General features: G+C 40.6%; 4 protein-coding genes across 12 annotated transcripts in view; 1 reads left to right on the plus strand and 3 right to left on the minus strand.

The window, feature by feature from the left end:
- The first annotated feature begins 2,089 nt into the window (after positions 1–2,089).
- Positions 2,090–9,981, plus strand: LOC121928211 (transmembrane protein 205-like). Its single transcript, XM_042462617.1, has 4 exons — positions 2,090–2,125; positions 7,021–7,184; positions 8,062–8,225; positions 9,389–9,981. Exons 2-4 carry the CDS (start codon positions 7,085–7,087, stop codon positions 9,686–9,688), a joined length of 564 nt encoding a protein of 187 aa, XP_042318551.1. The 5' UTR covers positions 2,090–2,125; positions 7,021–7,084; the 3' UTR covers positions 9,689–9,981.
- Positions 9,982–12,139: 2,158 nt separating this feature from the next.
- On the minus strand, positions 12,140–23,319 carry TTC4 (tetratricopeptide repeat domain 4). 3 transcript variants are annotated; one of them, XM_042462607.1, is made up of 11 exons: positions 23,166–23,319; positions 19,812–19,929; positions 18,698–18,859; positions 16,670–16,747; positions 15,738–15,862; positions 15,543–15,629; positions 15,228–15,442; positions 14,734–14,815; positions 14,398–14,619; positions 13,452–13,534; positions 12,140–12,556 (listed from the first exon to the last, which is right to left on the minus strand). In XM_042462607.1, exons 1-11 carry the CDS (start codon positions 23,274–23,276, stop codon positions 12,454–12,456), a joined length of 1,386 nt encoding a protein of 461 aa, XP_042318541.1. In that variant the 5' UTR covers positions 23,277–23,319; the 3' UTR covers positions 12,140–12,453. The 3 variants fall into 3 exon arrangements, with proteins under 3 accessions (XP_042318541.1, XP_042318542.1, XP_042318544.1); XM_042462608.1 differs by lacking the exon at positions 14,398–14,619; XM_042462610.1 differs by lacking the exons at positions 18,698–18,859; positions 19,812–19,929; positions 23,166–23,319 and adding an exon at positions 16,925–18,322.
- A 2,292-nt stretch (positions 23,320–25,611) lies between these two features.
- MROH7 (maestro heat like repeat family member 7) lies at positions 25,612–60,564 on the minus strand. 7 transcript variants are annotated; one of them, XM_042462599.1, is made up of 22 exons: positions 60,252–60,564; positions 55,629–55,729; positions 54,642–54,737; positions 52,702–52,790; positions 51,238–51,358; positions 49,778–49,873; positions 49,338–49,442; positions 47,958–48,093; positions 45,809–45,921; positions 44,736–44,888; positions 43,839–43,993; positions 42,368–42,500; positions 39,029–39,192; positions 37,631–37,768; positions 37,401–37,518; positions 36,513–36,653; positions 34,526–34,687; positions 33,372–33,527; positions 31,429–31,551; positions 30,550–30,652; positions 28,286–28,348; positions 25,612–26,021 (listed from the first exon to the last, which is right to left on the minus strand). In XM_042462599.1, exons 1-22 carry the CDS (start codon positions 60,406–60,408, stop codon positions 25,777–25,779), a joined length of 2,868 nt encoding a protein of 955 aa, XP_042318533.1. In that variant the 5' UTR covers positions 60,409–60,564; the 3' UTR covers positions 25,612–25,776. The 7 variants fall into 7 exon arrangements, 6 of the variants coding, with proteins under 6 accessions (XP_042318533.1, XP_042318532.1, XP_042318535.1 ...); XM_042462598.1 differs by having other exon boundaries at positions 37,401–37,548; XM_042462601.1 differs by lacking the exon at positions 44,736–44,888 and having other exon boundaries at positions 37,401–37,548.
- A 1,891-nt stretch (positions 60,565–62,455) lies between these two features.
- The window catches only part of PARS2 (prolyl-tRNA synthetase 2, mitochondrial), an 8,576-nt gene continuing 4,419 nt past the window's right edge, over positions 62,456–66,612 (minus strand). The window contains exon 2 of the mRNA XM_042462606.1: positions 62,456–66,156. Coding sequence (XP_042318540.1) covers positions 64,696–66,156 — 1,461 coding nt within the window. The 3' untranslated portion in view covers positions 62,456–64,695. The remainder of the gene's footprint in view (positions 66,157–66,612) is intronic.

Raw genomic sequence — 66,612 nt, forward strand, 5'->3', positions numbered from 1 at the left:
GTGGCTTCTTGTACAAGTTGAATGTGTTAGGGACCTCTGTATTTACTTAAAATGGTAGTCTTCCTTTCACTTTGTTGCTGTTGCTGTTTTGTATTGAATTTCATTTACTCAGTTTTGTTGTATTATTTTGTCCTTGCTTTCATAATTGTTGTTAATTGCCCTCAAGATGACAACTTCAACAAACGGTGACTGTACAAATGAGAAACCTCCAAGTCACTTTGTTATCACCACTGCTTGCAAATACTGTACTGCCCTTTACCTTACCAAGCATTATTGTCTTTCCTAATGAGTCATGTCTTCTCATGTGATGTCCGACGTATGACAGCTTAGGCATCTTGGTTTCTAGGGTCAGTTCAGGTTTGATTTTTCTCTCAGACTTATTTGTCTTTTTGGCTGTTTATGGTATCCATAGAACTCTCCTCCACCACTATATTTCAAATGAGTTTATTCTGTTCTTATCAGCTTTTTTTACTACCCAGCAATTCACCACTATACATAGAGAAAGGAAATACAGTATCTTTTATACTGGAGGATCTTGTTTAGTTTCTTCATAGCCGCCTTTCCAAGTCCTAGACTTCTTCTGATTTCTTGACTACAGCTTCCATTCTGATTAATGACTTGAGCCAAAGTATCTGAATGCTTTAGTTATTTAAATGTCTTCGTTGTCTATTTTAAAGTTATATTCATCATTTGTGGTCATTATTTTTGTTTTGTTAATGTTCAAAAGTAACCCTGCCCTTGCGCTTTCTTCCTTGGCTTTCTTCAACAGGCTTTCCTGTCTTTGTTATTTTCTGCTAGTAGTATGGTGTCATCTGCATATCCTAAATGAAAAACAATGAATCACTTTTTAAAAAATGGGTGTCCCACAACATTTAGGTATCCTGATGTGTAATCTGCACTCAGGACAGGAGGACATTTTCAGGATAAAATATGAAGAAACAGAATAGTTTCCAGTTGTCAAGGGGAATCAGGGAATAGGGCATTTTATCACATCACTTTATCTGTTTAACATATACTCTGAACCTATCATACCTAAAACTGGATTAGACTCAGAGGTAGGAAGCAGGAAAACTGGGGGAAGGAATATTAACAATTTAGGATATGGAGATGCCTTTATGGTAATGAGATTGTTTCCTGCTTCAGTTCATGATGGTTATTGTTATTTCCATGTAATTCCTTCTGTGCTAGTGTTTTAGAAAAAAATGTATGTACTTGAAAGAAGAGAGCCAGTGTGGGTAGTGGTTTGAGTCTGAGTTTATCACACTGGGGCTAATTTCGGCATTAAAGAGAGATTAAAGCACATTTAAAGCATCTTGCAAATAAAGTGAAAATGGCAAGTAATTGCGCAAATGATTATCACACGCAATTGTGCAAATAAAGCGATATCAGAAATGCATTGTTGCTGAAATCCCAAAAGTAAAAAGATACATGTTAATGCTTTGAGACCACTTTAATGGCAGGTTTTGTGCAAAGTCGTGTGAAATTGTTTCGCATAATTATGTGATTTTTCAAGGATATTCACGGGATAAACTGCCGATCTCCTTTGACTCTGGAGATCAAGGTTTGATTCCTGGCTCAGCCAGGGAAACCCACTGGGTGACCTTGGGCAAGTCACACTCTCTCAGCCTCAGAGGAAAGCAATGGCAAACCTCCTCTGGACAAATCTGGCCAAGAGAACCCTGTAATAGGGTTGCCGTAAATCAGAAACAATTTGAAGGCACACAGCAACAAACTTGCAAGAAGGCAAACTTCCTAAGGACCTGCCTGCCAGCGATGCACCCTCCCACCATAAAAAGGGAACTTTTGAACACAGAACTCTTCCTCCCAGCAAGGAGCACATCCATCCTCTGGATTATGATCTGAAAAGATTCCAACTTGGCAGGAGGCAGCAGCCCAAACCATGGGGTCAGGACAAGTTACCTGGGCCAAAGGTGACAGTCTGGAGTGGACTGTCCCCAGCCTCATCTTTCTGCCTTCTTCTTGAGCCTGGTCTCTTCACACCACCCTCCAAAAAAAGTCCTGGTTAACTTTCCATTCCTGCCACAAGGGGGATTTTTCTGGAAGTCCCAGGATAGGCTTCAGTCTGCTGGCAACCAGGAATCAGGCAGGGACCCCAGATCTCTAGGTAAGTTGGGGGGGGAGGGGAATCAGGCAGGCAGAATGCTATTAATTTTGCCTGTTTGCAAATATTTGCTGGGTGAAGGCAGATTACTTTCCCTGTCCATTGTCCTTGCACAGTGTATAGATAGTGTGTTCAGTTTGCAAAGGGATCTTGCAGCACCTTTGAGACTAACTGAAAGAAAGAAGGTGGCAGCATCAGCTTTCCTAAACCTGAGCCTCCTTCCACAGATGCATGGGATCAGATGCAGATGCTCAGGTCTAGGAAAGCTCATGTTACCAACTCATTATTATTATTATTATTATTATTATTATTATTATTATTATTATTATTATTAACCTTTATTTATAACCTTTCTTTCAAAGGTGCTACAAGATCCCTTGCCAGGCTGGTTTGTCAGACTAACAGGGCTCTCTATGTTTCTGAATTCTAGCCCTGTAGTGTGTTCAGTGTAGCTGACTTCCACATGAATATGTACAGGAGAGATTGCAGGCAACCTCAGCTGCTTTCCTAATACTTCTTAGTGCTTGATCTTTTAGTACCCTTCTAACTGAAAATGCCTGCTCAACTGGATAGATGTCTGGGTGGCAGGCAGGGTGACCAGAGGTCCTCCTTTTCCAAGACACGTCCTACATTCCATCCCCTTCTGTCCAGGAGGAATTCCAAAATGTTCTGCACTTTGACCATGGCAAAGAAGCATGGCTTTCTATTTATAGGAGTGTTTGGCTTTTCGTTTGTAATGTCCTACATAAGCTTTTGTATGTTTTTAATTTTAATTTTGTATTGTTTTTGACTATGTTATTTTAATTATTTTTAAAATTGTTTTTGAGTTGTTTTTAACTTGTGAGCCACCTTAGATCCCTTTTTTGGGAGAAAAGTAGCAAAAAAATTGAAATAAATAAATAAATAAAATAGTTTCAAAGCCCTGGGAGCCAGGACTGTCTTGGTTTGCATATTTAATTTAAATGGTGATAGACCCTTTCACTGAAGAGATGGAGGGGATATTCTTTGGTGGATTCCTTCTTTTTCATCTTGTTGGTCAGCATTACTGTTTTCAATAGTAGGAATGATGAGCTTTCTATTATTATTATTATTATTATTATTATTTACTTATATCTTGCCTTTCTCCCAATATAAGGACTTAAAGAACTAACAGCAAATTTAAAACAGTACAGTTTAAAAACACACATACACACACACACAAGCATTAAAAAGTATATAGTATTTATACTATATTTAAATATAGATATATACTATATAATGTTTATACTATATTTAAATATTTATGTTAAAAGTGTAATTATAAAGTTTTCAAAGTTAAAACAAAGACACATTAAAAATATTAAATGTATTTTAAAAAACCTGTTTTCAAATCTTGATCTGACTTGCACAATGTTTAAAAAGCCTAGAATTCAAAGATATAGCCATGTTAGTCTGTGGAATCAGTATGTAGATAGATCTTGTAGCACCTTGGAGACTAACTGAAAGAAAGAAGTTGGCAGCATGAACTTTCATACACTTCGGTCTACTTCCTCAGATGCTTGATCAAAAGCATCTGAGGAAGTAGATTGGAGTTTAAAAGGCCTGACAGCACAAAAATGTTTTACCTGCCTCAAAAAGGAGAGCAGGGATCATCCTGGCCTCTCCAATTTTGGAATTAGAGCCAATGGCTTTGTTTGTGGATAGCTAACTGTTAGATTTCTGAGATCCTGTCCCTTGGCATATTGGCAAAAGAAGGGTAGATCTGTGTGAAACATACAGAAAGAATTTTTTTAAAGTGCGATTTCCTGTGGGAGAGAATTATTGAGGTTAGTAATTTTCTCAATGCCAGTCAGTGAACCTTTGGACACACCCCTGGAGTGTGAACCCTCCACTTTAAGTATGGATGACTCTCAAAGAAGGCATGCCTGTCTTAAGAAGATTTAGTGGCGCAACCCTATGCCTGTCTAGAAATCAACCCCATTAAATTCAGTGAGGTTTACTCCCAGGTAAGTGGGTAAAAGTTTGCAGGATAAGGGGCATAATGTTCTACTATCTGTTTGATTCCATGTTTATACATGGAATAAGTTTGCAACATGCTTGGTTTTATTTATGTATCTACAATGTCTTCATTTTTCTACAATTCTACAAAAAAGTTGAGGTAAGGAGGGAGGTTCTGGGGGCATTGTGAGAAGGAATAGGTAGACATGTTTTTGAGCTTTTCCCCTGTATTTGGATAACTTTTCTGTGCAGTGTTTGGGTGAAAATTACCCCCAATTGACCCTGGTATTTTTTCAATGGAGGGTTAGGGGACTATGGGGCCTGGGGAGCTTCAGAGACTACAAAAGAGGAGTTAAGGGGCCACATATAGTTGTATAGATTGCCTTTTCCCCAACCCTGATAGTACAAGCTGACTTTCTACCAATGAGCTGAAGAGGGCATATACTGTACAGTAATCACAGCACCCTGCTGGTGCTCTTGGACATCTCAGCGGCTTTCGATACCATAGACCATGGTATCCTTCTGGGGCGCCTGGCTGAGGTGGGAATCGGGGGCACTGCGCTCCAGTGGTTCCGTTCCTACCTCTCTGGGAGGTCCCAGATGGTGCAGCTGGGGGACGTGTGCTCCAGCGAGCGGGCCCTTAAAACCGGGGTCCCTCAAGGAGCCATTCTGTCCCCCATGCTATTCAACATTTACATGAAACCGCTGGGAGAGATCATCCGGAGACATGGGGCGCGGGGTTATCAGTACGCTGATGACACCCAAATCATTTTCTCTATGTCTCCGACTGATGCAGTGACTGGGGATGGTCTCTCTCCTCTCGTGGCCTGTTTGGAGTCAGTAATGGGCTGGATGAGGGAAAACCGACTCAAACTTAATCCAGAGAAAACGGAGGTACTAGCGATAGGCCCCCCTGGTTCAGGAATGGCGGTGGTTCCACCTGTCCTGAATGGGGTCACGCTCCCTGTGAAGGACTCCGTGCGCAGTCTGGGGGTGCTTCTTGATTCGTCGCTTCACCTTACAGCTCAGGTGAATGCGACGGTCAAGAGCACCTGTTATCAGCTTCGGCTGATTCGCCAGCTGCGCCCATACCTGGCCCAGAGGGACCTTGAAACTGTTGTACACGCTCTGGTAACTTCGAGATTGGATTTCTGCAACGTACTCTACATGGGGCAACCCTTATACCAAACTCGGAAGCTGCAAGTGGTGCAGAACATGGCAGCGCGGCTGGTCACTGGTGCTCCCAGGACCAGCCATATAACACCCGTGCTTAAAGATCTCCATTGGCTGCCCATTCGCTTCCGAGCTCAATATAAGGCGTTGGTGATTACCTATAAAGCCCTAAATGGCTTGGGTCCAGGATTCCTGAAGGACCGCCTCTCCCCGTACATTCCGCCTCGCACCCTCAGAACATCTGGGCAGCAACTCCTGAAGGTGCCTGGGGCTAGGTTGGCTGCTACGGCCAGAAGATCCTTCTCCATAGCTGCCCCAGCCCTTTGGAATACGCTGCCCACAGAGCTCCGCTCATCTACCACCCTGGCCCAATTTAGGAAGGGTCTCAAAACCTTCCTATTCAATCAGGCATTCCCCGACTAAACATCCTGTGGGCCTCCCTCCTCTCTCGTGGCCGTGAGGTTGGGCTAATGGGGTCTTTTATTGTTTTATGAATTGCTGTTGTTTTAATGTGTTTTTAACTGTATACTGCTCGCACTTCGGTGCATTTGTAAGCCGCCCTGATCTTTTGGAAGGGCGGGGTATAAATAAAGATTTTATTTATTATTTATTTATTGGAAGAGACAACAAGGGCCATCCAGTCCAAACCCCTGCCATGCAGGAACTCACTATCAAAGCACCTTTGGCAGATTGCCATCCAGCCTCTGTTTAAAGACCTCCAAAGAAAGAGATTCCACCACACTCCAAGGCAGCGTATTCCACTGTTGAAGAGTTCTTACTGATAGTAAGTTCTTCCTAATGTTGAGGTGGGATTTATTTTCCAGTCTGTGGGCATGTGCCTTCAAGTCGCCCATCATCTTATGGCAACCCCATAAATTTCATAGGGTTTCTTTAGGCAAGGAATATTCATACATAGCTCTTATTTTTCCTGCTTTCTCTGCACAATGTCAACTCTGTGGGTTAGGTCAGCCTAAGAGAGTGAGTAATTGGCCTAAGGACACATCTTGAATTTCATGGCTTAGTGGCGACTGTTTGGATCTTGCATCTTGCAAATCTCAGTTCAATCACTACACTATCCTACACTGGCTGCATATTTGATCTTACATTATTAAGGCAAATAATCACAGTTTATTTTATCTGTGGTTGCACGCTACTCAAGGAAAGTCCAATTGCTTGCTTTTAGGGGATCCCCACCAAATCTTATACTGTAGAGCAAGGTTCCCTGACCTTATATGTACCATATCCAAAAGATTGGAAGAAAAGGGTCGGGAAATTCTACTTTCATCCACTTACATCTTTGTCAGATTTTTGTGGCATGTAATGTGGTCCTTGGTTTCAGATTAATGTAGACCCTAATCCTCTAACATAAGCATTGGCTAGAGGTGAGAATCTGCTTTAAGAAGCAACTGCCTTCCATTGTAATTTGAACATGGAGGGAGATGTTGCTAAGCATGCATCTCGCATCCCACTGTTATCAGTGATTAAGCCCTCATTGATGTTTATGGTTCCATATACAGTACTATATAAAGTTCCTAAAAGCAGAATCTAGCTGTATGGTGGAATATGGTAAGAAGTCTTAACCATCTTTTTGTCAATCTATTCAGCAAGGGATCTGAAGATCTTTAGCATGGTGCTGGTGGTGATGAGCAACCACACTTTTAATTCTGAGAGCTTTCTGTCTGTGTACTGAGGACTGAAACTGAAATATCTATGTGTTCTCTGTTGCATCTTGGTGTTTCTAAACACAGGTGAAAGAAGACAGGTTCCTATGCTGACGTTTGGCCAGTGGCAACACAGGTGACTTGAAGTACCATGACTGCAGATACTGATCCCACAACCCTTGTGAAAATGCTCCATCTGGTTTTCCTTTCAACTTTCTGGGGAATGCAGATCTGGGTTACTTTTATATCTAGTAAGTTGGACCTTTTCTACAACTCACAGTGGCATTGGAGCGAACAGGAAATAAAGCTGTCCATTTTGTCAGAGAGATACCCTACTAGCTTCTGAACAGCCTTCTTTTTTGACAGAGATGGTTTCCTGTACCATTCCCCCTATTGCCATGACACTTGTGTCCATATTGACCTTGCTGCGGCACCACTAATGCTGTCTACACTGCACAGATACCCTGGCCAATAGAATCACAGCCAATAAAAACAACTTTATAACAAATGAAAAAGTTATATCAATTCCACAAAACTATGCAAAAGAATCTTGTAGCACCTTTGAGACTAACTGAAAGAAGTTGGTAGCATGAGCTTTCGTAGACTTGAGCCTGCTTTCTCAGATGCATGTCCCTTTCCATTCCACCTAAAGAAAACAAAACAAATCTGCAGTATGCTCCAGGACCAAACAGTCAAGTTTGGCTGAAGTGAGGCCTTTGTTGGCACTAATAAGGCCAAGTAGAGGACATTTAACAGTGAGGGTGTTGCAGCAGAGAAGGCCATTTGGGCTGGATGGGCAAATAGGGATAATGGCACTCCAGAAAGCAGAGATTAACATTCTGGTTTAGTGGATTTATGCTAGGGTATCAGTAGGGGCCCAAGAAAGCACATTCATGTGTTGATGGAGGCCACAGAAGTATGGAAATCCTCCCTGTACTTCCTTAATATATACCGTAGCTAAAAGAAGTACTGCTCTGTAGTTAAAAGAAATGATCCAAACTTGCATGTGTTGTTTTATTTTACATTCTGAATAAAACATTTTAAACATTTGTTCTTAACATTTTAAAGCATGTATACTGTATAGGATAGAAATAAGTTAAGTGACCCAGTTGCTCTGTGCATTTGTAGGTTTTGTAATGGGCAACAATCTCTCACAACATACAATTGGATTCATTCAGAGTTGCCTCTTTCCATATTACTTCCACATTGGCTCTGCTTGTGCTTTCATCAACCTGACTATCTTTGCCGTGTGCCATCCCAGTGAACTTCTTAATGAGGAAGAAACCATACAGGTAGTAAGTTCCTTTTTAAAAAAAAGACTTGGCCTTAGATTTCATAAGCATGTCTTAGTCTGCTGCACTGCTTTGTTGCACAGTTTCTGGGATAGCATTATACAAAATGATCTTGTAGTACCTTTGAGGCTGAGTTGTAGCATTAGCTTTCCTAGACTTAGGGGCAAAACAGACCAGCAGTAAGCTGGGTTGGGAGCAGCATCTGAGCACGGCATTTCAACTCTGCATGCTCTGAGCCTCCCCATGCCACTGGGAAGTTGCACGACTGACTGCATGTGCAGCTGCTTCATGGCATTTTGGTGGCATGGCATTTACATGGGCTGCACCACTGAAATGTCGTGGTCTTGGCAAGGACACCCTTTTTCTGCCCCCAAAAGGAGCAGCAGAAAAACATCAGATTGGGGCTGCAGCATGTGGTTGCCGCGGCCCCAATCGGGCGCTCAAAGGGGCAGCGTGACACCACCCCTTTAGGGCCATCTGTTTCAGCCCTTAGTCTATGAGGAAATTTACTAGGTATACGAGAGCAAATGCTACAATTTCTTTCACTCACTCTCAAAGGTGGTACAAGATCCCTTTGCATGTCAATATTCCAGACCAGTACAGTTATGTCTCTGAATTTTGTAATAGCATCTGTGCCTCATGAAGAAGTGGTTAAATGTAAAACTATCCATGATTACTACTGCATCGTAGACAAAAAAATATAAGTGGTTTCTCATAATTGCTGTCACTGGTATTAGAGACAGGACACAAGCACTGGCTATAGTGTCCGGACAACAACAACAAAAAAAAACACAACTATTAGCGGAGGTTGGAAAAGTTTGTTTTCTGAATGAGAACTTCCAGCTGGGGGATTCTGGGATTTGTAAACATTTCCACAAAAGCTGGGCTATACTGACTTGTTTTGCTTTAGGATGGGGCAATGAGTACTGATTTATAACTTGTGTTAATCTTGATTTGAAAGTACAATGGCAGGAAACACTCACTGGTTTGTTATTGTAGCTTACCTACACTGCTTGGGGCTAATGGCAGTTGTCCAATTGGATCAGATGCTGGGGCCAGTTGTGAAGCCAAGTAGGATTTCTGGATTAAGAGAGTTCAGCTGTATGTTGTTCCCAAACCATGTCTTCCAACAGTAGAATTTCCAGCCTGTCTGTCTTTTCCAGATTACCGTCTTCTTCATTTGTGCCACAGTTGCTGCTCTAAATGCTTACTGGTTTGGTCAGCTGACTTCAGACATTATGGCTGAAATGCACCTTATTGAGCAAAGCTATGGCTTAGGAGGGGACATTGGTCTGTTCTTAAACAAGTCCCTCATACGGCTGCGTCAACTGGATTCTAATTATAAGGAGCTGGCAAGCAGGCTAAGCATCTACCATGGCTTCTCATCCCTTTGCAACCTGTGCTGCATTGCATGTAATGGCCTGAGCCTCTATTATATGGCTGCTCACCTTTCAGCATTATAACCCACAAGGCTCAGTAACCCAAGCAAATAACTCAAGCTTTGAAAAGACTCATGCTTGTGAAATTACAGACTCTGGTGGTCCACATAACCCATACTTTGGACTGCTACAGGAGACTCAGCCTGTTAACCGTGTTTCCCCATGTGGTATGCTACAAAATCTCCAAACAACTCTGTTTTGGCAAGAGATGCACTATTCTTCCAATAAGTTGCCCTTCACAGAACTCCAAACTCCTGGTTGGTAAGTCCTCTCATTGTAATATAAATATTGTCCAGGCTAAAAGATAATGGACTTAAAGCGACTTCATTCCACCAAAATATTTTATTTTGAAGCATTAAAAAAAACAAACCAACACCTTCCTAAATTCATTTGGGAATGAATTAAGATTTGACAGTTGCCACAGTAGATGTTTAATGTGTTCCCCTGTTCTCTTTAGTCTTCCAGGGAACAAAAGTTAAACTTCAAGATGGCAGCAACTCAACTACTTATAGGTATTTGTTTAAGGACACCCAGGTCTAGCTACTTGGTCCAGGGAAAATGTATTTTAATCTTTTAAAATATCCCCAGAACACTCTTCCTCAGTCTTCTGGTTTCTGTTGTACCATTCTTCTATTAATATGTTCTGAAATAAAGTCTTTGATCAGAGTCCTGTTGACTTATGCTGGTTTAAATACTATTATTGATGGAGTTGCACTTTGTAAGAGATTGCACAAGCGTGATCTCTTAATCGTGGTTGCACAAGTGGTATAACAATCACCCAACAGGTGAAATCCAGTATAACTCTGGTGTAGTTATACTGTTGTAAATTTTTGCTGTCTACTACTGAAAAGGATCTCAAACAGAATATATAGACATAGAGGAGAAGAGTTAGGTAAAACTAAATCCAGCATGAGTCATGTTGTGCTTTACTGACTCTACATTAGATCCTACCTGAAAACAATTGTAAGTTCTGCTAGTATTTGATTTGAAAAAACAAAATACTAAGCTGTAAAAAAGCTGTTTTATGCTGACAGCACAGTTCTGTGCATATCTACTCAGAATTAAGTGTCACTGATTTTCAGTGTGGCTAACTTTAAGATAAATGTAAGCTTAATGTAACATTCTCCATAACAGCCTTGGTGTGATTGCTGGATGGTGCTAATTTTAATAAGAATACTTAAATAATCATGCTGAGAACAGATTTCTGCCTCCTGTGAACACAGAGCAGCCATCCTTGGTATAGAATATAGCAAATCCCAAGTAGGATAGGCCACCACAACAAAGATATGTGTAGCATTCAGCTAGAAATCTAACTACTGCAGTTGGAGAAAACCAACACTAAGGCTGGCATCCTGTTCAATATTATGAGACTGTCAATTGGATTTACAGTTTTGAGGATCCATGTTAATGTTGAGACAAGCAGCTGTGGCAAGTCCCCAAAGGGTCTCTTCAGCTGCTTGTCTCAATGTATCCCACAATTGGAAACTGTTTCTGTGGTCATTTCCCAGTGCTACAATCTGCACTGCCTGGGAAACCATTCAGTTGGCGTACTGCCTGGCTTAAGTGGCAGGTTTTTTGGGGGGGAGGGGGGTAGATGTCATGGGCAGAAGTAGCTACTACGATGAGCTGTGTTGTATACCTATGTCTGATTATCTTAGCCTAAGTTTTTTTTTTAAATTTACTGATCATCTAAATCTTTAATATAAAACATTCCAAAAAGAAAGTGTACAGAAATATGGAGAGATGACACAGAACACCTATTGTGAAAACTCCCTATTTGATGCATTGTATTACTCTAGGAGCATGTCATTCAGCAAAATGTTTCATTACTAACTGCAGGTCAGCAGGAGGGAGGGAGAAAGTACTGTAGCCAAAAAACTAAGCAGTTGGGTGGATACAAGAAATGCACTTCTCGTAGGAATTACATTTTAATTTAGAGCCTACAAGTGTGTTGTACTGTACTCCCAATTTTGAACCGGTACTTCCCCCACAATAGGTTAGTTTGATCTTAGCACAGCAAAAATCCAGTAAAACAGGAAAGCTCTCAACAATGAGCTGTGCACACCCTTTGTTAAAGAATACAACGTGGTGAATAAACTACAGCTGTGCTTTAATCTCTGCTGCTGTGAGCAAGCACACAATCTGTCCATCTTCATGAATCTGCTGGACAGTAACAGCAGGAGGGCAAGCCATTGATGGGCCCCACACATTCCAAACCTTCATAAACCCAAACTGTTTTCTCTCCAGTTGTCGCACTGGATCTCAGTATGGCACATATTCCCCATAACCCACATGTCATAGTAAGTGAACACTCATTCCTGCATTTGGAGCTATAAGTAGAAGCTTTGGTCTAATTAATACGATTTAAACCAGCTTGTCTACTTTCACCATTAACTTCCTTTTCAGTCTAATAATCTGCTTCTCTCAAGCAAAGCTTTGTTTTGATGATTTAAGGAGTGAGGTAGACAATCTATGACCAATTTTACTCTATTCCTTTACTTGTAAAAATTTAAGTATCTGAATAAGGAGACAGTCACAATACAAGATGGAATTTAACTGAAATTCCACTGCTTGGGGTTTCGCCCCCAGATATTCCAAGTCTTTCATTCTTCCATGGAATAATTTTGCATAGGCCAGGACCAGTAGGACAAAGTTCCAGCAGGCTGCCACCATGACTGCACTTGGGAAAGATGTATGTAGAAAATCTTCCAATCTTTCCAGTTTACATGTCTGAAGAGGGCTCATGTTGCTCTTGTTGTGCTTCTTCTTTTTAAAGAGTTCATGCTCATTCACTTGAGTCGGTGAACCTTCTTTCCAAGGAAGTAATTTTCAGAGAAAGGAACATGTTTTACCAAAACCAAAAAAGCAGGAGTCCCAGCTTTCACAAAGTATCTGCAAAAATATTATTTTAATGAGTCACACAATAGTCTCAGTTCCCCCACAGATTTTTAGCATTCCAGAACATTTCTTTGTCTGTGGACATGTGCTTTGTTTATACCAAAAAATGCTGCCCTATTTCCACCACCACCCTCTATTGGAAGGCACTACTGTAATCCCATGAAACAAATTTTCACCTGCTCTGCAACATAAAAATTAGATGTACAGTCCTCCCTCCATTCTTGTGGTCTTTGGATTCATGCCCCTCACTTATGCGCGAGGGATGAACAGAGGTGGAATGAATGGGACATGCCCCTGTGAGCCCCTGCCTATATTCAAGCCAGTGGAGCTTGAATATCAGCAAAACTCCATTTTTGCAAGGGGGTCTGGAACAGATCCCTTGTGAAAAAGGGGGGGGGGGGGTGACTGGACTAGAATATAAAGAAGATGCTCCAACTGCTGAAATAAACAAATCAGCTTGTATAATAGCAAGGGATGTCCCCCCCCCCCTTGTAAATATTCCCATTCAAAATGCTTTCTAGAAATTTAGTAATTCAGTAAGACGTGAAATGCTACCTAGACTATGAATATGACCGCCTTGCATTCTTTCAAGTGCCTTGTCTACAGCCAGTTTCACCATGAAAGAGGGCAGTGAAATGGATGAACTACGATGGTACTGCTATACAGCCTCTAGCCAACAAGTAGCGGGCAGTTATGTTTTATTTACTTTTCATTTTGAGCATAGAGATCCACTCTGAATCTGAAGGACAATAACCATGTGCACTTTTTCTTGCACAGGGAAACTATGCTTTATTTTTAAAAGATCAAATGTCAACATTACATAGTTGCCAGCATGAGATGATTACACAGTAAAAATGAATAATTTGAAGGCCCTAGTTCAGAACCTCACCTTTGGTGTTGCAGTGCTTGTAACAATGTGGTTTCTGTGTCAATCTGGTATATATCTCCTCTCTCTTCATCTTCATAATAAAGCTGTGTAATTTAATGTGAGAAACAAACATGAGCAAGCTACATTATCTTTAGTAAGATATTTATCAGCACTGAAGTAAAGATCCTTTCATTATCTAGCCTCAGAAACAAAAAACATGAATTGTTATAGATTCACTACATGATACTGCAGCTATGAAGAACACTGTCTCCTAATAACCAGATGTGAAACCCTCTCTCTGAAGCATGCCTCTTATCAAAAGCCCACTGGTTGCCATATTTTCATTTTTGTTAACAGAAATAGTTTCCAACAGTGTATTATACTTCTTTTTTCACTGAATGACAATAATCACTTAATAAAAATAATAAAGACACCAAACTTATTCCTGAGGGAGCCTGTTTATTTCCTCTAGCTGTTCCACTGCAATACATGAGGCAAAGGATTTCTTTCAGGGATGCTTTTTAAAAAATTATTTTTTGTAATACAATGATGATAAAAGTAAGGGTTTTTTTTATTTTAGAAAGATCCTATTCATCACCTTGGATAATAATTAACCATTTCTCATATTATAAAACTGCCCTAGGAGCTTGATACTGACAGGCTGAAATGTCATATTATTACTGTAAAAATTTTCTTTTCTTTTTTAAAGTGCTCACAGTCTGGCTTATGCAGTATAAATATGGTATGAATGCAAAGTGGGTGAAGACAAATCTCCAGTGGTATAGTTATGTGGATTGCAGACACCTGGGTCTGGAGAGGGAGGAAGGAGGTATGACCATGTAATGTGGTGGGCTGCTGTGGTATTCAACATCTCTGGAGAACCAGCTGAAGGTTTTCAGCACCACCTGGGTGAATCAGTGGACATCTTGACTCATGAGAGGTTCCAAATTTGTCCCCAGCTGCCTACCTGGCATGTGAAGCCACTCTGTTGCACTACCCAGACTCTGTTGTAGTGTGACAGGCGACAGTTCATATCAGCAAGATTTACACAAGATTGGTGCCACCACTGCATCCAGACCATGGAATTTATTGAACTATCTCCCTTCCCCAAAGGGCTGTTCTTGGTCTTGATATGAGAGAAACCAGTCAGACATGACAATGCACACACATGCACACATGAACATGTGCTCTGTAAATATGAACACATACAAATTAATTCTAACCTCTTTGGTAAATTAAATTTACTAAGTACTCTAGAATAATCTCTTTTTTTAGGACAAAACTATCAGGTACAGTTTCTTACCTCCAGTTCACTGGGAATATACTTTCTTTCTAAATCCCAGGGAGGCAACTCTTCAAACATGACCACTAAATGGTCAACAAACCTGAAATGCAAGATGCTTCATGTTATTCAGCTCAACACTATTTATTTCAAAACAGCTGAAGGTCAGCAACTACTGAATTCCAGATTGTCTAACATCTTTGTAATGCAAGACAGTGTATTAATAAAAAGCTGCTGATCAGTGCATTAATATTAATTCTTCAGTGTTTTATAATAACCTTCCATAGTATTGTTCCTGAAATAATTGGAAAGGGTTGCAAGAACAACTCCAAGAAATAGCAGTCTATGCTAGGCCAGCAGGCACAATCCCTCTCCCTATGCACAAGCAAAGTAATATCTCAAAATTCCTACTGAAATACTGAAAACATCACAAACGAATCATGTGAATTGGACATACAGCCTCCCTCCTTCCAAATGATGTTATTTTGTGTAAATAATGAGCTTTAAAAATTAACCTGGATTCTTCATGAAAAGTGGAGATGAAGTCACTTTGCCCATGCTCTGGATACAGGAACAACACTGGCCAAGTAAGACTGCCATCCTCTTGTAGACACACCTTGGCACCAAGAGCACTTTCTGAACTAAGTCCATCTAAAGACATCTCAGCAAGGCCTGTGGATATTTCAGTGTCATCTTCAGAGGATGCCAGAGACAATTTGATATTCCGATCCTAGGTTGAACAAGGAAGATCTACTTAAGGCAAGGACCTAAAATGTATCTTCATGCCTTGGCATTTCACAGGACAATCTTTACTGAAAAGGTAAGTCTACCTTGATAGCTTGGAGTAAGGCTTCTTTCTGAGACTGTTCCCTTTTCCCCTGAAGTTTTGCTTTTCTGAAATCTCGCTCCTCAGTACGCTGAAGAGATAGATAAAACTGTCACAATTTTGAGAAGGAGGGTAGTATTTTGTCCATCTCATTCTACTTTAGTTAGAATCAAGTTTCCATTTTTTAAATCCACCTAACCTTTAGTCTGTCAGCTTTGGCTCTTGTTTCTAGAAGCTTCTTTTCCTTTGGATCAGTTCTCAACCCCTCTTCACACCACATTATGGCTTCAGAGAAATGCCTGAGTTGCAAATGGCACAGTGCTCCTAGAAAAGTGTTCAGAGTTGCTTCTAAACATATTTGCAACAAACACCAGAACATTTAACTAGGTTTAATAACACTCAAGTGAACAAAAACAGGCAGGCACACGGGATTCTAAATATTTTAACCTAATGGTTAAAGCAGTGATCTAGGAGTCAGACACCTGAATTCCAGTCTTGCATTTGCTGCTAATGTGCTATAAATAGCATCATTTCAAGGTACCATTGCTTCTGCTCTGCCTTCTTTCCTTCGAGATAAGGTACACATAACTCTAGGGATGTGGTGGCTTAGTAGTTAAGATGCCAATTCTGACAACTGGAAGATCGGAAGGCTGGCAGTTCAAGGCCTGAATGCTGCATGATGGGGTGAGCTCCTGTCACTAGTCCCAGTTTCTGCCAGCCTAGCAGTTCGAAAGCATGCAAATACAAGTAGATAAATAGGTACCACTTTGGTGGGAAGGTAACAGTGTTTGGTGCAGTCATGGTGGCCACATGACCACCAGTCATCTTTGGACAACGCTGGTTCCTTCGGCTTACTAATGGAGATGAGACATTCATGTCAAGGGACTACCTTTATCTTTATCTACAATCCTATCAAATTGTATTAAATTACTATTTCATGGCACTTTGAAAATTTACCTTTCCAATAGCTTCTGTCAACAAGGTGTTTCCCAGGTGTTTTTATACAGGGTACAAAAATATCTCATGCTCTTAGTATTTCTGAATGCTGAAGCTCCTAGATCCTTCCTTTCACCTAGAAGCTGCTCTGATAATGCTGATGTTGAACATGAAAATAATGGTAGTCTCTCTTACCTCTTGTTATTGCTTTGAGGTGGTTGGGCTTCAGTTTTCTTGCTGCGATAGCATCATTGAGAGCTGACCGATAGTTGCCTAAACAAAACACACACTGTAAAATTTGTATCATTACATTGAAATTGTCAATGCAGCAAGTTGCAAGGAAGGGCTTGTTTCTAAAGACAAGCTGGGCCCCACCACTGCAAGACAGCTAATGTTTTCAAATAAATGTATATAGGCAATGAAGAAAGAAAATATTGGTCAAGCTCTTACATTGTCTGGGCAGAGCATAATGCTCCATGTGCACAGTTCTGCAGTGCTGCTGTTTTGCCCTATGAAGAAGGCAACTACCAAATAGTGGATCATTTCTCTGTGGCCATTTTGTGGCCATGAGGACTCATGCAGTGTTTGGCTGTATTTCTGTAACTGAAAAGAAACAGCAGTTGTTTCCACAACAGATCTCCAGAAGGTGATGAAAGTTTTTCTCTCCTGGATGCCACTGGATGCTGCCTGAGCATCTCAAGTCCTCCAGCAGCTACTAAATGGCCGAGATGGCATTTAAAACAGATGTGTATGTGTGCATAGTACAAGAAGGTACAACCAACTTAGACATGCACATGTGTAACCTCAGGTTTTGAACATGTATATCACAAATGATACCAGGCAGAATATGGGACTTCCAAAATGATCAGAACTGATGTTTTTGTTGAGAATGGATGGGTGAATGGGTGGCTGTTGTTTTTTTTAAAGTATTTTATTGCAGAAATTCAGTACAACCTATTGTGACTTGTCTTTCTTTCCAGGTTGATGTAACATCGCCATCAAAAATCTGTATTTAAAGTTTATTGTTCCCTCCTGAAAAGCATCAGCAACACAACTCAAACCTACTTATCTATGCAGTATCCCAGCTGCTCAAGAGAAGTTTCTACCTGCACAAAGGACTAAATCTTAGTCCTTGCCAGACATTTTAGCCAAATAATCTCTAATGCATTTTAAAATAATATATGCCAACAGATACATTAGCTATGTAAAGATTATTAATACAGTGTTTTTGTAATGTAAATGACAAATATAGGACCAGGGTATAAAATGAGATTTCCCTTTTGATTGGATCCATGGAAAGAATTAGACAACCTCAGGAAGGTATAAGTGGCCTAGAGGCCATACAGTCCTCCTTCTTGCACTAAATAATACTAATTTTATTATAATATCTGACTATGCTTTTGTGTTACCATGTGCTTCTGGCTCTTAGATCAGCATTTGCAGAAAAGAGTTGTCTTCTGAAATACAGATGTAGGCCACCTCTATTGCACACATGTTTTGGACACAATGGCTGAGGTTCCACATTGCCCAGTGTAGCATAAGAATTCTCCAGGTGGAACTCGGCTATGGTCCATAACTCATCGCCCCAGGATTTTGTAGTCATGATTTTTCTGCGATAACTTCCCTGATTCCATATCTGGGGAAGAGTAGGGGTGGAGGAATTGAATAAGCCTCATAGCCAGATGCAGACTGATGACAGCTTCTGCTGAGATCTACTGGGGAACTTCTCTGAACCTACGTATTCTCAAACGGCCATAGAATGGCCATTCAAGAGAGGCTATTGCAGTAAAACTGTGAATTCAGAGGAGGGAGCTTTGGCGGTTGTGGAGGGCGGAAGAAAATATCAACCTGTGCAATAACCAAAAAAGAAAAAAAAAAAGACATATTCAGATGTATGGAGGACTTATGCCTGCATATGTCACTAAGAATATACTGGTCAAAGTTTTAGTGTGTAAGAGTTGAAGTAAATTATTTTTAATTCCATAGCTTTTTTTCAGTGCATGTTGCAATACATTTTAAATGAATAATTCTCAGATTGTTTATCCTCAAAACAGCCTTGTAAAGAAACCCTGCAATTCTTATTTTATAGAGAAAGATCTAGTTGCACAATTCTACTAATTTCATGATTGCTTGAACCCACAGAGAAGCAAAACTTCATAAGCTTCAAAATCTTTTCATTATACAGGATTTAAACTAGGTACAACACTGAAAACTGTATATTACCCAAATGAAACTGGGCAGCAGCTCTGTTTGTATGAAGCACAGTATTCAGTTCCACGTCATTACATTTCTTTTTTAGACCTTCTGTATAAGCTATGATAGCTTTCTTATAATCTTTTTCCTTGAAGTAATCATTGCCCTCATTCTTATAAATCTTGGCTTGCTCTGATGAAAAAAAAACAAGACAACAACAAAAAGATTTGAGAAAGGCAATCATTATGTGTGTCCCTGACCTATCTGCTTCAACATGCCTTTAAAATACAGAGGATGCCACCTCAAAAATATTTATTTATTTATTTATTTATTTATTTATACATAACAGTTCGCATCCTGCTCAATAGTTATGATATCATAAGCTAGACGTAGGATCTTGTAACTTTGGGCTATTCACATTTACAATCATGATACCATTGCCGTGACCGCAAATTCCTTCCCACCAGCCCATCTTAAAATCCAGGCAGTCAGACCGAGTGAAAGAGTTCTGCTCTGCTAGTGAGCTGAAGGATAATGCATCCATTCCTCTTCTGTCAGAATGCTGAGCTGCAACAAGGAGTTGAGACAGGACTCTGCATGTTGCACCACAGCTCTTTGGTGGAAGCTGAAGGATGACCTCTCCAGCTCCCGCCAAAGAGCTGTAGTGTCATCCTTCAGCACTCCACTATTTGTCAGCACTGCATAAATCCATTGTTTGGTAAAGCTACTTGACTTTTAAAGTGGGTTTGGGGTAGTTGGATCAGGAGACTGATTGTAGCTATGTATTTTTTTAATGATTCTTTTTATTGGAATTTTTTTTTAATGTAAACAGTTTAAAAAATACAAGCAAATGAGCAAACAACAGGTTGGAGTGTCAATGAATTATACTCTATGTGTAATCATGGTTTACAGTGTGTGGAAGGAAAGAGCAAAGAGACACCAAAATGTTGGAGAAAGTGTAAAGCCCAAGGTTTTTATATTCACATGTGACTAGAATACCCCATGACAAATTAATGTATTTATAAATAAATAGGTTACAAAACCCAGTGATATTGTTACAATTATAGGGAAAGCACTGAAGCAAACTGCAAATTTCAAACTGTAACACTGATAATAGGTACCACATATTATACTATGAAATTACCTTCATGGGTTTGTTCTTCATCAAAAATTATAGACTGAAGGCAAGCCAGGTCAGGATTCTTCATAGGGTCTATTTCAGAGGGGGCTTTCTTCATGAACATTGGAATTTGGTCAAATTCCTGACAACAGATGCAAAAAGTCAATTACCAAGGATGGAAGAAGAGAAAGAATTCAGAAACTCCATATTTTTTGAAATACACTCTTTAACATAAAATAATTAAAAGAACTTTTCTCAATCCCACCATACATAATTATGCAGTTTGAACGCCCTGAAAGCCTTATGTTAGTTAGAGCTCTTCATTGTCATGGTATGCATTTACAACAAGTCAAATCAACTTGAGAGCCAGTATGGCATAGTGGCTTGAGCATTGATTGCAACTCTGGAGATCAGGGTTCAATCAATTCCCAATCTGCCATGGAAACCCACTGGGTGACCTTGGGCAAGTTACGCTCTCTCAGCCTCAGGGATCTCTGAACAAATGCAAGAAAACCCCATGACAGATTCGCTTTAGGGTCACCATAAGTCAGAAACAACTTGAAGGCATACCAGAACAACAAACCATGTACTTCTCTGGCAACAACCAAAACCTTGTTAAAATACAGTCTCTGGCACTTCTCCTACAGAATTTTATCATACTTTCTATCCTTATCTGTCAGAATTCTTTCACACTGACAGACATAAACACACCATAATATTCCACCCTCAAAATAGCAAAACCCCATGAAAACACTGTCTCATATGCTACAGCTTCCCAGACTGTTCAGTCTGTTCAGAAGGATAAACAATTCAGTACTCTCTGATTTTTTTCTGACTCAGCTTTCTCTGCTTGCTACCATTAAAATATGAATAGGGAATTCTTTTTAAAAAAGAAATACTCATGTCAGAATACTGAAGACATCTATTTTTGGTGCCTTCTTAGGGCCTTTTACAAGAAAGAAGGATGCAGCTAATGAGAAAGAACTTCCTATTGTTTAGTAGTGGAACAAATGACCTTAGCAGGTGGTGGGTAGCTTTTTAAAATCAAAGTCGGATGGCCATCAGTCAAGGATGCTTTAGCTGTGAATTCTTAAATTGGCAGAGGTGCAGCTAGATAACCTTTGATGCCTTATGCATCAACATATGCATTAACTTATAAGTGTTTATGAAAATTTGAGATACCATGTATTTTTTGTTTTGTTTTGTTTTGTTTTGGTGTGTGTTGTTTGCCTTCAAGTCGTTTCTGAATTACGGCAACCCTAAGGCGACACTATCATGGGGTTTTCGTGGCAAGATTTGTTCAGAGGAGGTTTATCCTTGCCTTCCCCTGAGGCTGAGAGAGTTTCATGGCCGAGTAAGAATCAAAATCTGGTCTCCAGAGTCATAGTCCAACACTCAAACCACTTTTAATACCACACTTTACCCTCCCTCAGTACTATATTAGTTAGAACAACCTAGTGCCCTCTGTATGTTTTGGACTACAGTTCCCATCAGCCAAGACCTAAAGCTGATAGCAATTTAAATTCAAGTACAGTATTTGGAGGGCATGCCACTGGGAAATACACATGGCATTACTGTCAATCAGACTATAAGTACTATCCTATCCTACACACTGGAGTTGAAACTGGATTATAAACTTAGGTTGAAAGTAGTAATAATTTAGCATCCATAAAACCCTTTCAGAAATTACCAGTATATGTTAGAAATGGTTTACAACAAGGTAAAGTCCAAAACACGCTGCAGAAATAATCCAGTTTGAGACTGCTTTATCTCCCATGGCTCAGTGTTAGGGAATACTGGGAATCTTAGTTTACTGTGGTCCCAGAGCTCTCTGACAGAGAAGGCTAAATGTCTCATAAAACTACAATTCCCAGTTCTTTGCATTGAGCCAAGAAGTTAAACCTGTCTCAAACTGGATTATTTCTGCAGTGTGTTTTGGTCCCAAGTCAGTTTTATCAGCCCCGTACCTCAGTGGGTGAAAAGAGGGAGGCTCAAGGTGCATCTACACTACAGAAATGATGCAGTTTGATCCCACTTTAACTACCATGGCTCCACCCTGCAAAATCCTGACGTGTAGTTTTGTGAGACACCAGCCCTCTTTGGCAGAGAAGGCTAAAGACCTTGTAAATATATAAATCCCGTAGCATTGTGCCATGGCAGTTAAAGCGGTATCAAACTGCATAAATTCTGCAGTGCAGATGCAGCAATCGGGTTTATTATTTCACATCCTTCATTCATTCTTGACACAAGATTGATCTGTGTTGGCAGTGAACCTGTGGACAACCTACGCAGGCTTCATCCAGAATATCTCCATGCTCATGCCAATCTGTTTTGGGGTTTTCCACTCCAGGAAATGAAAAAGGATTCCTCTAAGGCAGAGAAGGCTAAAGACCTTGTAAAACTACAAATTCACAGGATGGAGCTACAGTACTTAAAATGGTGTCAAACTGCGTTATTTCTACAGTGTAGATAAATCCAACAGCCAGCAGTGACGGTGGACTGGCTAAAGGCTGTGGGGCAGGTTTGGACACTCTCACTAAGCCATACAACAAGGACCCAACGTGGTTTGAGCATTGGACTATGACTCTGGAGACCAGGGTTCGAATCCTGGCTTGGCCATGGAAACCCACTGGGTGACTCTAGAAAGTCACACTCTCTCAGCCTCAAAGGACGGCAATGGCAAATTTCTTCTGAAGAAACATGCCACAACAGGTTTGCCTTAGGGTCGCCACAAGTCAGAAAAGACTTGAAGGCACACAACAACAACAACTATATGCCATAAAACTAACTGGGTGGCTTTATGCTGCAGCAATTATCCTTCAGTCTCGGCCATATAAACCCACTAGGAGACCCTGAGCAAAGTCACACTCTCTCAGCTTCAGAGGATGGCAATAGCAAACCCCTTATGAAGGAACTAGGATAGGTTTGCCTTAGGAGGCACCAGAGGTCTCTCACAGAGAAGGTTAAACATTTCACAAAACCAACTGCCGTGGTTCAGTGCCATGGAACTGTGGGAACTAGTTCTGTGAGACATTTAACCTTCTGTGTCAAAAGATCTGATGCTGCTATAAACTACAAATCCCATAATTCCATAGCACTAAGCCATGGCACTTAAAGCGCTACCAAACTGCTTGGTTTCTGCAGTGTAGGCAGCAACCGCAATGCAGAAACAATCAAGGTTGACACAGCTTTAACTGCCCTGGCTCAGTGCTAGGGAATCCTGGGAACTGTAGTCTGTTGTACTTCTGACAGGGAGAGGTTAAACGCCTCACAAAACTACACTTCCCAGAATTCCCTAGCATTGAGCCAGGGCAGTTAAAAGGGTGCCAAACTGCATTATTTCTGCAGTGTGGGGGCTCCGGGCGCCCCTTGGCCCACCTGCTCCCAGTTGCTGGGGCTGAAGGCCCCCTCGTAGCGCTCTGGGCCCCGGAATCGGTCCATGAAGGCCTCCATGGCGGCCTCCTCTTTCTCGCTCTCGCTCTCCGCCATGGCTCCCTCCCAGTCGCCTCAGACGGAGGCTCCGCCTTTCCGGAGGCAGCCTCAGTCGAAGGAGGAGGGACACCATTTTCTGAGGAAACACACACATCCCTCTGGTCCCCAAACTCTGCCCTTGAAGGCATTTTGGACTTCAGCTCCCAGAAGCCTCAGCCATGTTGGCCAATAGCCTGGGATTCTGGGAGCTGAAGTCCAAAACTCCTTAATAGATGCAAATATAGTGCCAGTTGCTGGTCACCTACATCGGACAGCTTAAGAAGCACTGCAGTAGGCTATATTTCAGAGGAAGGCAGTGACATACTTCTGAGTACTCCTTGCCTAACAAACCATGTTGTTCTTGTGTACATTCACGTCGTTTCCAACTTAAGACGACCCTATTATCACAAAGTTTTCTTGGCAAGCTTTGTTCAGAGGAGGTCTGCCCTTGCCTTCCCCTGAGGCTGAGAGAGTGCTACTTGCCCAGCGTTACCCAAAACCCAAGGCCAAGCCAGGACTCGAACCCTGGTCTCCAAAATCATAGTGCAACACTCATCTCTCTATAGCGAACTGTTGGAAGGTTTTTGCATTCTTTCCCCCTCTCTTAGATAGATAGGGAATTCCTGCATGCAAAATCTCCTCTAACTGTCTCTCATTCAGACTAACCATTTGACTTAGGTCACTCTCCCTTTCGGACAAATTGACTTTCTCCCACAATATTTTCAACTGAGCTGCTGTGTTTCCATCTTCCTGCTCTCTCAAATTCTCTTGGAAAGATGGTGAGATAGATATTTCTTTTACCTGAACTATTCACTACTTAGATTAGGATATAGATTCTACGCAAATATAGATTAAAGCCATTAGTAAACTTTTGTTTTAAACTACAAGCTATGTGTTTGTTTTTTTGAAGTTAGTCTCAGTTCTTAGGAAAACATAGTTAGACAGGAGCACTATAAGTCGACTTCATGTATGTCGAGGGCAGGTTTTGGGACCAAAATTATGAATATTGACATGACCCGGTAAGTCGAGGGTAAAACTTAGAGGCATGAACAAAGGATCTAAAGGATGAAGCAACAGAAAACAATGCCAAAAAGCGTACAAAATTTCAGCAGACATGTTTGTGCTCATACTAAATGCTGGATGGATGAGAGAATAGGGGGGGCCAGTGATTCCTGGAGAGATTATGCTCTTGCCTTTCATCAGTGACGATTCCTTTTTTAAATAAGAGTTAAAGTACAGTACAATACTTACACTGACCCATGGATAAGTCAGTGCAGTTTTTTGGGGTCAATTTTTGGACTAAAATTTCTAGACTTATATATGAGTATATACAGTATGGCCCTACCTTTGACTACTATTGCCCAAGAACAAACCTAGGGGTATATTCTTATGACCACAAATGTGTTGCATGTAATTGATTGATGCAGTATGTATTACATCTGGTTAGGACCAAGATAACCAATTCCCTGTCCATTCCCACCTTATTTATAATCTGTATAGATTTTTTAAAAAATAAAATAAAATTCCTCGGGGCTTGTGCTCTTCATTGCCCCACAGCTCATTGACACATATACATTTTAAATGTGACACACCACAATAGCACTACTTGCTTTCAGCAATGCTTACCATCTTATTGAAAGTTTTAAAATTTTACCCTAAAAATTATTTTAATAGTTTGGTGAAAGCACATATGCCCTATCTCTGACACCATTACAGATACTAGGCTGTTATTGTGCCACCAAGTTGTCCCCAATTTGCAGCGACCCCAAACCAAACCTATCACATGGAAACATTTGTTCAGAGGCAGTTTGCCATTGTTTTCCTCTGAGGCTGAGAGTGTGTGACTTGCCCAATGTTATGCAGGGGGTGTCATCGTCCAAGGAGGGATTTGACCTCTGGTCTCCCAGAGTCTTTGTTCAACACTTAAGACCATTATGCTGAGCTTGCTTCCTAGATATTAAGCTAGGTTTGTGGAAAAGGAAATGCAGAGCACACCTTCCCCATTATAGCAAGAATTTCTATTTATGTATGCATGGGTCATTAACACTAAAATAATAGCAAGGCTTAGAAATGACTGCACCATGCTTTATCTTTGGAATAAAGGGGGGGGGGACTTTGGCAGTGTTGTCCCAGCAAGGTAATGGGCTGACAGGGACCTTTAAGACTATCCAGTTTATTTCAGTGTGAGATTTTATGGGCTACAGCCCACATCTTCAGATATATGCCCATGAAAATGTATCCTAAGCAAAACTGATCTTGACTACAAGACTACTTTTTCTTTCCTTATTACAGGGCATGGACTAGTATGGCTGTCTCTTTTAAAAATTGACCCAAGAGGTTGGATTTTGAAGGGAACCAGAGGCTTTTATTATTGAGGTAGATGATAAAGCAGTGATTCCTTTTATGGGTCCTCTCCATGTTGTTCATCCTGAAGGTGACTGCAAGAGTGATGTTTGCAGCTGTTTTGTTGCTGTGAAAAGGTGCGTGCCAAACTCCTTTCCCATCCACTAGCTAGAGACTAATTGTTGTTGGCAGACTTCCAGAGGCTGAGGACACGAAAAAGACTTGAGCCACTGTTGCGGAAAGCATTCTGGGATCTTGAATTCCTCACCAGCTTTTCAACCCCAGTGTCACTGGTTGCTGTCATGTTGTTGTCATCAAGCCTGTTCTTCTGTTTCGAGAGAACAGCAAAGACACGGTCATGGGCATGAGCTGCAGTGACACACACAGATACCTCAGGGTCATGCATCAGGCCTTCAAGAGCTGAAAACGAAAAGAAGTAGTTAAAAATGCAAACGGACTGCCATCTAGATAAGTACTAATACTAACAGTAATGAGCACTTGCATATGGGGGTGTTGTACTCTTTTGAAGTGTGTGGTTTTTAAGTGCTTTTATCTTTTTAAATTGTATTCTGTTTTTAAACAAAGAATCTGTAATGTAATGTAATAATGTAATAAAATTTATTCGGTCTTTGACCAGTGTAAAAACAAAACCACACAAACAGCATATCAGTATCACAGTAACGGGTTAAAATATAAACTAATAGTAGACTATACATGTACAATATGCAAACAGAACTTTCTACATGGTAATAAAATGGCCATTTGTCCATTGAGGGCGCAGTTTACAGACAATGTAACAAAATTTAGCCACCTTATGGGATACTGTAGAATCATTGTTATCCAACAGGAGGCATAAATAAAAGGAGTCAGTTTTACCTGGGAATTTACTCAGTACAGTAGTGGGCTAATCAGTTGGTGACGAATGTCTCTATAGAAGTGACAGTAAAGGAGAACATGCTCATTGGTTTCAACAGCGCCCAAGCCACATGGGCAAAAACGAAGTTCAAAAGGTGTTTTTTTAAATCTACCTTCCAACATGGCCGTGGGCAACACATTGAAGCGTGCCAGAGTTAAAGCCCTTCTAAACTTCGGGAGGGTAAAGAATCTGTTTTCATATTGTAATAGTTCAATTCCATTTTAATTGTCAGTTTTGTAAGTTTTTAATCGTACTGTGCTTTTAGACTGTAAGCCACTTTGAGTCCCAATTTTGGGAGGAAAGTGGGATACGAATAAATACAATATAATAATCATAACAATATGTTAGTTCCTTCCCAAATGAAGGTCACTTGGCCTCCTCTCTGCTCTCTTATCCCCAGCAGACAAGGCCCTTCTTATATAAACAGGCTTTCATAATTTTACATTCGACTTTATCATGTCATTTATGTATCATCAGAAAATAGATGTGCTCTCCTTGAAGCATGTTATTTCCTTGGAACCTGATAGATACACTGCTAGACTAGGCAGCTGAAAGAGATGATGGGAAGAATTTCAGAGTGGATCTGTATCCTGTGAGCAGATATCACGTAAAATGTGAACACATTTCTAGGTGATCATTGAAGTTCTTTGTTTTGATACATGTAAAAATGCCCTGACACTTTAACTCAGCAGCTACATACATATGTTTGCATATGTAGAAAGGTCCCTTAGCGCCCCCCCACCCCAAACAAGAGTGGCACATTGAAGTCCTCATAAGGAGGTTCAGTACTATCTCCTGCAGACCAAATAGCGACAAAGGCTTTTTAAAACCACACAACATGTGTTAATCATCTGATCAGTTCAAGGATACCACCCAACTGCTTTGTTAGTGGCTACTGTTAAGGAAATTGTCACTTTGTGTACTTACAGAACATTGATCCCTTCTGACCCCAATGTTGATCATTCCTCCCCACCCCCACATTCGCATGTGGTTATAAATTGCCAGTTGAAGTAAGAACACATCATACATCTGATAAAAACATCATGAAATAAAGTTAATGTCTCAATCAAATTAGTTTGTCTTTAAGATGCCATAAGTCTGTTTGCAGACTTTGCTTCAAAAGAATATCATGGCTTCCTCTTATATTTGAAAAAAAAAAGTTCAGCATTCTATTGTTGTTTATGTTTTTATATTTTTATGCAACAACATAGTAACATGGGTTGGACATGGTACAGTAATTTGCTTAAAGCATTCAAGACAATATATGAGTACAGAATGAGACACATTGTCACAGAACTGGGAACTGTAATTTTAATTGCAAGTTAGCTCAGAAAAAAAAAAAGAATAGCAACGTTCCAAAACACATTGCAGAAATAATCCAGTTTGAGACCACTTTAACTACCTTGGCCCAGTGCTATGGAATCCTGAGAATTGTAGTTTACTGTTGCACAAGAACTCTCTGACAGAAAAGGCTAAATGTCTCACAAAACTACAGTTCCCAGAATTTCCTAGCATTGAGCCAGGGCAGTTAAAGCAGTCTCAAACTCGATTGTTTCTGCAGTGTGTATTGAACCAACTGTACAAGCTGAGTGGCTAAGCTGTGCAGCCCTCCAGTTGCTATTATCTCACCCTTAGCAATACTAGCCTCATTATTCTCACTCCTGGTTTACCGTGAATCTAATTGACTTTTCTTTTTATTATTTTTATTTAATGTAATGCATATAACCATAATAATCTTACACTTTTTCTCTTTACGTACGGTACTTACTTTGGGATACCAAATCAAGATCTTCCTTTGCCACTGTGTTGTCCATGTGTAGTACTAGGAAACCTAAAGACACCATGTAAGAAATTAATTATAATTAGAAGTCATAATTATGAGTCACTGTGTAATAGCAACTATTATACTATTCCTACATGTGTGTACTTGAAAGTAAGACCCAGTGATTTCAATTTCAACTTCAAAAAAAGCTATTTCAAACTTCAAAGAAAACAGGTTTAGAGTTTCAATTGTACATGCCCTGAACCATGATCATGGAACACCAAGACCTCCATATGTTGTTGTATGACAACACCTATCAGCCATAACCAGCATAGCCAACACCAAGGACAGATGGGAATTGCAATCCAACAACACAGAATCATAGAATCGTAATGTTGGAAGAGACCACAAGGGCCATCCAGTCCATGCAGGAAATCCAAACCAAACCATCCCTGACAGATGGCCATCCAGCCTCTGTTTGAAGACCGCTAAAGAAGGAGACTCCACTACACTCCGAGGGAGTTTGTTCCACTGTCGAACAGCCCTTACTGTCAGGAAGTTTCTCCTAATGTTGAGCTGGAATCTCTTTTCCTGGAGCTTGCATCCATTGCTCCGGGTCCTAGTCTCTGGAGCAGCAGAAAACAAGCTTGCTCCCTCATCAATATGACATCCCTTCAATTATTTAAACAGGGCTATCATATCACCTCTTAACCTTCTCTTCTCCAGGCTAAACATCCCCAACTCCCTAAGTTGTTCCTCATAGGACATGGTTTCCAGACCTTTCACCATTTTAGTCGACCTCCTCTGGACACGCTCGTTTCTCAATGTCCTTTTTGAATTGTGGTGCCCAGAACTGGACACAATATTCCAGGTGGGGCCTGACCAAAGCAGAATATAGTGGGACTATTACTTCTCTTGATCTAGACACTATACTTTTATTGATGCAGCCTAAAATTGCATTGGCCTTGTTAGCTGCCGCATCGCACTGTTGACTCATGTTAAACTTATGGTCTACTTGGACTCCTAGATCCCTTTCACACGTAGTTTCATTCAGCCAGGTGTCCCCCATCCTATATCTGTGCTTTTCGTTTTTCTGCCCTAAGTGCAGTACCTTACATTTCTCCGTGTTGAATTTCATTTTGTTAGTTTTGGCCCAGTTTTCTAGTCTGGTCAGGTCATTTTGAATCTTGATCCTGTCCTCTGGAGTATTAGCTACTCCCCCTAATTTGGTGTCATCTGCAAATTTGATAAGTATGCCCCCAATTTTGTCCTCCAAGTCATTGATAAAGATGTTGAATAGCACTGGGCCCAGGACAGAGCCCTGTGGGACCCCACTGGTCACTTCTCTTCAGGATGAAAAGGAGCCATTGTTGAGCACCCTTTGGCTTCGCCCAGTCAACCAATTACAAATCCATGTAGCAGTTGCCTTGTCTAACCCACATTTTACAAGCTTGTTTGCAAGCATATCATGGGGAACTTTGTCAAAGGCCTTACTGAAATCAAGATATACTATATCCACAGCATTCCCTTCATCTAACAAGCTGGTAATTTTATCAAAAAAAAAAAAAAAAAAAAAGATCAGGTTTGTCTGGCATGACTTCTTTCTCTGAAACCCATGTTGACTTTTTGTGATTATGGAATTGCTTTCTAGATGTTCACAGACTCTCTTTTTAATGATCTGCTCTAGAATCTTTCCTGGTATTGATGTCAGACATCTGGAGTACCACACATGTCCCCGTTCCTTGTTTTTGTTGTTGTTTGGTGCCTTCAAGTTGTTTCTGACTTATAGTATCCCTAAGGCGAACTTATCATGGGGTTTTCTGGGGCTTTGAGTGTGTGACTTGCCCAAGGTAGTTGAGGTTTCCATGGCTGAGCAGGGATATGAACCCTGGCCTCCAGTGTCATAGTCCAGCACTGAAACCACAATGCCACACAATGCCCATTCCTATACTTGGACAAAAGTCTTACCGAATGAAGAGGGCCTGATGTAGATCCTTAAGTCAGCAGAACTTTCCTGCTAATTACAGCATAAAACAGCCTTAATAAAAATGTATTTCAAGCAGATATGCACACTGGCCTAGTAGAAACTGAGGAAGCTTTACATGTTCCTATGAAAAAGATGGCCAAAAGCATCTTTTCTACAATTCCATTACAGAACCACAGCAGGACTATTCTTTGTATTGCTATTAAATTTTCCCAAGACCAGGAATAAGATCAAATTGTCATGACAGCAGTCAGCCCTAATATGAGAATGATTTTTTTTCATTTACCAAGGAACATGATGGAAGCCCTTTTTATAGAAAGAAGTGGACTCTCAGTGTAGAAAATGCCCTGGTACAAGAACCTTTGAAGAGCTCCTTGTTGTTTCTCTACCTGAAAGTGTAAGAAATGTAAAACTGGTTTAATATAAAGGGTAAATTACATTATGACCAGAGAGTTTAAGTTTATGAATTTATTAAGTAAATAGCTTCTGAGCTAAGACAGGGTACACATCTTGTTCAGATATCGTTGGATTACAATTTCCCACCCCTGTTCTGGGCCATCACTTGTTCAAATCTCATCTCATTAGTAGCAGACATTAGGCAGTGGAGTAATATGCAGATCAAGGATAGTTCAGACCTATCTTACAGGGCTCCTGTAAGGACCATTTGATCTGGAGGAAAAGTGGTATACAAATAAAAGTTTATTATTATTATTATTATTATTATTATGATGATGATGATGATGATGATGAATGTGAACACTAAGGTAAAGTGGTATATAAAAATACTATCATCAATACTAACTAGTCAAGAAACCAAGTACAAAAATTAAGGAAAATTCAGACCCTTATGAAAAATAATATTAAACAATCTATATGTAATCCTCCAGAATATGGCCAGGTGTCTAAAATGCCAAAATCTGATTTTTAGGATGTAATGTTGATCATTTAACACCACCTTCTTTCCTGAATCTTTGATTAGACTAGCTGATAGTCTGCTTTAAAATGCACACTTCTTTTTTAAAAAATGCAGGTAAGTGGCTGGTTGGCTTTTAAAAAGTCTTCCAGCATCTTTGTTATAATTAGGTTTGTTTTATATCCCTCTTTTTGTTCTTGAATATTGACACAAGAATAATTTGTGCTAGCAAAGAATCTGTGAACAACCTACGAGGTACAGGCAGGTTTCATCCACAATGTCTTCATGCTCATACCAAGCTTTAGAGCTGACAATCTGCTTTGGGGGTTTCCATCCCAGGAAGTGAAAGGATTCCTCCAAGGCATACTTAGATTTCTACAAGAAGATAATATATAGCTTGAAACATTCAGAAAGCAATACCATCCGGCTACTGAATACCTTTGTGATAAATGTTGGGGGAGGTATATTTTAATGAGATTTGACATCAGAACTAATGAGATGGCAACTGTCCAATAAGATGGGCAATTGGGGAGAAGTGTGAACCTTTGAGATGGTTTTGAGAGAGTTTTAAAAAGCCTGGATGCAACATAAGGTTTTTGTCTCTTTGTCTACATGCCTGATGGCTTTTGTCTCTGACTCTTGAGAGGCAGACTGTGAGGGAGCTGGTGGACCTGGACAATAGAGTCCAGGCTCCCAGCTATACAGAAAAATCAAGGACTACAAATTCCATCTGAGCTGTGAGTAAGATTAAGAACATGTACCAGTCAGTGGTGTCAGGATTTTTTATTTGTTTTACTGGCTTGGCTGAAATGATTGAACTCTGTAACTTACACTTTCTGTTTGTGCCTGTAGGACAAGTTGGACCTGCATGTAGTGGTGATATCCTTTTGCTCTAGAACTCCTTCAGTTAGAATAAAGCTTTTTAAAAAGGTACTCTGCCTCCAGGCATTCCTTTTCATGTACCTTGGCGTGGCTAGTTCTTTCCTAAGTTGACAATGGAAATTGTCAGCGGAATCCCCCAGCAAAGTCCTGATATGTTGCTAAGGTGGTGTGTGTGGGGGGGGGGGATTGACCAGGTGGTGGCAAAAAGGTTTGTTTTTAGATAAAAAGGTGGTCTCAAGGGGTCCCATCCAGGTCAACTGAAGCAGAGGGGCAAAGTAGAGAACCTTCACAACCTTAAAGCAGTGGTTCCCGATCTTTGGTCCTCCATTTGTTTTGGACTCCAGCTAATTTGTCCAATATTCAAGAATTATGGGAGTAGAAATCCAAATCATCTGGAGAACCAAAGGCTGGGAACCATTGCCGTAATGGAAGAAAAGACATGCTGATATCTGTACACAAAACAGAAAACGATTGTGAGGGCGTGGAGCTGGACAAGGTCGGTTGGAGCCAGCCACCCACTGACTTTGTAATGCTGTAAAGGAAAGCCAACAAGGGGAAAGGATACAACTAGAGGCTGTTTGGTTAAAGAGAAAGAAAAAGGGATAATGAAAAATAGATGTTGGGATCAGGAGTCAGAAATACAGATGGAGGGCTAGCTATAAAGGGAATGGAGAAGATTTGACTTGAGAATGTGGTGAGAGCTCAGGGTGAAGTGTTATTTGGTTTGAAACAGAATGGTTATTATATGTGTGGAACTGGTATAAGGTTAAATGTTTATTTTATTTGTTATGTAGTACATCTTGGTTGTTGTATGCCTTCAGGTTGTTTCCAGCTTATGGCAGCCCAAAGGCAAACCTATTTTCTTGGCAAGATTTGTTCAGAGGAGTATTTTGAGCCCTGGTTGCCATAGTTGTAGTCCAGTACTCAAACCACAGGAATCATGCTGGCTCTCAGTAATTATTTACTGTTTTTATTTTCTACATTTCTTGTTTGAATGTTCTAAATTAATAATTGACAAAGGACAACTTTTATCATACTAAATCCAGTGAAGAACACAACTACTTGTCCAGTACAGTGGTCACATGAAGACTCAAGTACCAGAGGTTAAAAGGGCGAGTGACAAGAGCCCTAGGGCTGGAACTGTGGCATCACAGTGGGTATCAAGCTTGAGGACACACATTCAAGAAGCATACTGGTATGCAGATGGGAGAAGAAAACAAACTGAGCTAGGACTTTTGTTTGAATGATCTGACGGATGACTATCTTAATAGTTCCTTGGAAACTGGGAGAAATACATGTTGGTAAGAACTTGCCTTGCTGATGTCAGAGTTCTCCTCCTGGAGATGCAAAAATAATGGAACCATGCTTTCTAGTACTTGTTGCCTTATCATTAGTTTGTTGTTTTTCTTGGCCCTTCTCAACATTTTCCCAAAAAGATATATGGCAGAAGCACGTACACTTTCTCTATTCTGTAAACATCAAAATAAAAGGAGATAGTGAGACTCTCAATGGAGAGCATTATCCTCATTAACAGAAACTGATTCACTTTCACCATTTCCCCTTCAAATCAGTAAATGCTTCATTTTTGTACAGAGCCCTCCATTAGGTAAGGTGGGAATTATAATTAAAAGTCAGGAAATTGTCAATTATTTAGGCCAGGATCCAATGATGTACTTCTACCGGATCCCACTGCTTTTGCTAGAATTGTTTATCTCTTCTGCAGCCCTTATGAATTCAAAAACCAAAGAGATGGGAAACCCCTTGGAGCACATTTCTGGCACCACAGCAAGCTGGAGCAGGAAGATGATAAGAAGAAAGGCCTAACTGTGGTACATCTGGATACACTGTTAGATTGTGGTCTTAGTTTATTATCATGTTTTACACCATTTGGATTTTTTATTGTCTCAGGTGATAAATGATCTTGAGCCATTTTTTTCTTCCTACCAAAGCTGGGTTATACAGAATGACATGTTGTTGTTGTGACTGCTGCTGTATTGCTGTTATGTGCCTTCAAGTCATTTCTTACTTATGCCGTCCCTGTCACGGGGTTTTCTTGGCAACATTTGTTCAGAGGGAGCTCTGCTTTTGTCTTTCTATTGAGATGAGAGCTGACTCATCCAAGGTAACCCAATGGGTTTCCATGACCAAGCAGGGATTCAAACCCTGTTCTCCAAAGTCATAGCCCAACGTTCAAACCACTATGGCTCTATGCAGAGCTACATGCTAGAAGATTATTTATTATGCAGGATCCTCTGAGGACAAGGCATCATACTTGCTTCTCTGTCTTCAGCCATTTTATTTTTATAAAAACCCTTTGAGGTATGCTAGATAGAGAAAGAAAGGGTGACAGGCCCAAGGCCCCCTGGTTTACTTAATGGTCAAATCCCCAAGCCACGTTTAACACTAGTAATTATACTGAGATGGTAAGACTGTGCCTTGGTTTGCTAGCATTATGCAGTTTTCTTACATCACTGAAGAGTTCCTGAAGAGAAAGGGTGATGTTGCAAATACAATCTGCTTCTTCTTGGCCATCGAGAATCTTCTCTATTTCAGCAACACTCTCCACAAACAGTCTCCCATCCATTCCAGACAGGCCTTTTGTCATTGTTGGCAGTAACAGGTTTACGTCCTGGACAGGGGAAAGGCTTTGTAGTTGAAGAGATCTAGCTGATCTCATTATTGATAACAAAGTATTCTGATATTAAGTTTGATTTTTGACATAGACCAAATACATAATCTTTAAGGAGAAGAAAATGAAGGTCCAGAAAAAGCACTGGAGGTGCAAGATATTAATTACAGCAAGAAAAGTCCAACACCCACCTTCTCCAACTGAGAATGTCCACTAAATATGACACTGGATACATTCTTCCTCACCAGTGCTCTCCACTGAGTTCAGTGGGCTTTACGTTCAGATAAGTGTGTCCAAGATGGCAGCCTTAAAGTCTTTTCAATAGCCTTGGCTTCTGAGATGTTTTGACAAGCGTAATTTAGTTTTATAAACTGACCCACATCCTCACCTTACACCTTTCTTTGATATGATAAATGTTTGTGAACTGTGTGACCATAATGAAGCAAAAGAAAAAGTTAAACAAGATTTGTAATTGGTTAGGGGGATCTTAGACATACAGAGCTGGAGTATGTGTGCCCTTCCTTATATTATTGGATTATAACTCCCACCATCCATCATTACAGTCTATGATAGCATTCAAATTAAAATGCTATCTAAGGTGCTGAACCCATTTTGGGCACAATATTCAGCACTTGAATAGCTCCTTTAAAGTTCAGTCTGAAACCAGAAGTGGACTCACTGTCCCAGTGACATGGAAGCCACCAGTCACCACTGGGAGAATACAACAAATTAAGATGTAATGTAACATAATGTAATATAATCTAAATACTATAATTTATGATGTTTAATTTTATAATAAAATTGTAATGTTCCACAAGCTGATAGCATAATATATCATAGTGTAACAAAAGGTATCTCTGGAACATACATACATACAGTACAACTCCCACAACAGTAGGGTGATCTTTTGGAGTTGTACTAAACAAAATTAAAATCCAACAGCAACATTTCTGCAAGCACTCTTTTACAATATACACAGAAGCAATTAAATGGATATGGATGTACAGAAATTTGACTAGGCAAAAAGGAGAAAAAGAGTATCAGCAGGCAATCTGAAATGAGGGAGTGTTCTAGGCAGGCACTCAATAAGTGGCTTTAATTTCAAGTGCTCAAATGCTGTAATAAGACTAAAACAACTGCAATGTTGGTTAAACAGCACACTAATTTGTTGTGATTTCCAGGGCCTTTCCACACTATAAAATTACAGCACTGTGACTCTTAAGTGCCATGGCAACATCCAAAAGAATTCTGGGATTTCCAGTTTAGGGAGTTATTTAGAATTCTCAGCCAGAGACTTCTTTTGCATTACCAAACTACAAACCCCAAGGATTTTACATGATGCAGCCATGGCAGTCAAAGCAAAACTACAGCACTGTAATTGTACAGTATGGAAAAGTATCTGCTGTTGACTGAGCATGCAGTTGTCCAAAGGTGACAAAATTTGAGGCTTAACAAGAGAGGGGTAGTTGGCCATGCAGCACAGGGTCTTATGACTCATTCCTAAAAAACTAGATAAATAAAATTGTTGTTATAACATAGACAGTCATTTGTATAGGGGTATACAATCTTCTGAGTTCAGTGGCAGAAAGGACTAGTCCTTTTCTTTTTGGTTTGAGTACACTAGTATCTTCATGCAACACACAATGTGATTCTAATTTATAGTCTCACTTGCACTAGCCAAGAGATTCCAGTGGATCTTCTTTGCAAAGCTAGAATCTGGAGTGACTCTACTGGTTCCCTGAGTAGCTGATTAAATCCTCAATTATTTTTTCTGAAGTTACCTTAAAAAGCCCAGCTAAGTTACAGGATAGGACTTGTCATTTACCTTTCTTGGCCAGTCTGCCATGCTAACCAGTCCTTTAATACACAATGCCCTGATAACTGGGATTTCATTCATCAGACCTCGATTCAGGCGGTGAAAAGAATACTGTTCTGGAAGTCTCCTGGCCTCTGGCATATAAAGAATCTAAAGGAAAAGTACAGAACAAGAAAAAAAAATTGGCTGACAAAGAATTGCCTCTGCTAGCTTGTTTTGACATCCCCAAGAAATCATTTAGATGTGAAGATGCATTACACTTGTCCCTCCTTTTGACTAGGGTTAGGGGCACAAGACCACTGTGAATATGGAAAAACCACAAATAACAAAATCACCATGTTTTTACCTGAGAGGACACCTCTCTAGGAATCTAGACACTGACCATAGAACTGCACTGGAGGAGCTACAAATGCCTAGTAAAGTATTCTCTCTAGGAATCTATAGGTATTTCAGTGCAACTGTTAAAGTTGACCATAGAGTTGCACTGGAGGACCTACATATTCCTAGAGAGAACATATTAATCAAATCCGTGAATAATCAAATCCGCAAATATCAAAGCTGCAAATATGGTGGGATGAGTGTAGTTTGTTTCTGGCACTTCATTTTCAATTGCACCCACCTTTTTACACTGGGGTCCCATCACATTTCCAAGCAGAAAACAAACAGAATATACAGCTATTCTTGCGTATCAAAGGGGATATATATGATTTATGCTGAATTAATTTATACTGTGCATTAGGGCTCAATTACAAGCACAAAGTTTTTTAGCCAGACCTGTCAAATAGCCACTGACAATACACAACAGATTCACCTAACAGCATGGTCACCACATTTACAAAACCATTCTTGGAGGCAAGGACAAGCTCTTTCTAACTCTGCAGAGGTTGCAGCTCTTACTTCAATGAAGAAAGCTGTTGCTGTGATCTGGTGCTCCTCATCACCTCGCTCCAAGAAGGGAACCAGGAGGTACAAGATCCTCTGAAGGTCAAAATAATAGGAGTTTTGAAGCATGGTTCTGGTTAGGACACATATCACAAAGGTGAAGCTTTATTGTCAGCAGTTAACTCAATGCTTGAGAGAAGATTCAAGAGCATTCTATGTACCATTGCCTTTTTTTTACTACTCACCTCGCAAGAAGGCCTACCCCTCGATGGTGATCTTCACAGCTGGTGAGCAGTTCCCAGCCTTGCTCCTTCTCGATAACAGCAAACTCATAATAGCACCTCACAGATAGGAGAAGTGTCTTCAGTGCCATCACAACATAGCTGAATTCCAAACCCCAAAATGAGATCCATCAGGGAAAAGGAGTTACACAGCGGCCTATTACAGACTGCCAAAATAAAGCTGCTTTGGGTCTCTTTGGAGGTATGCTCTTTAAATGATGCATGGGTCCTAAGAGTCCAGAGATAGCGCCAAAGCCACACTCCATTCCTTAGCACTGGAGTGCAGCTTTGGCGCAGCTTCCGGATTCTTTGGATGTATCCATCATTTAAACAGCATACCTCCAAAGAGACCCGAAGCAGCTTTATTTTGGCAGTCTGTAACAGGCCAGCGATTCCAATTCTATGATTCTATGAAATCTCCAGTTCAGGTGTTCCTCTCTCCTTCAAATTCATAATCAGGCTCCCTAGCTAGCAGAAGCTGTTGACTCCAGTATCAGTGGGGTGGTGAATCTGTTCTGGGATTTGGTCTGAACTTGAAAAAAAATTATCTAAGGTGCTGAAGGTTACTCACAAAATAGGTTGAACATCTTGAACAGCTCCTTTAAAGTTTGTACTAAAATCCAAAACAGATTCACCACCACACTGACATTAAAGCCACTATCCTATCCTACCCCATCCCATCCAGCAGTAAGAAAATAATGATAGCAGGCTATTTTACAGGGTCACAGCACCAAGATAAGTCTCTAAATCAGTGCACTTAGAAAAATGCTGTGTGTGCTGTGTGCATGTGTGAAGCATTATTGAATCCAGTCCTACAACTGAATTGCATCTGGAGGACATAAGAACTGGAAGAAAAAAACACACACACATGCATTCAATAACAATACAAAAACTCCAGGTTTCAGGGGCTTAGCATGGAGTGCTTCCTCTTCCCTTCATAAATCTATGCTGGCTTAGGTTGGGGAGCTAGGGAGCTGGGAAGCAATATATGGTAACTCAAAATACCAATTGAAGCACCAGAGTTCCAACTATCTCAAAGGCCTTCTCAATTGTATTAGGGCTTCAACTACATCAGGGGCATTGTCAGTTAATTAAATAAAAATGAGGATATTAAAAATGGCAGCACCCAGATTTAGCTTTTTTTTAAAAATGGGAGACAGGTTTAACTGGTGGGAAGGCTGCTAGAGTATAGAGACCATTCAGCTTACTAGTATTCCCACCAATTATCTGTTTTTGTGCGTGTACACAAATGCACGCTTAAAGGATTAACATACGACACAGAACTATGTCATTACAGTGCAGTACATCCCATCTCTCTCAAAAGTGTCTGGCACCTACTATCACAATATCTCTTACATTTACCTCACAGGCTCATACTCCTCCTGAGAAACTGTGATCCCTATAACATTGTGCCTGATATTATAGTGTACTTGAACAAGCAGTGCCATCAGCAGTCGAGGATAGATATAGAGTGCAACGTCTGAACATTTCGGCATTGATAACAACTTGCAGAAAGCACTGGCAGCCTGAAAAAAGAAAAGGCACATTGTAGAGACATCCTTTCCACAGAGGCCTAATTTTTAAGCAAGGAGGTTATTACTCCAGCTCCACATAGTTTTCCTTTCCTAAGCTAATTTCATTAGAAAGCTGAAGATGTTTTAATGGAACATGTTCTTGCACAGTCAATGCCCCTGCATCGTTTTAATAGCATTGTCAAGTTGTGTTTATAATATAGTACATGATCAAGTTGCCTTAAGATAAAGTTGTCTTAAGATAAGGGTCTGTTCTTATGCACTGTTATAGAATGGGATGGTGGGATGTTAACACTCAGGAAATAGCTGAAACTTAGAAGCTGGGGTTTCCTCTTTAATAGCCTGTGTTTTTTTTGGGGGGGGGGGGGGGGGGGGGGGGAGCATATGTAGGGATAGGAAAAAAAGCCAGACTATCTTCCCTTCAGACCATTCTTCACTAGAAGAATACATCCTGCTTTAACTCAATTCACATGGATGCAACACTTTGGTCCAAAACACACTGCAGAAATAATCCAGTCTGAGACCACTTTAACTGCCCTGGCTTGCGTTAGGGAATCCCAGGAACTGTATTTTATAGTGCCACCAGAGCTCTCTGACCAAGAAAGCTAAATGCTTCACAAAATCACAGTTCCCAGAATTCCCAACGTTGAACCACAGCAGTTAAAATGGTCTCAAACTGAATTATTTCTGCAGTGTGTTTTTGACCCCTTTAAAAAGTCAGCTTCAGCACTTCAGTTAAACTGTTGGTTTTAGGTGCAGAAATTTTAGGATGAAAAATCTTGATGGACTCTTGGATCTTTAGCTCACATTGTATATTAATTTGTAATTGGTAACCCAAAAGAATGCTTTTGAGTATGTGTAAATTCCTTCCCACCATATCTAATATTCAGAACTTAGAAATACACTAATGTGTTAGCATTAATCATTATTTTTCACATTTATATAATGTGTTAACTCTGGGGCAGATTTTAAGGATAGAACACTATTGATGCACTACATTTAAAAAACCTTCTCACACACACACCTCTTTAAAAATAGGAGAAATGTTAAAATGACATCCCAAAAACCTTGAAATGAAATTGTTGAATAATAAATGCTATGGCAAAAATAAAAGTACCATGTCACTATTAACATTAAACTGTGAGGGAGGAATGCTGCTGCCTCACTTATCCAAAAAAATTTTATGTTAAGAGTAATGCTTTTAATGTATTACTGCCATGTTCCACAAATAACAGTGCAAGCATGTATCTGAGATTACAGTATAGGCAAGAACTAAAAAGGTGGTTTCTAAGCAGAATTAGAGAGCAAAATATTTGAGCTGTCTGAAACCTTTACTTTAAAGACTGAACCTGATATTTTAACTAGGTTGGACAGAGGCCTTGTTTAGATACAAATATGTAAAAATATCAGGTTTTAACTTTAAAATATAGGCCACAGTCTAAACAAGATCTCTGTGTTCAGCAATTGATAAAATAAGGATGCAACTCTTCTACTAACATGTTTTTAGCTGAACCACAAAGTGCTTTGTGAGAAAATGAAACTATCCTTTTCTTATAATGTAACATGCTAATACTATGTATTCTATATTATTAGCTCCTTTGTTTTTAATTTTTCTTTTAATTGTAATCTCAGCATATATCCTTCATATATAGTTTAATGTTATAGTATTTTCTGCACAGGAAGTATTTGTTAGAACTGCAGCAGTATCACATTTATCATTGGAGTGAGCTTTGTTGAATGACCCAGCATAGCTCAGCCAGCGAAACCCATTGGGTAACCTTGGGCAAATCACATGACGACACATGCCTGACTCCACCCCTCAGGGCCCCTGATGATGTGTGCCGCTCCAGATGGCGCACGGCATCATGATGTGCCTCCAGCACTGTGTCCAGATGATGCAGCGCCGAAGGGGCACCATATAGCTGCACCACCATGGCTATGGCGCTCTTGAAAGGATGGATTGGAGCTGAGGCGTGAAGTTGCTGTGGCCCCTTAGGGGCTATCTGTCGAACCTCTATGTCTCATTGGAAGACAATGGCTACCCCCTTTATGGTCAAGAAAACCCTGTGATAGGTTTGTATTGAGAACCAACATGGCATAGTAGTTGAAAATTGGACTATGATTATTCACATCCCAGTTCTGCCATGTAAATCCACTGGGTGACTTTGGGCAAGTCAGTCTGTCAGCCTTAGAGGATGGCAATAGCAACCCCCCTCTGAAGAAACCTGCCAAGAAATCCCCATGTTAGGTTAGCGTTACGTTTGTGTTAAGTCGGAAATGACTTGAAAGCACAGAACAACAACAGTTTGCTTTAAGGTCTCCATCAATTGGAAATGACTTGAAAGTGGACAACAATTAGCTTTAAATTGAATAAAAGCTCCTTCTGAGCAAATACATAAAGGTTTGTGCTATTTCTTTCTTCCTTCAGCAGATAATATCTGCTTTTAAGGCGTTTCCAACTTATGGTGTTCTAAAGTGACCCAATCACAGGATTTTCTTGGCACTTTTTTGACAGAGAGGAAGTTGCCATTGCCATCCTCTGAGGCTGAAGGATTGTGACTTGCCCAAGGTCATGAAGTGGGTTTCATGGCTTAGTAAGGATTCAAACTCTTGTCTCCAGTCATAGTCCAACACTCAAACCACTATGCCACACAGGCTCTCTAGCTGATAACTATTTTGTTGAAATGATATACTTGTTTCCTCAGCTTACAAATTACAGTATGTACAAGTAAAGAAACATTATTGAGTATTATATCTAAGAATATGTATATTAAAATATTAGGGACATGGCTTCCCTACCAATATCTTCAGTTCCAATCTCCGTGTTGCTGACCTTGGCAGTTTCAGTAGTAAGGTAAGAAGAGAGAGTGTACCTCTGCTCACTTGAAGTGAACATCTTCACACAACCAGTGACTTTGTTTATCAGGATTCCATTTCACATGGGTGTGTGTCTTCTTAAGCAAATGCAAATCAATGTTACTTTCAACACAAGGAGGTTAGGGACTGAGAGAAACATCCAGGGGAATTTCAAGGAGACACTGGAGTTGGGGCCAACATGCTTTCCCTCTCTCCCTCTTTAGGAGCTCATTTAAACAAACAAAAAATTAACCATCAGTCCCCCACACTCACTTTTAATGTGAAGGAGAGGAAGGTTTGAGCAATTCCTTACCGCCAGAGGTGTGGTATAGTTTCCTGTAGCCTTTGGACTCAGCTGCAACTTTTTCAGTAGTATGTTCACAAGAACAGTTATCTCAGAGTCTGAGCATGTTTTTGCCAACACGTACCACATCTCAGCGGAAAATCTGCAAGTTCAGGGCAGGTGGAGGAAACAAAGCATATTTCAGCTTGTATACTCAAACTGTCATGCTTGCTTACTCACTCATTGGACTGCAGTAAATGAAGTCCTAACGGCTTCCTCAGAGAACAATAATAGCTTCAACAGTGGGGTCAGATGCTGTCAATGGAATATGATTATATTTTACATGTTATGCTTAAGTAACTCTAGCATAATTCCACGATTAGGACCAATTAAGATTTTTGATTCATCTTAATTTAGACACATCACAGGCACACAAGAGCAAGCAGGTTTTTGAATATAATGTTCCTTCAAGTTGAAAGTTAAGAAAAAAAACAATGAAACAAAGTAGGAAGGAAAAACACAAATTTGTCAAGCCTTATGGAAAAACCCCAGTCTGCAGTATGCAAGTGTATATGTGGATGGAGATCGTGCTGTGCAGCCTTCAGATACCATGCAAATAGGCCATGACAATGGAGATGCATGAATGAATGCATCTCCCTTTCTATATTTAATCTTCCCATACTAGCTGTGAAGTAGAGGAATGTGATGTGGACTGGGGCCAACACAAATCTGCAATATTTATGTTGTTAAGAGGGATGATCTTTTGATATTTCTTCCAACTCTGTATTCTTGACAAGTTCAGTCTGGCAGATTCAGTCTGCCAGTCAAGAGAGCTTGTCCACTCTCTGGCTTGCTCTGTGGTTTTCATCTGCTGCTGCAGTAGCATAGCAGGACCAATAGTTTCCCTACTATGGAGTAACCACTATGTCACCTTACAGTATTAGCAGAAGACTCCCCAGGCAGTGGTAGGAAGGGCTGCATCTGGATTGAAGAAATAATGACACCAGTCTAACTGCCATGGCTTAATACTATGAAGTTCTGGGATTTGTAGTTTTGTGAGATATTTAGCCTTCTCTGTCAGAGAGATACAGTGGCACAAAAAACCAGAGCACTGAGTCATGGTACTTAAAGCAGTGTTAAACTGCATTAATCCGGCAGATGTAGCCTGAGGCATGAAATTTGCTGGCTCTTCTGCACTGTGCAGGGGATTTATCCTGCTCCATGGGAACACTAGACTTGGAACGAGATACACATGCATGTTCACTGGTAGCGCTAGGAGATCTATGTCTAAAAATCCCCCAGTCCATTTTTGTGAGGAAAGGTGGTAGTCATAAAGACCTTCCTTGTTTAAACTTTCTGCACTGCTGGTGTCAGGGTAGAGGTGGAATGTTAATTTTTACTGTGATTGCCTAAGTAATTAAAGAGTGAATTCTGGACCACGTGGGCTGCACTTCTGCTTTACATGGAGCTATGAACCTGTCAATTACAAGGAGCTATGTACCTGTCAATTGGAAAAGGACAGTTTAGCAGGGCATTGCATACTTCTGCCATGTAGGTATGAGCCAGGCTTGACATGACTCCCAGCATTATCTGTCTGTCCCGGAACTGGTAGATGGAACCAAGCTGCTGGTAAATCTTATCCACAATTTCTGGCACCTTAGAAGAAAACAAGAACAACAAACATATCTAAATGTGTGACAGAGTTCACATTTGCAAGGTAAAAATCAAGTGTTGTACAGAAAACAGATACTTAACTTCCTTCCTAGAAGTCAGCAGTTGGTACAGAAGTTAACTGTAAGGAAAGCTTTTTTTATGGCTAGATGTAATAACCTTTACTTCTGTTTTAAAGAATTGACTGACATATTTTGCAGAGAGTTACATTTCCAGGGATCAGAGTGAAGCACCTTCCTCGCTCAATTGATTACAAGTGTTATGGAAAAGCAATAAATAGTTAGTTTGTTATTAGTATCACATTTTTTTCTGCAAGGAAGAGGAAGAAGCACTTTTGGGATTCTTTGTCTTCAGTTTCAAAATAACTTGGATGGCCTTGGGAATTATATACCTTGACAGAGGTGTGGGATACTATTTGCTGCAAATTGTCTTGGGCAGGTCCTGTTTCCAAGAGTGAAAATGTGTGAAATTTGCACACTATGTTCACTTTGCTTTTTCCCAAGATTGGTGCAGACAGCTCACAAGTAATCAAAGAAGTACTGATGCAAGAGAGCATTTTGAAAGCCCCAATAGCACCTTGTCCTGACAGTGTAATGCAAGATATATGGTCCTTCCCCAGGGGCAGGCTCCATGTATCTCTTTGGTTATAAAAGATTAGTGGCAGCTCTTGAAACACAGCTTTAGTCATTGCTTGGCTTTTTTCTCCTACCCTTCCTCCAAACTCTACCTGCTCATGCAATTTCTGTTTGTAGCACTCCATGATGACCGATGTGATGGTATGGGATGTTGCAGCCGTGTGCCTATTGGCTTCCTTTAGGCAGTCTATAGCTGTCAGTAAAAGATCTGCCATCTGTTTTGAGGTGAGATGTGGCTCAAATTCCTATTAGAGAATAAACAGATCAGCACCATGTGACCTTCCAAGTGAGAGACACAGCTAAGAAGGCAGCAGTTGCTACAGAAGTGACAAGGATTCCTTATTTTAAGGAGGGGATGGGTAATTTGTGGCTGTCAAGAAATTCCTCTGACTGCAATACCCATCAAACTTTGACTTAGCTAGTTAGGTTAACTAAAGATGATGGGCATTGGAGTCCAGCAACTTCCACACTTTCCCCCTCCTCATTCTAAGATATCTCTGCAGAGAGAAACATGGCAGAGGTGGAGCTTCCATGGCTTCTAAACACTGGGGAAGTAGACTCAAGTCTACGAAAGCACATGCTACCAGCTTCTTTCTTTCAGTTAGTCTCAAAGGTGTTACTAGTTCCCTTTGCATTCTAAACCTTGTTGCATCCCAATTCCCATTACTTCTAGCCAGCCTGGCCAATGGAGAAAATTGACGGTAACAGCAGTTCATCTGTATCTGCAGGACAGAAGGCTCTATATCCTCCAGAATAAAGACTATGTGTGGTTGCAAATGTTTCAGTGTTTATCAGTAGATTCATCTGAGTTCTCTGGGATTTGCTTCCCAGTAAATGTGTCTAGGATTGTTGAAAACGTATGCTCTCAATATTTGCTTTTATTTATGAAAACCAAAACTGGGCACAAAACCCACAAGCAGCTTGATCCCCTAAATTTGGAAGCACCAATGAGGTCAATGGGGCTCACTCCTCTGAAATGCGTGTACAAAGGATTATAGACTATTTTCTACAGAAGGTGGCAATTATAGCCTTAAATACCACCACAAGAGACTATGATGTTTGCTCCTTTTTATACCTTACAGGACTAAGATTAGATGGGTTCTCTACGATGAGCTATATTTTGCAAGATTTCCGTATTTCATCAAACACAATACTGATTATTTACCTTAATAATTTGAATGACATTTTGATGAGGTCTAACAGGGTTGTAAATGCCCAAAATCTGTTTAGACATTTCATATTGCTCTTCTTCGAAGGAATCAGTTGTCATTTCCGTGTCTAATCAAAAAGAGAGAGATTTATTTTTTAATGTTTTCAATTTAATACCTTCTTCCTTTTTTATATTTTGTGCTGTTGTGAGAGTGTGCTATCTAACTGCTGTGAATGAATCTACAGTTTGGAGAAAAGAGGGCCAGAGTGACTAATTAATGTCAAATACAGTAGTCAGTAAGTTGCATGGGCCACACTTTGCTTCAGAATGGCCATGAAAAAGTAAAAAAACAAAACAAAAAAACTCTCCTTGATTTAGACCTATTTGGAAGACTTGGCCATATCGGTAGCTAAAGGTGGGTCTTGAATTAGGTCCATGAGAGGGAATGTTGAACAGAAAAAGGACACAAAGTGACATCAAATTAATAGGAAAATGAAGTTTTCACCATGGAAAGCATTAGATTTTTAGATTTTTATCTGTAATTTTAATGGATGGAATTGTTTAATCCTTTTTTAAGGGGGGAGGAATTGTATATATTGTATTTTTTAAAGGTTGTACGCCGCTTTGATTGTGGAAACAAAAAGCGGGATATAAATTAAAGTATTATTATTATTTTTATTTATTCTGAAGTTCTGGTATGTTCATCTGGGAAATCAGATGTAGGGAAATCAAATCTCCTGTCCTGTTAGCTTGACTCAATCTTACACTGTTTGCCTTCAGCTGAGCATGACTTAAGTTTATTTGTAAGTAAACCAGAGATGGAGTACATCCAGCACTCTGAGGCTAAGAACCTACTCTGTCCAGCCCATGGTAAGAGTTCTGCTTGTGGTACTCCATTATGGTTCCCCACTCATCACTGCCAGGATTCACAGTTTTCTTCTAATAGTCCCCTGAATATTTATTCCATCATTGGTGGAGAGTGGTGGGGAGAAGAATTGGAGAAGTGTCTAAATGCTCCTACAGCATTTTCCTCTGAGATCTACCAGGGTCCTCTGGAGATCTCAGTGGATGATGAAATCACCCTGCATTTGGCTAGGGAAATATAGCCAGATGTGTCTACAATTCCCTACACTCTTCACCAGTAATGGAATGGTTCTTTGGGTGGTGGGACTGTTTCAGCAAAACTGAGTCCAGGGTGGGCTTTGGTTATTCTGGAAGGTAGAAATGGATACCAATTTCCACAATGACCAAAAAATTAAACACATAGACATAAGATAGTCTTATACTAGTATATGTCACTAACAGGATAACAGCCTTAGTATTGTATAAAATATGGGCAAGTGTATCCAGTGTATCCAGCACTGAGCCAGGGCAGTTAAAGCAGTCTCAAACAGAATTATTTCTGCAGTGTTTTGGACTCATTTCTATACGGTCTTGGTAATCTAATATAGTATGGTCAGAGATGTAGTTTGTGGATTGATGCAGTCCATGAACCATCAGATACTGATCCCCAAAGAGTTCTCAAGAAAGCAAGAAACATTTGTAATCCATGAGCACAAATATGTACCCTTCCCTGGTTCATGGGGGGGAGGGGGGGGGAAACGACTATTAGTCCTCCACATTAGATAGTTTAAGAAGCACTGCTTTAAGGAGTAACATTAAAAGGACTTCTTTTTTAAATTATGTTTTAATGCAGACTATTTGCCTATTAGTTTTCCAGGAATTATTTCTCAAGTGAGAACCATATACCGTACCTATTTCTGGCCTTCTTACTAATGACGTTCCATGCAACTCAAGCAAATGAGCCATCTGATTCTCTGGGCACTTTGAACACACCTTACTTTTTCCTTAAAGTAAGCATATAAGGGGCTTGGATTATGTTAGTTTCTGCCTTGTGAATTTATGATGTTTTGTGTATAGAATTTATTCTTTGCCTTCCAACACAAATGTTCTCAAAGCAGCTTACAACAGCCACTTAAAGCCATATACTATAAATACACAAACTAATATAGTAGCATGTCAAAGTAAAATAAAAGAAGAATAAGAAATTCCAATGGAAATAAACTAATGGCTAGAAAATGGTACGCTGTTCAATAAACTATAGTTTGATAAACCTACTCCTCTTATGTAAATACACACGGAATCTTGAATGCTTCTCTCTTACCCCTTTCGTGCTGTATGAGGGAATACAGGAAATATAAGCCTTCCATAGCCTGTTGGCCAATCTTCTTTTTGGGGTCATTGAGACGCAGGCACAGCTGACTAATCAGAACCCCCAGCCTAGGACATTTAGGTGACATCTGAATGGAGATATTGAGAGTATTGGCATTTGATACTTAAGGGAGGGAAGGGATTTTTGCACTGCCTGAAGGGACAAAGTGCCTATATTTAAATATAATGGTGTTTAATTTGTTTATTTATATACAGCTATTCCAAAGATCAGAGCGGTGAACAGCAAGTAAGCTAATTAGCAAGTAAGCTAATTTGCCCCCAACAGTCTGGGTACTCATTTTAGCGACCTCGGAAGGATGCAAGCCTGAGTCGAGCTTGGGCCCTTTTGCTGGTCTTGAACTCGCAACCTTGTGGTTTTGAGTGAATGGCTGCAGTACAGGCATTTAACCACTTTCCCCATCCCCACACATACAATTTGTTCCCATGATAATCTGCAAATCTGTAGCAGCAACAATGCAAAAAAGCACTTATGGTTCCTTAGGAGGCTACCTGCCTTTTTTGACAAAACGAGCTTTTGTATTATGTCAAGCCATAATAAGCCCTTTCCCTCCTCTAATCACATTAGGAAAATCCTTATTTGTATGCTTTTGGTTATCTCCAGCTGCAATCTGTTATCCTTGTTTTGTGCGGAAAGTAACCAATAGTTTCCACTAGTCACCAAACTTGCTAACATAACAAGGAGAAGAATGGTAGGTTTCACGTTATACAGTACAGGTTAAGTCTCCCTTATCCAAAATGCCTGAGATCAGAAGTGTTTTGGATTTTGGATTCCCCCCCCCCCCCCCAGATTTTGGAATATCTGCATATATATGAGATGAGACCCAAGTCTAAGCATGAAAGTAATTTATGTTTCATATATACCTTATATACATGCCCTGAAGGTAATTTTATACACAGTATTTTTTTAATAATTTTGTGCACGAAACAAAATTTGTATATATTGAACCATCCAGAAACAAGTTAGCCATGAAAAAAAAAATGATTTTGGAATATTTCAGAATTTTGGAAAAGGGAGACTCAACCTGTATACATTGAATACTATGCTAGTCTTTTTATAATGTTGCCCATAGCCTCTTCCCATATAGGCACCCTGACTTGCTTCACAGATCTGTGGGGCACTAAGTCATTTCTCCTCACAGAAAGACACAATATTCATGTTACAAAGCTGTCCCTGCTTATCTACCTCCATCTTCTGTCCTAAATATTTGCCTGTTTTGCCAAACTCTTTAGTGTCTTTAAGTCACGTGTATTGGAATACATCTTACCCTCACAACATCTGTTGCTAAACTACCCCAGGCCAGATGGCACTCACATGAAACATGGGGCAAGTGGCTGCAAATTTTAACAGGAATACGTAGGTGTTCACTGCTCTGGCTCGTTCGTGTGCTTGTGCCGATGTCATCCAGGGTGCTACTTGCTATAGAGATAATGGGGAGATATTGTTAGCAATGGTGTTAAAAATGCATGCTATTGGGGAAGATGTGAGAAAGACTTTTCTTCATAAATTATGTGGCATTAAATCACTAGGTTTGCCGCTCTTTTCTTAACACTTTAGTTGCCTCATTTCCTCTAGTTATCTTTCAGTTGATGGTATAGTACTTCATGGAGTCATTGTGAGGATAGTTTTACGTATGTAATTTGGGACAAGAAGAACTCCATGCACTTAGACCGAGGTTCTTTTTCAGAAGAAAAGGACATTTTCTTCACTTGTTCAAACAAGTGAAAGGGAACCAATACGTTACTGTTGCTTACTTCTAAGAGTAGAAACAGTTCAGTTGTGTTTCGGTTCTTTGATAAGAGGCACTTCAGCATTGCTTCCATAGCTTCCACAGTCTGGTTATACAATGCCTGAGAAGGAAGCAGAAGTTGCAAAACACAGCATAACATTAAATGCAGTGGCCACAATCCAACATCCCTTCAGTATAGTGCTAATATCTGCATGTGGATACTGCACCAGCATGATACAACCACTATGCTGAACAGTAACATTGCACAACACATATCAATCATAGAATCATAGAATCGTAGAGTTGGAAGAGACCACAGTCCAACCCTCTGCCATGCAGGAAATTTCACTCAAAGCATTCCCGACAGATGACTATCCAGCCTCTGTTTAAAGACCTCCAAAGGAGGAGACTCCACTACACTCCGAGGGAGTATGTTCCACTGTCAAACAGCCCTTACTGTCAGAAAGTTCCTCCTAATGTTGAAGTGGAATCTCTTTTCCTATAGCTTGCATCTATTGTTCTGGGTCCTGTTCTCTGGAGCAGCGGAAAACAAGCTTCCACCTCCTCAATATGACATCCCTTCAAATATTTAAACAGGGCTATCATATCACCTCTTAACCTTCTCGTCTCCAAGCTAAACATCCCCAGCTCCCCAAGTTGTTCCTCATAGAGCATGGTTTCCAGACCCTTCACCATTTTAGTTGCCCCCCTTTGGACACGCTCCAGTTTCTCAACATCCTTTTTGAATTGTGGTGCCCAGAATTGACACAGTATTCCAGGGGGAGCCTGACCAAATGACTGGGTACTGTTGTGCAATGTGCAGTGCATAATTGTTGTATGTGTAACTCCATGCCTGCTGCTGTCAGCAGAATATGTCTGTTTGTGCTATGACGTATAATTCCCAAATGAGTAGCACAACCTATGCACATAATGCCAGCCAGTGTCTGACAGTTGATTTAGCTAGTGGATTAGCATTCAAAAGTCAGCACAGATCTCTCTTATCAACCCCATTAAAATATACACCATTTGAACAATGATGGACAGCATGCTCTGTGTATTTTGTTCAAATGATGAGAGCAGCGTTCTCTTAAATCCAGTTTCAGGTTAGGAAGCCAATAGTTACAAAAGAACTACAAAGAAGCCTCTTCACAGCATAGAGGTTCAGCAGACCCAAGATACTATCATCAAATTCTGAAAAATGCTGATCTTTTAAAATAAAACAGCTTATTAAAAATGACAGTACAGTGGGCTCTTGGTATCCAGGACTCCCTGGGGATACCAAAATTTGTCCCATTATATACAATGGCATAGTAAAATGGTGTCCCTTATATAAAATAGCAAAATCAAGGTTTGCTTTTTGGAATTTATATTTTTGGAATATTTTCAAGCCATGGATAATTGAATTAATGGATAATGAATCTATGGATATGGAGGGCCAATTGTACATAGTGTCTTCCCACAATTCAAATGTGATGGAAAAAATACCTGCACATTAGCGTTTTCCTCATCCTGCCTTTGTAAGGTGTCAACTGAGGGCAAGGCAAAGATGCTGGCAATGCAGACACTGAGCAGTTTCTCTTTAGACCACAGAGATGGGTCCACTTGGCTGAGTGGGTGGTGGTAAGAAGACACAGAGAGCAATCAACATATACTGTAATTTTTTCTATGTAAATGGTATAGGTTATTCAATATCCAACAGTTTGCAATAACTAAGAAGAAAGGGAAGTTGGGTCTGATCTAACAAATGCTGTCTTCCAGAAGTGACTATCCATCTGTTGTTGAAATGCAATTCCCTAGAAGAATTTAGCATAGTCACTTTTTGGTTTATAATTCCCAATAGACACACTGGCTTTGAAGATTCTGGAAGTTGCAGTCCAAGCAAAAATATTTCCAAGCTTTGCTCCTATTAAGCCTCTCTAACGTGAGAGCTGAAGAAGCTGAAATCTAACAACTGCTGGAGTATTAGACATTCCCTGTGCTATAAACTGCTGGTGTATGGAAAGGCTAAAAACAAATTGCCATTGATCAGAATACTGTAAGACAGGGCATGATAAAGGAAAGGACTGGCTTAAAACTACTCTGAGTGGCTGAGACCCGAGTTCAGATCTTCCATGTCTAAATCAGAGAACTTAAGGGTATTCACAGGAAGATATTACACAAATGGTCAATTTTTCAACCTATAGCAATTCAAAAGTCTAGTAATGCTTAATTTTCCTTACATTGAGATAGGTATGTTTTGTTGGAAATACTGTCTCCTTCTGATGACTCCTTTACACATATTGCTCTTACATAGATAAATTGACTACTAGTCCACTTCCAGGCACGATTCAAAGTGCTTGTGATGATCTATAAAGCCTTAAATGGCTTGAGTCCAAACTAACAGAAAGTACTCTACCATACAAGCTTGCTCAGCCTTTGAGAACTGCAGGAGACCTTACTCTTGGCTGCATGACTTTTAAAGCATATTTAGTCCCCACCATGCAAAAGAGGGTCTTCTGGGTGGCTGCTCCCAAACTGTGTAATGTCATTTCAAAGAAGGCAAAGAAAGCTAAATCAACAAGGATATTAAATGACTGAGCTAGACTTTTCCATATTTTGATTTTATTCATTATTAGTGAGGAGATTAAAACTGTTTCAATTTCTTTATAAATTGAGCAACCAGTTTAATTTGTATTTTAATATATAACCCAATATATACATTTTCCCCCACTGGTACTTGTTTTTTAATATATTGGAAGCCACCTTGCATCCCAGTAATGGGAAAAAGACAGAAAATACACATTAATGAGAGTATCCCTTCTGTTCTTAGTCCTGAGGCCAACCCTACTTTCTATACCTTCCTTTAATATTTGTATGTTTACATGAGTCCAGGGGCTGTAATCTTTAACCCTTTCAAGACTGGCAAAAATATAGGATTAGCATGTGTGGGTAGGTGTAAATTTGAAATACCTTAGGTCCTCAATGAGAAGCAGTCCCTGACAGCGCAAAGCCGTGGTACGTGAGTCTATATGATCCAGTGGCAAGTCTGTAATCTGTTGCTGTGAATTTGAGATGCAAGGAATTGAAGTCTTAGTTTTTAGTAGATTAATATTTTCACACAGTACCTCAGGACTCAGTAGCTCCATATTTTTACACAGGGGGTTCTATTAGAATAATTAATGATGACCGAATCACAACATGGTTCCTGTAGATTGTATGTGTGAGTGAATATGAGACAGAGGTGTATTCTTTACTCTAGGGACAGTTTCTTCAACCTTTCTGTACAATAGTCCTAACACAGAGATCAACCTTTTTGTTTTTTACAATAGCCATAACACATAAATCAACTGTTTTTTACAATAGTCATAACACATTGGTCACAAATGGACATCTAAGCACCATACTATATCGCAAACCCACAGACCGATACACATACTTACATGCCTCCAGTTTCCTCCCTGAACACAGCACCAGACCCACAGTCTACAGCCAAGCCCTCCAATACAACCACATCTGCTCAGACTCACAAGATAGGGATGCCAAGCTCAAGAAATTACAACAAGCATTCCTCAAACTACAGTACCCACCACATGAAGTAAACAAACAACCCCCCCCCCCCACACACACACAAATAAACAAGGCAAGACTTGTACCCAGGACTGATCTATTACAGAACAGATTAGAAAGACAAAATGACAGAACCCCACTAGTGGTCACATACAGCTCTCAAAAGGGACCATTCATGTGCATCATCAATGAACTACAACCCATTCAAGACAATAATGCCACTCTTTCAAGGACTCTTGGTGGCAGACATTTATTCGCCTACAGACAGTTTCCAAACCTCAAACAGGTGCTCACCCACAGGAAGACACGTGACACAGATGGGGACACAAGTACTAAGCCTTGCCACAAACCAAGATGCCAACTCTGCTGGCACATTTCTCCAGGAAATGTCATCACAAGACCTAATGGCATCACCCATAATATCAGGGGGACTGTCACGTGCTCATCCTTCAATGTGATTTATGCCATACTATGTCATCAATGCCCATCAGCACTCTACGTCGGGCAAACAGGCCAGTCTCTGATCAAGAGGATAAATGAACATAAATCAGACATTAGGAATAGGAATACACAAAAATTGGTGGCAGAACATTTCCTGGGCAGTTTTCCTGGGCATTCCATTTCAGGCATCTCAGCGGTCCTTGAACAAAAGAACTAAAAAGGTAGATTGGAAGAGAAACAACAGAATTGGAGTTCATCCACAAATTACAGCCCCTCATCCAATGGACTTAACAAAGATTATGGCTTCCTGCTCACAACACTCTGAGGGCATCATGGGGGCATCAGACACCCATCTATTCTCCCCACTTACGGGATAGTTCCTATGCCAATCTGGATTAGTCACTTCATTTCCACACACAAAGACTAGTTTTCTATGCCTTTGTCCACAAACCGTTATAACTGGGCTTGCTACTTCATTTCCATAGGCAAAGAATTTTGAAATTCTCACATACCAATGGTGTGTGTGTGTGTGTGTGTGTGTGTGTGTGTATATATATGTCTGTCCCTGGCTTCCCCTCCACCAAATGCATCTGGAAGTAAACTGAAGTCTACAAAAGTGCATGTTGGCAACTTCTTTCTTTCAGTTAGTCTCAAAAGATCTCTCTACATACTGATTCCACACACTAAAATGACTATATTTTTGTATAACTAGAGAGCAGTATTAATGGCTTTAAGTTTCAGGAAGTTACGGAACTCAGTTGTTTGTTTGGAAATGTGTACAATATCACGCTATTAGTCTTGTTTTCACTGAAAATTGTTCACTTTCATTTCATCAATATTTTTTGTTTATGCCAAGTCCCTGCTCCACAAAAATCTTGGAATTGTGATTACATCTGACTCACCATTATCTGCTCTACAAACTGCAATTTCCCATAGCAATAGTTCTGACTACCATTCCTGTTCATCTTTGAACTGGATTCCTGAGGACCTGTTTGATACTAAGGAGAGATTAATGAAATTTCAGATTGCTTTCATTTATTACAATATTGGCTTAGAACATAGCTCATTCTATGTTAATGAGTCAAAGGAAGACCTTGTACTGTATGTTGGATGCTAGTAGATGGATGACCATATTCATTTGGCTAACTGCCACTGCTCCATGTTCAAACATATCATGGGGTTGGTCTGTGAGCTTGTCTGGCTTGGGAAAATTCTGGGGCAAAATATGATAATTAAAAGTTTAGTGTAGAATAGATTTTTCAGTAACTTGGAACATAATAAAAATACCATCCCTTCACTCCTGATTTTCCTCTAATCATCTATGATAAACTGACCTCCCTTACTGAAAGCCTATTGCAATTGAATGAGAAAAGGAGGCCAAAGGTTTTAAGAATCCCCCTTATCATAGATGTAGGATAGAATTTGTGTTGTGAGCCACTATGGAATAGTGGTTTGAATCCAGAGTCTGGGAGTTGAAGGTTCAAATACCCATGTAGCCATAGAAACCAAGTGGGTGACCTTGGGCAGGTCACAACCTCTTAGGCCTTAGAGGAAGGCAATGATAAAATATCTCTGACTAAGTCTTGAGTTGACTTGATCGCATGTAACAACAACAATGTGTGTGCACATACATGTATATGCAGGCAAAATAGGAGCCAGACAACTCTTCCAGTGAGTGGCATGGAGAGTAGAGAACCACCTATGCACATTAGGAGGGCTCATGTACACACTGCATTTCCATGGCTGAGAGTGGATTTAAACCCTGGTCTCCAGAGTCATAGTCCAACACTCATACCATGTTGGCTCTGCTGCAATATATACTACATATTAAAGTATAGTGCAGGGAAGGGTGAAGATTAGTTTTTAGATTAACAGGAACACATTCTTACCATTTCCTTATAATCATGTCGTGTTGCTCTTTCAGAGATTTGCTGAACCTCTTCTGCTTCTGAATCAGACAGCATCATTATATGGACTTCGCTGGAGGTTACTGAAGTTGACAAAATGACAGGCAAATAGAATATGAAAACAGTGCAGTTGCTGTGGAAATGTTTTCTGTTTGTGTGGTTAAGCTACCCTAATTCAGGAATTGGGAGCATCTGGATCTTCAGATGTTGTTGGACTGCAAATAGCACCATACTTCACCTTTGGCTATACTGGCTAGGGCTGTTCCCTGCTCCTGTTCTGACTGAAGCAAGGATCTGAGACAGGGGACTGAGCCTTACTGAAATTTACACAGGAATCCCTATTCTTTGTTTAGTTGGCTTTTTGTTAATGTTTAATGTTTTGCAATTTATATGAGGTTCTACTTTCTTCTAAACTGAGACAAGCCATTCAGATGCTAAACAGTTTCCGACTAGCAGACAATGATGAAAGTTAAGGCTGCCAATGGGATGCGTGCATCTCTGCTTCTTTAAATAGAAAGCCTTTCATGTTCACCTGTATTTAATAATAAATAATAAGTTGTTTATTTGTTAACCGCTTTTCCTACGATCAAAGCGGTGTACAATATCGTTAAAAAACACACATTAAGAACAATTACATATCCACATCTAAATACATATTAAAAGAAGTAAATTGAAACAAGATTAAAAACATATTATAACACATAAAAAACTATTAAACCATGAATTACTATTTATCAAGACAACGGGGGGGGGGGGGGGGAGATGGTCTCAGATGGAATTGGGAGGGTAGGCTTGTAGGAAGAGATGAGTCTTTAGAGCCTTCTTAAAGGCTTCTACTGTTCCACTGAGGCGAATCTCTTTTGGTAGGGCATTCCATAGAGAAGGCGCCACTGCTGTGAATGCCCTTTGTTATGTGATCGCCAGTCTCACCTTAGGGTAGCTAAGTAAGGGTTTTCCTGTAGATCTGAGTGTGCGGGGAGGATTATGTAGGGAGAGGCGTTCCCTCAAGTAACCCGGGCCCAAGCCATTTAGGGCTTTAAAGGTGATAACCAACACTTTGTACTGGGACCGGAAACGAACTGGCAGCCAATGTAGAGATTTTAAAATAGGTGTTATATGTTCGGACCTCGATGTCCCCATAATTAGCTGGGCTGCTGCGATTTGAATGAGTTGAAGTTTCCGAACCTGATACAAAGGTAGCCCCATGTAGAGCGCATTGCAGAAATCCAAACGAGAGGTTACCAGTGCATGTACTACTTTTTCTAGGTCCCCCCGGTCCAGACAGGGACGTAGTTGGCGTATCAGCCGAAGCTGATACCAGGCACTCCTGGCCATCGCATCTACTTGAGATGATAACTGTAGAGATGGATCCAGGAGTACTCCCAAACTACGCACTTTGTCCTTCAAAGGGAGTTTAATCCCGTTGAGGACTGGATGGGTAATTTCCCTGCCTGGGCTAGGGGAACCTATCATGAGTACCTCTGTTTTCTCTGGATTCAATCTGAGTTTGTTTTTCCTCATCCAGCCCATTACTGCCCCCAGGCAGGCATCCAGAGGAGAGATGCTGTCCTTAGTCACTGTATCAGTCGGAGACACGGAGAGATAGATCTGGGTGTCATCAGCGTACTGATAACACTGGGCTCCATGGCTCCGGATGATCTCTCCCAGCGGCTTCATGTAAATATTAAATAGCATGGGGGACAAAATGGCGCCCTGTGGAACGCCTGATGTAAGCCCTCTTTTCCGAGAGCAGCTGTCCCCCAGCCTCACCATCTGGAACCTTCCTGAGAGATAGGACCGGAACCACTGGAGCGCAGTGCCCCCAATACCTAATTCTCCCAGGCGTTCCAGAAGGATACCATGGTTGATGGTATCGAAGGCCGCTGAGATGTCCAAGAGCACCAACAGAGTTATATCTCCTCTGTCAGTGGCCAGACGGAGGTCATCGACTAAGGCGACCATGGCAGTCTCAACTCCGTAACCCGTTCTGTAGCCAGTTTGAAATGGGTCAAGATAATCGATTTCATCCAAGACTGCCTGGAGCTGAAAAGCAACTGCCCTCTCAATCACCTTGCCCAAGAATGGTAACAGGGAGACCGGTCTATAATTGCTCATAGATAGGGGATCAAGGGAAGGTTTCTTCAACAGAGGCCTTACGAGTGCTTGTTTCAAGGATGTTGGAATAGTACCTTCCCGAAGAGATGTGTTTATTATTCGATGAAGAGCAGATGTTATAACATCTCCTCCCTGCACGGTCAACCAAGAAGGGCAAGGGTCAAGAGGGCAAGTCGTCTTTTTCATGCATCCAAGGAGCTTGTCTACGTCCTCGGTACTCACAAACTCGAATTGATCCAGAATAACCTTGTTACCAGAGGCGCTGGATGCCTCTACTAAGGGTTCTGCTCAGAGACTGGCGTCAAGATCAGCCCTTATCTGAGAGACTTTGTCAGCAAAGAAGTTGTTAAAAGCATCACAGCAGGCAATAGTTGGTTCCAGTAAAGGGTTCTGGGTGGCCGGGGTTTGAGTTAATTCCCTGACCACCCTGAACAGCTCTGCTGGGCGAGACTCTGCTGACGCAATCCGTGCAGCACAGAACGCATCCCTAGCTGCACCGACTGCCACTCCGTAGGAACGTAACATGTTCTCATGGAGTGTTCTGTCAGATAATTTCTGATGTTTCCGCCAGTAGCGCTCTAGTCGTTGCGGAGCCCGCTTCATCTGGCGAAGATCTTCTGTATACCAGGGTCTTTTCTTAGGAGCGGGCCGGCAAGGATGCTCAGGAGCGATACTGTCTATAGCCCCGGTGAGATTCCTATCCCAGTTATCAACCAGGGTTTCGACAGCATCGCCATCATTCCCAAACATAAAACCCTCTAGGGCGTCTTGGAACCTTTTAGGTTCCATCAGCCTTCGAGGGTGGACCATTCTAATAGGTCCACCACCCCCGAGGGGTTTTTGGATAGTGGCATCCAGTCCTATCTTGACCAGGAAATGGTCCGTCCATGACAGAGGGGAGATGGCATTAATTCCAACCCACGGACATTCTCGGACTGTACTGAAGACTACATCGAGTGTGTTACCAGCACAGTGTGTTGGCCCTGAAACCAATTGAGACCGGCCCATGGCTGGCATGGATTCCATGAACAACCGAGCCGCACCTGTTGGATCTGTTAAGCCGGCCTCGAAGGGAATGTTGAGGTCCCCCAAGACTATAAGCCTAGGGGACTCCAACACCAGCTCCAAGACCAGCTGTGTCAGCTCGGCCAGGGAGTCTGTTAGGTTACGGGGTGGACGATAAACCAACAGAATCCCCGTACTGTCTTTGGCTTTCAGAGTCAGGTAAATGCACATTAATTTAGTTCCTTTGGTAGGATCCTATAGGATTTTGAGAACAGTGAGCTTGAGCTGTCTCAGATTTCTGAGTACAAAAGAGTAGTTAGATAATACACTCATTCTCCTCCGCTCCATTTGTGGACTTGGGAGTCTGTGGTCTCGACCCTTCGCGGAGGGCAAGAGGGGAGGGACAACATGGCGGGAGAGCACCACGATTGTAACCAATGGGGGTTCGAATATTTGTGTTTTTCCGGATTCACAGTGGGGCCCGGAATGGATCCGCCGTAAATTGGGATGGGCAACTGTGTTTAATGCTTCACACATACTGTGGGGTTTGAGGCTAAATGGTTAGAAACATAGGACATACTCTTTCCCTAAGCCAGGCCATTGGTCTGTCTGGCTGTGTAGTTTACAACTGACTAGCAATATCTCTTCAGTGTTGCATAAATTATGTTCCATAAACACAACTGTTTAAAAAATGTGTGGGCCACAGCACCACCCTCCACTCAATAATCAACTTTTCACTCACTGCACTATGCCACATCCTATTGAATTCTGTTGTGTGATGTTGAATTTCAGCAATGCTGTCACAAAATGAACGCAAAATTTCAATGCTAAATGAAAATGCTCTAACAGTCAATGACTTGGTTTTGAGTAACACTGTGCCCCTCAAAGCCTCCAGGAAGCATGTTGTTGTTGTTGTTGTGTGTTCAGGTTGTTTCTGATTTGTGGCATAGTTTTCCTAGCAAGTTTCTTCAGAGGGGGTTCGCTGTTGCCATCCTCTGAGACTGAGTGTGTGTAACTTGCCCAAGGTCACCCAGTGGGTTTCCATGGCCAAGCCGGGATTTCAACCCTAGTGTTCTTTATGTATATGCTAGGTGCCTGCTTCCTTAGTACCTTCTTTTAGAGACAAAATCCAATTTTCAGCCAACTGCAATTGGATTTTCCCTGCTTCTGATCCCCCCCCCCCCCCCGGGATGGGCAGGGATGAAGCTGGGCCAAGCACCAGTTGAAGTTGCTCACCCTTAATTTAAAAGCATGAATTTTACTTTAAGCCACCTTGGGTGTCATACTGAAAGGTAGGATATAAACTGAATAAAAATATCTAGATGACTGGATTCAAATGAGTGAATTACTTCCTTAGCATTAGCTGTTACATTGTCAAATATGCATTGGGAAAATTAATCCCTCCCCTACCCAATATTGTACTTTGCTTATTGTACTTTAATCTAGACTGTTCCCATTTTCCAAACCCTTGAAGTCCCTCTTCACCTTCAGAAATGCCTTGTGATGTGCAATTTTCCAAATGTATGCCAGCTGGGTGACTCTTGGATACTTCTCTCATGGTCCTCAGAGTGCACTGCTCAAGTGTTAGAGTTTCAGTTGACTCTTTATTTCCTGTGACAAGGTTTTTTCTTTTTCCCTCCATCTTGGGGATGACAGAAAGGAAAACTACCAGAAATGTCTCTGAATCTTGAGCAACTGGGAAGGCTTGATGGTATTCTCCTGTTCTGGTTCATTCATAAGGCATGGCAAGATCCTTTTCAAATATTCTGACCCATAGCTTGACCTCCAGATTCAGTTGTACAAGAATTGGAGGGAGATGTTCATAATGTGAGCTGTGTTCCTACACAAGGATCAAGAATTTATCACATGTTATTTTATTAGAGGACTTATAATATTTTGTCATGTGACAATAAATATAATACTTCTCACAATCACCCTGACACAATAGTGATAAAAGTGGTGTATTAGTACAAGTGAAAGTTTAACATGGCTGCCTTGCACTAGAAGTTCAAGGGATAATATAGCTCTTCTTCAAACAGCAGGGCAATAAAGAAAGTGAGAGCTGGCATTTTTATTTTTAAAAAATATAATTAATTATCAATTAATATTTTAAAAGAGATATTCTGGAAGCAGAAGGCTTCACCGCCAACATGTTATTTCTAAAGAAGAATGATTTCAGAGCCAAGGTTCAAAACCTTCAGAGAAATGGCATTCCCAACCAAGCCTCTCTCACTATTTTGTGCCATACAGTGGTTTTCAAGTTACAACAGCCCAATTTGGGTTTGGAAGACTCTTAGAGATGAGCTGTGAGGAGGTCAGAGAGTTTGGCACAGAAATATTTTAAAAATGAGGTGTGCAGCTAAGGGGTCTTGAGATTGCATCTATACTTGTGACAGAAAGTTTGTTTGCACTGAACAAGCTAACCGGTGTTTTAAAAATACCATAGAAGTAATTTGTTTCACTTGAATCTTCCTATGACAGTTCAGGACCACCAGCAGCTCTGACTGTAAGTTAACTGTATGGCTGTAAAGTACCTACTGACTGAGGACTTGAAGCTGGGTTGTTCTACCTTCAAACCATCTCTACAGGATAGCAACATGTTAGATAGCCTATCTCAGCCTTCTACAACATAGTATCCTCCAGATACTATGATTCTTGATCATGATTCTTGATCATGAAGCATGCCAGCCACTCCTATGATTCTTGATCATGAAGCATGCTGGCCACTCTGAAAGAAACTGTAGTCTAAGACATCTGAAGTGCATCACGTTGTAGGTGCTGAAAATATGCTGTTTAATGCGTAAAATTATGTCTTGCTTTGCATTAACAACTCTGCAATATTTGTATATAAAGAAATTAGACCTGAGGTTGAAAAAAAATTGAACCCCAGAGACATAAGAAACTGAACCCTAGAGATACAAGAAATAATTCAGAAAAAGAAATATACATTCTCACTTGTTAATAGCAGCTCACAGTTGTTCACTGGTTTCACATTCCTTTTCTGCGATGAGCAAAAAAACAGATTAGGAGACATCACAATGGAGATGTTTGTCATCACTCTAGACATTCATGACAACACCACTCGTCACAAAACGGTGAACACAATGAGTGGGAAAGTTGAACATAGTTCTAGAACAGCACCATGTTAGCACTCTGTGGACACTCTCTCAAACCAAAGTATTTTGCTCTCAGCTATAGTCCTAAGCTTTGACTCTTGTTTCATCCTGCCTATATCAGGGCAAGGAGTCCATCCTACATTATTTCTTAAATCAGTAAGAAAAGGATAACAGAAGAATAGCTTGGAATTAGTTCATAAATCCTTTTTTGTGCCATTATTGCACATTTCAGATTCAACCCTCCAATATGGTTAAAAAGAAACAGAGCCTTTTCTTCTCACAAACCCTAAAAGCTCTCAATCATTATTGGATATGGGTACATGAAAGGGACCTAAAAGGGAAAGGCGTGTGAGGCAGGATGTTCCTGTTCTTTCTGTCTCTTCCTTTTTTCTATCACAGAAACTAGGTGAGAAAGAGAAACAGCCTGATAACACTCTATTTCAGTGTTGAAGCTTTGTGTCTTTTGTCATTTTCTTCTTCTTTCATATCGGCAGAAAGGAGAGGGAGATGTGATTTGTATGCGGGGGGGGGGGGGAGGGGAGAGTAAGGCTAATAATCCTGAATGTGCTTTTCTGTACTAGCAACCATCCCCATAACAACAGTTATAACCAAATCAAAACCAAAACAGAAGTACTTTACAGACGAAATGCATGTTATCAAGGAGATGTGCAGGTCTGTGTTGTTGTTTTTTAATTTGCTGCTTTTGCTTACATGTTATTCTTTGGCAATCTTGTACATACTTACTTGGAAAAAAAGATCCACTAAATACAGTGGACACAAGATTGGAAATCTGATGTGTTTGTACTAATCCTGTGCACAAACCCAAACTCAGCATGTGAGATTTCTCAGCAAAAGCCTTACAATCACTGGAGAAAATCAGTATCTGGAACTCATCCAGCTGAAGCTTGAATATCACCAATAGTGAGTGATGCTGTCCAAATATAACAGCAGCTTGATCGTTAGATTAACCTGATATGGTTAAGTATATCTATAACACTTCAGAGCTCCAAATTCATAATATACTACTGAAATTATCTGGTACAATGCTGGCCTATGGTTAAGTTTTTCACGCACAACTCTTAGGTTCATACACTCCGTACTGTCACTCCTCCTTAACATAGCTGAGAAGAAGAAGTAAAAAATTGCTTCTGTTTTCTGTTAACAAGAGTTTATTATTAGTCTGAAGTTATGATTAATCTTCACTACAGCTCAAGGAAACAAACCAAAATAAGTTACTGTTTGAAGTTGGCTTGTTTTGCTAAATCACAGTTATGAGTAAAGCCACAGATTTTATGCCCAAATTCAAAAAGAGCAACCAGTTAGTTACAAATGGAAGCAGAGGCTTCCAGTCTCCTCTTCATAGTCACACCAAGGAAGGAGAGACTTAACAGAAGAACCTTGTTCATGTAATACTGCTTAGGTATTACACTTAAACAAAGCCATTATCTTGCTGTAATCTTTTCAAACTCTCCATATTGTATTTTGGAAAGCTGATGCTAAGAGTGAGACATTTAGCCTTCTCTGTCAGAGAGCTCTGGTGTGACAATAAACTACAATTCCCAGGATTCCCTAACACAGAGCCAGGGCAGTTAAAGCAGTTTCAAACTGGATTATTTGTGCAGTATGTTTTGGACCCCCGACAGCTAATAGAAGATTTGGGGCTGTATTCCTAAAAATGCAGTTTCTTAACCATAGTCAAAACTCATTGGTGAAAAAAGAAAACCAGAAAAAAACAAGGCAAGGATAGGGCTAGGACCAATTTAACACAAACTGATCCTCAAATAATTGTATACATTTTAATAGTATGCTTAGGAATAGTGAAATGAGTAGATTACAGTACATGATATCCAAGAGGGAATAAACAGCAAAATAGCCTTCTTGGTAATTTGTGTCAGATTTTCAAACTAACAATTTAATTGGCTCACCCAGAAGATTAGTATGTGGGCTATTACCTTAGGTCCCTCCATGTTGCTGATTGCAATTCAGCAATATCACAAAACTGACTCTATAGCACAAACTGGAAAATGGCTTTAAATAAACATACAGCTCTGGGGCATGTTTGCCTTAAAAAGACATTTTTTTTAAAACTGCAAGCATCAACTTCATATAATATTTGGCAATATCCATCTTGATTATTCCAGAAAGTTTCTGATCAATTAAAGCCCACCACTAAGAGGAAGTAAAAGGGTGTCCATACGAATTTAAATGTGGCCAGAATTCAGTATTTTAATTTTTTCCTGGCAGTTGATTAAATGGGATGAATCTAGTTAATTACACATACCATTCCTCATCCCAAAGCATAGCACTTCAAAGAGAAACATGGGAAAAGCAAATGCCCCTTCATCTTTTGTGACCAGCTTTTCCAATTTTGCATTAGATATTGATGGCTGGATAGTAAAACATGTGGCTGTATCCACCAAAAAAGCTACACTAATCAGCACTTTATTTCAAAGTTAGTTAAAAAAAATTCTTTAACAGCATTCAACTTCATCCTGCTCTCCCACAGGAGAACAGTCTGATAGGACACTATTATTACAATGTGTAAACCAAAGCCACTCTGGTGATTTCAAAGGTGGGTAACCTCCATATATAACATTCATCTTGGGCTGATGGAGTTGTCCATCATACTGGGGTCAATGAGCAAGCCCATGCAAATGAGGCTTTGGGATGGAAGGCAGGAATGACAGTATTAAATTTCAATGACTTGGGGTACAAAATACAAACCAAAATAATAAAAAAATTCATGATCATGTGTTTAGTGTGACACAGGAAAATGTTACTACTTCCGTACTCTAAAGCCATATACCTAGTATTTACAATGTTTGCACTTTACTTAGCAAGTCAATAATGGCCTCTCTGGCAAGGAATAATATTTCACCAGTGTTTTGATTATGTACTTCGAACAAAGAAGGATCATCAAAAACCTTCTTACCACCTATTATAACGTAGGGATATCCAAGTTTGTTAGCATCTTTTAACCTTTTCCCAATTGTGAGCTGAGTCCGATCATCTAGCACCAACTCATCTTTAAGCTGAGGGATAGAATCAGAAATAAAATTATACAGATCCTCCAAGAGTATCGCTCCTTTCTCCTCTTTGCTGCCTCTCTTTGGGGGAATAAGGCAGACTTGATAAGGTGCAATGAGGTTTGGCCAGTGAATAGCATCCTCTGTAGAAAGCACCTCAATGGAGGCTGCAAGGATCCGAGACACACCCAACCCATAGCAGCCCATTTCAGCTGGAACAGGCTTGTTCTGAGCAGTGTGGACAGTAGCATTAAAAACAGAAGAGTATTTGGTGCCCAAGAAAAAGGTATGGCCAACCTCAATTCCTTTGCTTTCAACAAGTTTTCCTTTGCAAATTGGGCAGTCCATTTCATTGGGGTTTACAGTTTCCACATTGGCTGAAAAGTCACAGTTCGTACACATCATCAATCGGTCCTCACCAACCTCAGCAGGGAGCTGGAATTCATGAGACATTGTTCCTCCAATGCTTCCTGTAGCAGCTTGGACTTTCACAAACTGAAGGCCCAAGTTGCTGAATATATTGGAGTAAGCACTGCACACAAGGCCATAAGTCTGGAGGGCAGCCTCCTTGGAGGCATCAAAGGTGTACATATCTTTCATATAGAACTCTCGGCCCCGCAGCAATCCAAAACACGGCTTTGGCTCATCTCGAAACTTTCTTGTTACCTGATAGAACAAGAGAGGAAGCTGTTTGTAGGACAAGCAGCCTTGAGAAGCTATAAGATCTGTAATGGCCTCTTCATGGGTAGGTCCTAGACAATATTCTTGGCCGTGCCTGTCTGCCAGTCGTAAAAGTTCTTTGCCCATCAGTTCCCACCTTCCACTGGCTCTCCAGAGCTCTGCTGAACACAGTGTAGGCATGTTCATTTTCTGGCCACCTATGGCTTGCATTTCTTGGTCTATCACCTTGATCAGCTTCTCCATTGCTCGGACCACGTATGGCATGTAATGGTAGCAACCAGGGCTGGCAGGGCAAATCAGACCTGTTAGTAACATCAGTCTCTGACTTTTACATGTCATCTCCCCACGTTTGCTCTCTTGTGATGCCATGCTTTCATCTCGTAGATTCATCGATCGAAAATGTTGGGATACACGGTTTTGTTTTGCATGAAGACTGCAATAAAACCTGCAGAATTGTTCCTGTTTATGACACTGAACAATCCAAACTGCCAAACTAGGAAGTAGCATTTTCCTACTTCTAAGAAGCCCACCCATTCCAGGACTCATAGAGGAAATGCCTGTTTTAATCTGTAGACAGAGAGAAAGAAATAAAAAAAGAAATTAAGTTTGCATGACAAGATGCACACAAGACTTATCTATGCTGTATCCTGTGTGGTGCGGTGGTCTGAGCATTGGATTATGACTCTAGAGACCAGGGTTCAAATCCCTGCCTGGCCACGCTGTGAAAGGATCACCTTAGAGTCACTGTAAGTTGGAAACGACTGGAAGGCATACAACAACAATTAAATCAATACAATATTTTTACAAAGCATGTTTGTGTTGTGTGCCTTCAAGTTGTTCCTGACTTATGGCAACCCTAAGGTGAACCAATCACAGGGTTTTCTTGGCAAGATTTATTCAGAGAAGGTTTGCCATTGCCTCCCCCAAGGCTGACAGTATGTGACTTGCCCAAGGTCACCCAGTGGGTTTCATGGCTGAATGGGGAACTGAACCTTGGTCTTTAGAGTCGCAGTCCAGTAATCA

Source organism: Sceloporus undulatus, chromosome 4, assembly GCF_019175285.1.
Source record: "Sceloporus undulatus isolate JIND9_A2432 ecotype Alabama chromosome 4, SceUnd_v1.1, whole genome shotgun sequence".
Taxonomy (NCBI): domain Eukaryota; kingdom Metazoa; phylum Chordata; class Lepidosauria; order Squamata; family Phrynosomatidae; genus Sceloporus; species Sceloporus undulatus.

Coding starts and splice junctions, on each gene's coding strand:
- LOC121928211 (XM_042462617.1), top strand. CDS start 7,085: ATGACTGCAGATACTGATCCCACAACCCTTGTGAAAATGCTCCATCTG. Junction 7,185..8,061: donor CTGGGTTACTTTTATATCTA/GTAAGTTGGACC, acceptor GTGCATTTGTAG/GTTTTGTAATGGGCAACAAT. Junction 8,226..9,388: donor ATGAGGAAGAAACCATACAG/GTAGTAAGTTCC, acceptor TGTCTTTTCCAG/ATTACCGTCTTCTTCATTTG.
- TTC4 (XM_042462607.1), bottom strand. CDS start 23,276: ATGGCGGAGAGCGAGAGCGAGAAAGAGGAGGCCGCCATGGAGGCCTTC. Junction 15,863..16,669: donor CCTCAAAGCAATAACAAGAG/GTAAGAGAGACT, acceptor ACACTTTTCTAG/GAGCACTGTGCCATTTGCAA. Junction 15,443..15,542: donor CCTTACTCCAAGCTATCAAG/GTAGACTTACCT, acceptor TGTTCAACCTAG/GATCGGAATATCAAATTGTC.
- MROH7 (XM_042462598.1), bottom strand. CDS start 60,408: ATGGAGGGAAAAAGAAAAAACCTTGTCACAGGAAATAAAGAGTCAACT. Junction 45,922..47,957: donor CCTCATACAGCACGAAAGGG/GTAAGAGAGAAG, acceptor CTTTTTGATTAG/ACACGGAAATGACAACTGAT. Junction 43,994..44,735: donor AACAGAAATTGCATGAGCAG/GTAGAGTTTGGA, acceptor TTTTCTTCTAAG/GTGCCAGAAATTGTGGATAA.